Below are 72,089 nucleotides of genomic sequence, written 5' to 3' on the forward strand. Positions count from 1 at the left end.
TCATCGATGTTTCTAACTCTCTATCCCTCTCCCTTCCTCTCTGTAAGAAAATCAATAAAAATATATTTTTAAAAAAGCAAGGCATTCTATCTCTACTTTTTATTGAAGGATGAAATAAAGTACTTATAGGGCATTAATACACTATATACCTCGACTAACTTTTACATATGTATACAGTCATGTAATCACCACCCACACCAAAATATAGATGAGCCCCAGCCTTCTAGAAGTTCTCGGTGTCTCTCCCCAGTCAGTATCCATCCCCTCCATCCTCTAGAGCTAACCATTTCCTCTGATTTGCATGCCCACTGACTTGTTCCTCAGCAAAAGTACTAGAATGAACACAAAAGCAGAAAGGTAATTTGTTAAAGAAAATGAAATAGTCCACAGATCTCTGAGAGGGCCAGAGGCTGAAAGGTGACTCGGCCAGGAGTGATGGTCAAACCACACCCCGAGGTGCAGACCACTGGACATAGACCCACCGCTTGCACCTTTGATGCTAAGGACCAGATACCGGAACCTCTGAATGCTAGAAGCCAGTGCCACCCTCACCGGACAGTGGGTTCTACTGGTTTCCTGCTTCACATGACTCACTTTTGAATCAAAGTGTTCCTTCGGTATGCCTAATGGATGAATCCTAGGTCACGTGTGAACCACTCGGACAAAGCAAGTTTTCTGGCTTCTTCCATGGAGGCAGGACCAACGTAGGCGGGTGTTCCAAATATGCTGGGAAGCCACAACCTTGACAAAATCCCCTGACAATTGTTTTTTAAAAAAAATATATTTTTTTGATTTTTTTTTTTTTTTTTTACAGAGAGGAAGGGAGAGGGATAGAGAGTTAGAAACATCAATGATAGAGAAACATCGATCAGCTGCCTCCTGCACACCCCCTACTGGGGATGTGCCCGCAACCGAGGTACATGCCCTTGACCGGAATCGAACCTGGGACCCTTCAGTTCGGATGCTCTATCCACTGAGCCAAACCAGTCAGGGCGACAATTGGTTTTTTTAAAGCTTGTTGTTAACAGCACTTGTGATGATTGTACCACAACTTACCAATTCTTTTGTAAACACATTGGGATTATTTCGTTTTTCTTTTGACTTACTTCAAATACTGCTGTGGCATTATCAACCTTTTGCCCCCCCCCCCAAACCCCAGCCTATTGTACAAAGGTATTTATTGCTTTATTATTTATAACTACTGAAAGCTGGCAATAGCTCAAGCATCTAAAACCATGGAATGATGGACTGATTTGTGTTACGATAACAAACTTCTTAGATTTCCCGGGGATGGCATCAGTTCCAAATATTAGGTCCCATTGTCTTCATCTGTTTGCTTATGCTCAGTCAGCCCATGTGTCCAGTTTACATTGAAAAAATGTGGCCACTGTGACTAAGTCATTGTATTATAATGGAATTTCGCAGTAAAAACAATGGCTATATGTTCTACCTGGCTAATACACGGAAAGTGGGTACAAAATGTTGGGGGGGAAAAAAGAGTGAGTATATTCATCACAGCCATGTACAGTGAGTGTTTGCATAATGTGAACGGTCATAAGAAGGTTGCTTTTTGTCTTGGGGTTGTCAAGTGGTTTAAATACAGAAAAGTAAAAGGAAATGCCCCGTGTTTCTATTCACCTCCCAGCATCTGAGGAGCTTGCCCAATAGGTGGCACTCCTGGATAAGAGCAAACAGAGACTTGTCTGGGCTGCCTCCAAACACTGGCTCTCCAACTTTGGTGACACAGAATGACCTGGTTAGAATGACAGCTTGCTGGGCCCTTCCCTCGGAGGCTGTGATGAAGGAGGTCTTGGATGGGGCCCGAGAATGGACTTTTCTAACAATTTCCCAAGTGAAGCTGCTGCTTGAGACGGCTGCCTTTGCACACGAGGAGCGCCCTGGAGTGTCGAGGTTAGAATGGGCCTTCTCTTCTCCTTCCTCTTAGCAGTCCCCCGGCCCATCGCGCTGCCCCGTTCACCCGTGTCCACAGAGGAGCAGGGCCGGCCACTCAGGTCGGGGGAGGTCTGCTTGACTCCATTCCAAGAGGGGGAGATGGGCAAGATTTGGAAGGGGTGGTCTTCATTGGTTGCTTTCTGGAGGCACTGGCAGACCTCACAAGGGCATCCAAGACTGGCCAACAGGGCAAATGACTGGTGCCCCCAGTTCCTATCTGATACACAGGATGGGGTGCCTCGTGTCCTGCAGCAGGCATCTTGGGGTCCCTTGCACGCTCCTCTTCCCTCCCTTCTATGGACCCTGATCTTACTGTGACCCCGAGCCTTTGGGTTAGCTCACTCCAGGCTTTGTGTGTTTTGTGCTCTAACTACTGAACTCACCTCCAGCTCATAGACATTCAAGCAAAAATCAGCACTGCGATTTTTCAAAATCTTTCGCCTCAAACTTCCAACCGATCCTTCCCCTACCTTCACTCTCTCATCTGACCTTGACCTAGCTTCTTCCTTCACTAAAGAAATGGAAAGAATGAGAAGAGAATTTCCACAAGTTCCAGCACCACAGCCACCCTCCCTCCTGCATCTGGACCCGTATGATCTTTCTCTCTGATAAGGTGGGTGGCTTGTTTATGCCGCTGGCCAAGAACAGTCCCCACTCAAGGCCATGGCTGCAGCATTCCTCCTCGCTCTCCTCCATCACCAGCTTTCTCCTATTGACCATTCTCATCAGCAAACACCTGCGCTGCTATTGCTACTCTATTAAATAGCAGAGCTGCTTCTGTTCGCCATCTCCAAGTTCTCTGCTTCTAATCTCCCCTGAGTCCACCCAATTAGGTTTTGTCCCATCTCTCTACCAAAAGTTCCCTCATCACAAATGACCCCCACACTGCTAAGTCCCGTGATCGCTTAGTCCTCAGCAGTAGCATTGGACACGTTCAGTTTCTCCTTCAAACACTTTCTTCCGTGGCTTCCACAAAACCCCACTTAACCTCGTCTTTCTTTTTTTGATCCCTCTTTCTCATCCTGTGTGCTGGTTTCTCTTTCTCTTTCCAACTTCCAAGTGTTGAAGTGCCCCACAGTTCAATCTTTAGACCTTTTTGTGTATCTACTCTCACTTTCTGGGTGACATCATTTAATCATTCAATTTTAATGTCTCAGGCCTTTAAAGGCCACCTGTACGTTGGTAACTCTCCAATTTGTATCTCCAGCCTGGATCTTGCTCCCAAACTCCAGACCTGTACCTCCAACTGCCTGCTTAATATCTCCATTTAGAATATGTGTTAGCACCCCTACTTACTTGTCCAAAATAGAGTGTTTGATGTGTACTGACCCCACTCCAAAGTACTCCTGCAAACTTCACCACCTTAGTTAATAGCAGCTCTGCTGGTTCAAGCCAAAAACCTCGGGGTCATCCTTGATTCCTCTCGGTGTCTCACAACCCATATCCAGTCTGTCAGCAAATCTTGGCTCAATCTTCAAACCATATATAGCAGGCGTCCTCAAACTACGGCCCGCGGGCCACATGCGGGTGTTTTTGCCGTTTTGTCTTTTTACTTCAAAATAAGATATGTGCAGTGTGCATAGGAATTTGTTCATAGTTTTTTTTTAAACTATAGTCCGGCCCTCCGACGGTCTGAGGGACAGTGAACTGGCCCCCTGTTTAAAAAGTTTGAGGACCCCTGGTATATAGAATTGATCTCTCTCCCTGCCCTGGATGGCTACCACGCTGGCCCAGGCCGCCATCATCTCTCACCTGGATTATGGTAATAGCCTCCCAAGTGGTCTCTTTGCTTCTGTTCTTGCCCACCTACAGTCATATATATATATATATATATATATATATATATATATATATACATGTGTGTGTGTGTGTGTGTGTGTGTGTATGTATGTATATATATATATATCTCAGAGAGGAAGGGAGAGGGAGAGAGAGAGAAACATCAATGATGAGAGAGAATCATTGATTGGCTGCCCCTTGCACGCCCCACACTGGGGATCGAGGTCGACGCTCAACCACTGAGCCACGCCCACCGGGCCTGCAGTCCATTCTTTTTTTTTTTTTTAAATATATTTTATTGACTTTTTTACAGAGAGGAAAGGAGAGGGACAGAGAGCTAGAAACATCGATGAGAGAGAAACATCGACCAGCTGCCTCTTGCACACCCCCTACCGGGGATGTGCCCACAACCAATGTACATGCCCTTGACCGGAATCGAACCTGGGACCTTTCAGTCCGCAGACCGACGCTCTATCCACTGAGCCAAACCGGTTTCGGCTGCAGTCCATTCTTAACACAGCAGCCAGTAATCTTGTTAAAACCTCTATCATTCCCTTGTTGAAACCTCCCCTCCATTTTTTTCAGAATAAGACCCAAGTCCTTATGAAGACCTACAAGGCCCCTCATGCTCTGCTCCCTCGAATTCTGACCCCTTATCCATTACTCTCCCCTGTTCTCATGACTGCAGCAGGGTGCCTGGCATACTCCCATTTCAAAGCTCTGTGCTTCTCACTCCACCGGATTTCTTCTTCCCAGAGACTTATTTGCATGGCTCACTCACCTTCTGAAAATTTTCTCTCAAAAAAGCCCCTTTCTTATTAGACTTTGGGCAAAGCACATTACCCTCTCTAATGTGGGTGCGTTGGTTTGCAATGGGCTCTCATAGACGGAGGGAAAGGAGAGACCCAAGGCAGAGGCAGACCACTCCAGCCTGGTAGGTAGCAGGTTTCTTACTTAAGCAAGGGGACTTACCTACGATACTTATCTTGGGTGCCATAGACGAGTAGATCTCTGCACCCGCCCTGCCCGCCCGTTTGCACAGAGGCCTTAACCGAGTTCAGTCACATATTCAGCTCAGCTGGTCTCGGCAACAAATTATTTTTCTTGAGGCTGCGTCCTTGAAACAGGTTCATAGTGTGGGAACAGAGGACAGAACATACATTCCAAGGACAGAGGAGGAGGTGAGGAGCCTCTATTTGCCCCAGCCAGCTCGAGGGTCAACTGGCGGTCACGTTCTCTCATTGACCTCATCTAACAGGTTGGGCCTCACTCAATCAATTGAAGGCCTCAAGTGAAAAACACTGAGGTTCTCTCAGGAAGCAGGAGTTCTGGCTCCAGACTGCCTTTGGCCTCAAGACTGCCAAGTCAACTCTTCCCTGGGTCTTCAGTGTGGCCTGCCCTGCAGAGTTCAGACTTGCCAGCCCTACACTCCTGTGAGTCAATTCCTTAAAATCTCTCCACCTCTCATGTTTTCTCTTTCCATCCTGTTGGTTCTCTTTCTTCTGGAGAACCTTGATTAATACAGATTTTGGTTCCCTGGCCAGCTCACCTAGAATTTCAAGCATCCATCCCTTGACATTTCACCCTCCCCTTCCTGCTTTATTTTCTCTTCTTAGCACACATCACTATCTAAAAATGCTATATATTTTACTCATTTATCTTGTCTCTTGTCTATAAGTGACTGGGGTGGAAATTATTAGGAAAAGTAAATGATCAATTTTGGGATTCCGGAGGATCAAGGGTGTGTAATGGCAGTAGCAGTTACATTTAAAAAAATATATATATTTTATTGATTTTTTTACAGAGAGGAAGGGAGAGGGATAGAGAGTTAGAAACATCGATGAGAGAGAAACATCATCAGCTGCCTCCTGCACACCCCCCTACTGGGGATGTGCCCGCAACCAAGGTACATGCCCTGACCGGAATCAAACCTGGGACCCCTCAGTCCGCAGGCCGACGCTCTATCCACTGAGCCAAACCGGTTAGGGCTAGCAGTTACATTTTATCATATGCCCCCCCCCCCATAGTTGATGCTAAATAAGTAGATGTTTTCCATCCAAGGTTGGGAATCGGCCGGGGGTTGGGGGGGCGGTGGAGAGGAACTTAAGTTACTTGTGGATTTTAGACTGTGTGGGTGGTTGGCACCCCTAACCCCCCACATGGTTCAAGGGTCACCTGTATTTATTAAACAACTGAATAAGTGAACAAATCAATGTTTGAATGATTGATTGAATGAGGAAATGGCTGATAGTGAAGTGGCCCCCCTAAAATGACACCCACCCAGACCTATAAAGCTTTTGACAATTTGGGGGCATGAGAAAATTCCTAATACTGTTGCTGTGATGAGATGATTTGCTGTCATTGAATGAAGTGTGTCACGACCTGTGGTGACTCTAAAAGCTCAATTAAGTCACAGAACATTCCCTTTTTAAAGTCCCATCGTGAAGAGGGAGGGAAATGTTCCCAGAAAAAGCAACTGTTAACCCTTCATTTCCTCCTCAGTGGACTGTATATTCCATCTAGGCAGGCCAGGTATAATCCTGAATTTGGAATCTTTTTTTTTTTTTTTAATCCTCATACGAGGATATTTTTCCCATTGATTTATACAGAGAGGAAGGGGGGGGGCGGTGGGGGGGGAGAGAGAGAGAGAAGATTGATTGCCTCCTGTAGGCACCCCTGCCGGGGCTGGGGAACCTGCAACCAAGGTACGTGCTCTTGGCCAGGAATCGAACCCGCATGTTCTAACCGCGGAACCCAGCTGGACAAGGCCTAAACTTGCAATCTTAACTGGCGGTATTTATCTCTGCTTCAGGCACTGTTCTAAGCACACGTTAACTCAATCCCCATAACAACTCTTAAGTGATAAGATCTGTTATCCTCACCATCCGCAATGCACAGGCAGGAAGCCAGCGCCTGACAACCTGCCTGAAGTCACACAGCCGTCCCTGACGTAGAGGCTTGAATCTAGCCCCAGAGGAAATAGGTTTGTCACCGTGCGCATAGCTGCGGGAGGATCTGGAATTAATTACTTATTTTGGGGCAGAGGAGTTATTTAGAGAATAGTAAATCTGCCAATCGGGTAATTAGCAAATGTTCGCTGCGCACCCATCATGTGTTGGAAAGGACTTAAGCGTTCATTCCAAGCAGTTGACTGGCCCCTTCTATGCACCAGACCCCTCTGAGAATCAAAAGCGGGTGAAACAAGGAGCTTCCATTCTAAGTCAGGAAGACGGAATCGACAGCAACGACTCAGGTAATTCATGGTGCAAGACACCAGGAAGGCTGAAGACATCCCAATAGGCAAAGTGTAGCATCCACTTCGTGCCACTCGGGGAGTTCAGTTACAGGGTGTGCTGTGTGGAGGTGGCAGGGTTCGGTTAGGGCGCACGCGATCCAGGCAGGAGGCACTGGGGGCACAGCTGTGGGCCTGCGCCCGCCTGAGCCCGGAGCAGCTGGAGAGCCCAGTTTTCTTTCCACGTGTGCCCTGGACGAAAGGAAGGGAAGCAGCTGACGCTGTTGAGGAATATGGCCCTGGACTAGGATCATTCCTTCCAGGCAAGGAAAATCCTGAAGATTTTGGCAGCCTATGTACCCCTCTTTTTTTTTTTTTTTTAATATTTTTATTGATTCCCTCTTTTTTTTTTTGGAAAGGCATCCTGGCGTAATAGGAGGCCCACTGGATTAAGGGTCAAAACGCCTGACTGTAGCCAGAGCTTCAGCACTTGTTATCTGCAATTGGGCAATGCATTTGGCTCCACTAAGAAGAATAACATCCACCAGCGATCTTCTCACAGGGCTTTTGTGAGGACCATATGAGATAATGCTTGTGAAACCAGGTCATAAATTCCAGGTTCTGTATAGCTTCTAGGGCTTGTCCTTCAGTGTCACTAGTGTGAACTTCCCTACAGTCTTCAGGGTACATGTATCTTTTCGTTTTCCAAGTTCAATTAAGATGGACGCAGGCCCTGACCGGTTTGGCTCAGTGGATAGAGCGTCGGCTTGCGCACTGAAGGGTCCCAGGTTCGATTCCGGTCAAGGGCATGTGCCTTGGTTGCGGGCACATCCCCAGTCGGGGGTGTGCAGGAGGCAGCTGATGGATGTTTCTCTCTCATTGATGTTTCTAACTCTCTATCCCTCTCCCTTCCTCTCTGTAAAAAATCAATAAAATATATTTTTAAAAAAAGATGGACTCAGGATCACAAGTGCCAGGTGGACAAGAAATCCAACACCAATACTTTGGGCTCCTCCCCTCCCCTCCAGGTGGTCTGAGGATATTGTGGGCCTTACACAGTCCAGATGGAATGTCCCAGCTAACTGTCTCCTGGTGTTGGCATTGCTGCAGTGGTACTTGCTGCCTCCTAGTGTCACGAAGACATGCTGGCAGCCTCGCTGCTGTGACATTCCTATCCCTGGCGTGTGTTGTACCCCATCAGTGACTTGTCCAACCCAGGGTGCTCGGCTCATAGCTTCCAGAGGTCATAGTTCTTAGTGCCTGGTCCCATCAGCTGCACAAGCTGGTCCCCCCCCCCCCCCCCCAAGTGCCATGATGCCTCAGAAGCGCTGGGCCAGGCTGGCCAGATGTCTGTGCTTTGTGAAACTCACAATTGCTGTCCCTTTTCCACTCCTGGGGATCTCAGTGGCGCCAGAGGGCTCCTCCTGTATCCCCCAGAGACAATGGAGGCGCCGTACCCTTTCTCAAGACTTTTAGATTGTCCTCTGGACTACCCCCTCCGCCAAGAAGGCAGTTTCTCTCCTTTGACCCTTAAACCCAAGAGACTGACTACCCCATTTTCTTTCTTTTTAAAAAAATATTTTTATTGATTTCAGAGAGGAAGGGAGAGGGAGAGAGAGAGAGAAACATCAATGATGAGAGAGAATTATTGATTGGCTGCCTCCTGCATGCCCCACACTGGGGATCAAGCCCACAACCCGGGTATGGGCCCTGACTGGGAATCGAACCGTGACCTCCTGGTTCATAGGCCAATGCTCAACCACTGAGCGAAGCTGGCCAGGCTGACTACCCCGTTTTCTGGACACCAACACTTACTTTCCTCCACCAAGACTAAGCCTTTCAAAACACAGTAAGCTTATTTATATCACACATCCTCCTCTCTCCCTTGCCCCCATCTTGAGTTATCTTCCCTAAGGTGGCTAATATTTTCAATAGCTTTTAGTATATTCACAAATACATAGAACCATTACCACAGTCAAGTTTAGAACATTTTATTATTATTATTTTTAAAATCCTCACCTGAGGATATGTTTTCATTAATTTTAGAGAGAGAGGGAGAGAGAGAAACATTGATGTGAGAGAGAAACATCGATTGGTTGCCTCCCACATGTGCTCTGACTGGGGATCAAACCCACAACCTGGGTATGTGCCCTGACTTGGGAATCGAACCTGCAACCCTTTGTTGCATGGGATGATGCTCCAACCAACTGAGCCACACTGGCCAGGGCAGCTTTAGAACATTTTAATCACTTCCAAAAGAAACCCTATATCCTTTAGTTATCATCTCCTTCCCCCATCCTTTCCAGCTCTAATCAGTAACTAATCTACTTTCTGCCTATAGATTTGCCTATTCTGGACATTTCATATAAATAAAATCATATAACATATGGTCCTAGTTTCTTTTACTTAGTATAATGTTTTGACGGTTCATCCACATTGTAGCATCATTACTTCACTAGAGGCCCGGTGCACAAAATTCGTGCACTGGGGGGTGGGGGGGTTGTCCTTCAGCCCAGCCTGCACCCTCTCCAATCTGGGACCCCTTGGGGGATGTCGACTGCCGGTTTAGGCCCGATCCCTGCGCTGGTTTAGGCCCGCAGGGATCGGGCCTAAACCGGCAGTTGGACATCCCTCTCACAATCCGGGACTGCTGGCTCCTAACCACTCTCCTGCCTGGCTGCCTGATTGCCCCTAACCACTCTGCCTGCCAGCCTGATAGTCCCCTAACCACTCCCCTGCTGGCCTGATTGACACCTAACTGTTCCCCTACAGGCATGATTGACAACTAACTGCTCCCCTGCTGGCCCCATCACCCCCAACTGCCCTCCCCTGCAGGCCTGGTCACCCCCAACTGCCCTCCCCTCCCGGCCATCTTGTGATGATGTGGGGGTGGCATCTTGTGGCGGCCATCTTGTGACAACGTGGGGGCGGCCATCTTGTGATGCAAGGGTGTGAGGGTCAATTTGCATATTACCTCTTTATCACATAGGATTCCTTTTGAAGGCCAAATAATATTCCATTGTATGGCTATGCTGCAGGCATCTGTTGATGAATATATATATCCATTCATTTGTTGATGGACATTTGCATTGTTTCCACCTTCTGGCTCATCTGAATGGTGGTGCTATGAACATTCTTGTACAAGCTTTAGAGTGAACGTGTGTTTTCATCACATGCCATACACTTTAACCCCTTAAATAAAGAGCTTTCTAAAATGCACTGTGCCCAACCCCAGATGTTATGGCGCCCCTACCCACTTGGCCCCCAGATGTGATCTCACTGGTTCAGCAAACCAGACAGACTGTGAGAAGTCATTTGCCGTCTGCTTCGTGGCTCAGAGTCTTCACTATGTGACAGTGTCTTGCTCTCCCTCTGCTGTTAAGCTGTGGGCGAATCTCTCACAATTTGGGATTGCTGTCCCTGCCTTTTGCAGTCCTCTTGCAGCTAACTTGCTGTTATTTCCGTGAAACTGGAGAACAAAATGTGTCTGAATTATGTATAAAGAAGGCATTGATAGGCGCTTTCCGCCTCTCCCTTCCCTCTCCTAACCTCCAAGGGCCCTTCTTCTGCTTCTGGAACTTGTTTCCTGAGCCTCCACAGCCTAGCTGGCTCACTTCTACCTCTGTAACTTTCTAAAGAAACTTTCTCTTATGATTTGAAAGAAAAAAAGAGAGCATCAGTAACTATTTAGCTCAATAAATTGTTAAGCAAATGAATGGCGTAGGAGGTGAGCTCTGGGGTGCTTCTTTCATGGACCAACGGGCATGAACATGGTGACTAATTTTAGTGGCTCCCAGGCCCCTTTTGCTTCTGCCAGGGACAGATGTGTCCCAGGGAGTTGAGCCTGCCGGGAGAGCAGCTTTCAGAAAAGCACAGCATTGCAGTATGCATTGTTTTGCAAAAGGAAGAAGAATTGTAAAAAATTTAATAAGCAGTTTGGGCCTGGGAATCAGAGACCAGGATTCTATAGATCGGCCAAGAGATATCAGGGACCTTAAGCAGTCGGCCACCTCTCCGGGCCTCTGTTTTCTGTTTTTTTTTTTTTTTTTGTTTGTGTGTGTATATGTGTTTTTGTTATTATTATTATTATTATGGTTATTATTATTTTAAATTAAGGTCTTTTTATTTTTTGTTTTGTGTTTGTAGTAAAGTAATGTTGGATTAATGGTTCTTAACTGGTTTTTTTTTTTTTTTTGGTTTGCAAGCTCCTGTCTAATTCTGATGAAAGAAATGAACTCTCTCTTTTTTGTATGGTTTTCACGGTCTATCTGTAACCCATCCCAGACCCCAAATTAAGACCCTAGTATCATGTCCCAGATGGTCACCATGATCACTTCCAATTTTGAGCAATGGAAATTCCAGAAATTATAATGTCTGATTTAGGGAAAAATTTTAAAGGTATAGCATCATTCCCAGAACCATGAAATTGTATGAGCTCAGGAAACCTCAGAAACCCAGTCCTAAATATAGTGTTTTAAGTTTACAATGTGAAGTATATTTTTCTGCTGTGAACCCAGTTACAATTATTGATTCCTTGAGGTAATTTTTATATAATAAAAAGGAATATGCAGCATACAGGGTGGGGACAAAAGTAGGTCTACAGTTGTTCATATGGAAAATAATATAATAATAAATAATAATACAAGAATCAACTCTGTTTTGCATACACACAAGTGTAAACCTACTTTTGTATACCCTGTAGTTTATTTATTAACTTTCTTTTTTTAGAGAGAGTGGAAGGGACAGAGAGAGAGGGAGAGAGAGAAACATTGATTTGTTTGTCCCACTTATCTATGCATTCATTAGTTGATTCTTGTATGTGCCCTAACTGGGGATTGAGCCCACAACCTTGGTGTACCCGAAAAATGCTCTAACCAACCTAGCTACCGGCCAGGCCATACCTTGTATTTAAAAATCCTATATAATAAAAGCCTAATATGCAAATTGATCGAACGGTGGGACGACCAGTCGCTATGATGTGCACTGACCACCAGGGGGCAGACGCTCAATGCAGGAGCTGCCCTCTGCCCGCAGGTCCCAGGCCAGCCAAGGCAGGTGCCAGCAGGGGGCCCCACAGAGGGAGGTGACTGGCGGCAGCGGGGGGGAGAGGGTAGGGCCGGCGAGCAGGTGGTGCCAGGCTGGCCAAGGCGGGTGCCGGCGGGGGCCCCGCCGATCACCCCGCAGATTGGCCTGATTGCCAGCCAGGCCGAGGGACCCTACCCATACACGAATTTCGTGCATCGGGCCTCTAGTAATTTTATAATAAGCTAGTTTACCTATTGTGCCTAATGATTAATTTACTTTTAAGGAGGGGATGTTTCAGAACCGAGACATCTGAGTGAGACTCTGTGAAGGTGACTGAGTGGCCCTCAATCCCACGGGCTTCTCTGTTCCTCATCCATTTCTCCCAGCCCCTGTCACCATCCCTCCCATTGTCCCCAGTGCTCCAAACTCAGCCTTAATCCACTTATGAGCACCTTTCCAGGTTCACAGAGCCACACTCCCCGAGGTTTTATGGTGCCCCCACCCAGTGGGCCCCCAGATGTGACCTCACTGGTTCAGCAAACCAGTTGGTGTGTTTAAACCAATCAAGTTGGACCAATGGTACTGCTCAGGTGGCCTTGACCTCAACTCACATGGCATGACCCCTTCAGCTCTGGGGGCAGAGCAGAGCTCCTTGAAAGCGAGTGAGAGCATTTCTAACAGCTTCCAGGAGAATCTGACTTATTTAAGGGAGAGGAAAGACAGGCAATAGATAAATCTAGCGCTTATGCTTTTGAAACTCCAACCAGCAAATGGAAGCCACAGCTCTCCTCTTTGGACCACGGGGGTGAAGACAAGAAAACAAAGTAATGCAGAGAAGTGCCTGTGACTGGAGCAATTCCTGAGCACTAGGCATTAATCAGGGCAACATTAGAACCGAATAATGTGTAGTTCAATAGAAATGTACATTACATCCACTGGGAGCCAGATGACTTCATCACCGCTAATGTTATTACAATGAATATAAAAGGAATTAATGATTCACCATTTAGTTACTTTCCTCCCTTCCCCCAACACCTTTTCTTTGGTTTTAACAAACTGGTCTGGAGCCAACTGTGACATCAGTTTAGTAATGACTTTAAGCACCATTTACGCTGTTATCATGGCAATTTAAATTGTCACTTTCTATTAAAAGGTCTACCTCAGAGTGGTTTTAAGTGAAAGCATTCCACACTGACAGTGCAATTAAACAGGGGGGGAAAAAAAACCCTTTTTTTGGGATGTCAGTGCTAACGCATTTTAAATAGTGGTTCAGCAGCGCCTTGCTAATTTAAACTACAGTATTGCTTTCTATGAAAGAATAGAAACGGATTTCGGCTCCCCCCGCCCCGCTCCCTGGACTGTGTGACAGATTGAATTGGCACTATGTCCCAGTCTAAGCCCCGATGTACCAATGGGGTCCCTGAACCTAAAGTATGCCCCTCCCAAGCATCACCTTTCACAGCACTGGCTTTTAAAATTGCCCTTTTCTGCTGCCTTTTTCCAACTGTGCTTCGCTTGCTCATCAGGAAGAGAATTGTGCATTCCGGGGTGGGGAGGGCTGTTTTATCAAAATGACAACTTCCTGATTCAAAAATGGGCAGTCAACTCTCGAGAAAATTTAACCTGGAAAATAGCTCGGAGGACAGGTGTGTGAGTCTTTCTCTCTCAGGTTTCTGAGTTCATTTATTTATTTGTCTTTGAATATATTTGTATTGATTTCAGAGTGGAAGGGAGAGGAGGAGAGAGAGAAAGAGAAACATCAGTGATGAGAGAGAATCATGGATCGACTGCCTCCTGCACGCCCTACACTGGCGATCGAGCCGGCAACCTGGGCATGCGCCCTGAACTGTGACCTCCTGGTTCATAGGTTGATGCTCAACCACAGAGCCATGCCAGCCACACAGGTTTCTGAGTTTATTTACTTATTTTTAATATATTTTTATTGATTTCAGAGAGGAAAGAAGAGGGAGAGAGATAGCAACATCAATATGATAATCATTGATTGGCTGCCTCCTGCACACCCCACACTGGGGGTCAAGCCTGCAACCCTGGCATGTGCTCTTGACCGGAATTGAACCCGGGACGCTTCAGTCCACAGGCCGATGCCCTATCCACTGAGGCAAACCAGCTAGGGCAGGTTTCTGAATTTAGATTTCCAGGTGGCTTATGCATTTCCCCAACCTCTTCCTCAATTCAGCCCAGAGAACACACTTCAGGTACTTTTATCTTTGAATCCATTTCAACACATAAACGATAACTGAGCATAAATGTTGAATGTGCCAGTATAAAATAACATGTTTTATCTACCTCATCTGTCTTTGGACTCCCATAGCCCCAATAGTCCGTAATTCCCAGGCATTTGGCTTCCCTAGATTCCAGCTATCAGAGAGAATAACACAATTACATTATTAGGTGTGGGTGCCTTAAATTAGAAGTTGAAGAATATTTGAACAGCAGGCATGGCTGGCGTTTTAATGGTCTTGAAGCGTTTCAGCGTCTGTGACAGTCTCTTATGTCATGAGCAATAGTCTTGTTCTGAAGCACATTAGCTTTACCAGAAGTAAACGAGGCATAGCGTTTAAGTTGCTTCTGTTACATCTCAATTGGTGCAGTTATTGCTCTGAAGGACCCCGAGATAGCATCTTGAGAAAAGTGTCCCAATGATGGTTAGAGAGATGCAATTTTTTATGTCTACACAATTACATTTCTAGCTTCAGCACATTCCACACTTGACTGGCATGGGAAAGGTGATCGATGTAAACCCAGTCCTTACGGGGATAATACATAAGCCACTGGGATCGAAACTCATTTTTATTTTACAAATCAGGCAAACTTTCTCTCAGTTCCATTTTCTTCCTGTTAATGCACCAGACCTGTGTACTGAGCCCTGGGGCAGATGGAAACGGAAGAAAGTGCCCGCTGATTTGGGGGCTGAAGGAAGACAGGAGTCACCTTAAAAAGCAGTGTTACTTGCCCTCACCGGTTTGGCTCAGTGGATAGAGCGTCGGCCTGGGGACTGAAGGGTCCCAGGTTCGATTCCGGTCAAGGGCATGTACCTTGGTTGCGGGCACATCCCCAGTAGGAGGTGTGCAGGAGGCAGCTGATGGATGTTTCTCTCTCATCGATGTTTCTAACTCTCTCTCCCTCTCCCTTCCTTTCTGTAAAACATCAATAAAATATATTTAAAAAATAAATAAAAGTAAATTATTTTTTAAAAAGCAGTGTTACTTATTCAAAGGTGGAGGCAGAAAGAAGAAGAGAGACCCAGCTAAACTTGCATTGGAACGCTTCACCAAGTCATTAAAGGTCCGGAGAGGGGCCCTGGCTGGGTAGCTGAGTTGGTTGGAGCATCGTCCTGATGTGCCAAGGTTGCCGGCTCAATCCCTGATTAGGGCCCATGCAAGAATCAACCAACAAATGTATAAATGGTGGGGTAGCAGGTGGATCTCTGTCTCTTTCCCTCCCTCCCCCTTTCTCTCTCTCTCTCTTTCAAAATCAATTTTAAAAAAGATCCAGAGAGGGACACAAAGATATACAAGGGACCCGGGGCAGTTTTGGAGGCAGTTGGAGTTACAAGTCTCAGTCGCACTAGTTCTTTCTACTTCACTCACCAGTCACACGGTCGTCAAGCTGATCCCAAGATCCTTGAGAGCAGGTTCTGGGTCTTATTCTTCTCTGTGGCTCAGGCAGCCCGGGCCCTGGGCCAGGAATGTGGCAGCACGCAGGGGCAACATAGAAGCTCTCAGTTGCCTTTTCTATGTGAAAATAAGAAAGACCTGCCCCTCCTCTGTGGAAGATGAAATGGAGTTGGATTATTTAGGTATGGGAAATAAGTTTAAATAACAGTCTGGCGATAACAGAAGAGATATCACACATTTGCGTATCATTTTGGGACACTGCAGGGATAATTTGATGGAAATTTTTACAATAGGATGTTGAATAGCTTGCTAAACTTGACCTGTGAAGAGAACTCTTATGTGCAAATTTAGGTTTGAAGGAAGAGAAATCGGTGTGGTCACTCCTGCTAATGACGGCAGAGGGCTAACCATTGAGCTAAATCAAGATACAGGGTGATACCCTTGCTGTAGATCGACAAATTCATCCCATTTCTAGTTAGGGAGACTTTCAGATACTGAGCAAAGAGCACAGAATTGGACCCCCAGTAGATGTCAGTTCTCACCAAATCCCCTTGGTCAGTTAAGTCCCCCACTCCTCCCATGAGGAGTTTGGGGAAGGGTGCTGGAAAGAAGGCCTGAAAGTCTTATTTTCTTCCTAACACATGATCCCTTTAAGCTTTCCAGCAGCATTTATAGGATGATCTGTATAGGTTCTTTCAGGAACCTGGAAATGTAATTTATTGAAGGTTAGAGGCTTAAACTTATTTCAAATTGTGAAGTTCCATTTCCTCATTTTCTTTGCACAACTGTCACTACAGTCAGTTTTAGAACATTTTTGTGCCCCCTAAAAGGGACCCCATACCCTTTGACAGTGACTCACCAACCCCCCTTTAGCCCTAGCCATCACTAATCTACTTTCCATCTGTATAGATTTGTCTATTCTGGACATTTTGCATAAATGAAATGATACAGTACGTGGTCTTTTGTGTCTGGCTTCTTTCACTTAGCATCATGTTTGCGAGGTTCATCCAGGTTGTAGCATGTATCAGTACTTCATTCCCTTTTGTTGCCGAACAATATTCCATCATATGGATATAATACATTTTATTTAGCCAATCATCATTTTATGAATGTTATAGGTTGAATTGTGTCACGTCCCCCCTCCCCCCATGATACATTGAAGTCCTAACCCTCAGGACCTTAGAATATGATCTAACGTGGAAATAGGGTCATGGCAGATGATGTCATACCGGAGTAGGGCGGAGTATGACTGGTGTCCTTATAAGACGAGGAGGAGAGACACGAGACACACAGGGGCAACACCATGTGATGACAGAGTAGCAGCGACTGGAGGTGATGCAGCCGAAAGCCTAGGAACACCACGGCTTACCAGCCACCACCAGATGGAGAGGAAAGGAAGGGTTGTCACCTAGAGCCTTCAGAGCAAGCCTGGCCCTGCCCACACCTTGATTTCAGGCTTCTAGCCTCCAGAACTGTGAGAGAATAAATGTGTTTTAAGCTACAGTTGGTGGTGCTTTGTTATGGTTGCCCTAGGAAATAAACACAATGGGCATCTGAGCTCTTTCCACTTGGGATTCTATTTTAATATTGTGTACGTAGTAAGTACGAAATAATGCTTTTAGCCTACTCAAGCTCATTATCCCAGTTAATCCTGCATTGAGAGTCTGCCCCGTGGTGGTCAGTGCATGTCATAGCGAGCGGTTGAGCGGCCTTAGCATATCATTAGCATATTACACTTTGATTGGTTGAATGGCCATCTGGTTGACCGGACACTTAGCATACTAGGCTTTTATTATATAGGATGGACTCACTTGACTGAAGTCTAGGCAATAAAATATGAATAAAAATATCCCTCGATTCTAGCCTGATCCATAAACCTTCCTACACAACTCCCTGTGCTCTCTCTTCTGCTGTCTGTTGGTGGGATATTCATGACCCTGGAAGCCCCATATGCTAAACTGGTCCTTGCATGACTGCACTAAGCAGAGCAGCCTCGCTCCCTCTCTCCTAACCTCCACCCCCTGCTATAAATTGACCTTGGCAAGAGAAATAAACTTCTGTTGTATTAATCCACTGATGAGTGGGGCTTATTTGTTATAGCACTTAGCCTACCTTGACTTAAAGTTGTTAACTCCCCTGGGAAAGTTTTGCTGCCTTGATTGAATCACCATCCCTTCCTCTTTTCCGCTGTCAGGAATATGGATATGCTAGCTGACACTGCAGCAGCCATCTTGGAACCATGAGAGAAAGATGGGAATTACCAAGACCTCAGCTCTGAAAACGTTGAGTCCCTTAACCAAGGTCAGTGATTACCTACCTCCGAGCTTGGTGAATGAGAAAAACTAATCTCCTGGTTTTCTGAAGCAACTACACTGAATGGCCAGATTATTATGATCTCCGAAAGCATAATAATCTGGCCACTCAGTGTATATATATATATATATATATATATTAGAGGCCCCTTGCATGAATTCGTGCATGGGTGGGGTCTAGCCAGCCTGGCCAGGGTGAGGTGACATGGGTGGCTGGCTGGCCTGCCTGCTGGTCGAACTCCTGGTTGAGGGGACAATTTGCATATTAGCCTTTTATTATATAGGATATACACTGAGTGGTCAGATTATTATGCGTTCAGAGATCATAATAATCTGGCCACTCAGTGTATTTTACTCTGGGATTCTGTTGTTTGCAGTCCAGTACAGTCCCTAAGGGATACAATCCATTATTTCAAGTAAATGCTGCCCAACTATTCAGAGGCTGTGCTATTCCTATTCCTATTTTGTGATAAGAAATCAAGTATTTTGTTGGAGATCACACAGCTAGTAAAGAGGCAGAAACCAGGGTTTGAATCCTTAAGCCACAAAGCCAGAGTGTTAACCAATATACATATGACCTTTTCCTAAATATATCTATTGTTCTATCTTGCATAACATTGTTCCATAAAAACTTAAAATATGAGCCCTGGTTGGTTTGGCTCAGTGGATAGAGCGTTGGCCTGCGGACGAAAGGGTCCCAGGTTCGATTCTGGTCAGGGGCATGTACCTTGGTTGCAGGCTCCTCCCTGGCCCGGGCCCTGGTTGGGGCTTGTGCAGGAGGCAGCCAGTCAATGTGTTTCTCCCACATCGATGCTCCTCTCTCTCTTCCCCTCTCTCTTCCACTCTCCCTAAAAATCAATGGAAAAATATCCTCGGGTGAGGATTAATAAAAAACAAAACAAAAACCCACAAAAAAACTTACAATCTGACACCCAAATTCAACCACTTTTTAAAATATATATATATTTTATTGATTTTTTACAGAGAGGGAGAGGGATAGAGTTAGAAACATCGATGAGAGAGAAACATCGATTAGCTGCCTCCTCAACACCCCCTACTGGGGATGTGCCCGAAACCAAGGTACATGCCCTTGCCTGGAATTGAACCTGGGACCCTTGAGTCCGAAGGCCGATGCTCTATCCACTGAGCAACACCGGTTACAGCTCAACCACTTACTTTTTATTCAGTCATACCGATGGTTCTGTTTTATAGATTCGGGCATCACTGTTGGAAGCTAATGCTTCATAAAGCGTGAGCATAAGGACAGAGAAACAGGCTGCTTCATCAATGCAACATTTAATCAGCACTACATCACCATTTGAACTTGCCATATTAGCAATAAAGTAAGATTGATCATATAACAAAAGAATCTCTTGGTGGCTGAGTCATTTGGTTTGGAAAAAAAAAACTGACTCAAAGGCAGTGATTTAAAATAATCCATCAAGCTTTCATGCTTAATATGTATTATTCTTTTCTTAATCCAGTTCTCCTCTTGGAAATAATTTGTCATGCTTTGATGCTTAAAATATACTTATTGTTTCCTTGATCTAATTCTCTTCTTTCTGTGGCATAAAAGTACTTCTCTTCTTCCCTTCTTTCTCTCCCATATGGTATTGGTTCAATTCCTGGGAGCCTCTAGATCTTCCACAGGTAAACTAGTCAGAAGGGACAAGTAGAAAAGACATAACGGACAGAGTAAAGCTGCGCATGGATGCTGAAACCGGTTTGGCTCAGTGGATAGAGCGTCGGTCTGCGGACTGAAGGGTCCCAGGTTCGATTCCGGTCAAGGGCATGTACATTGGTTGCGGGCACATCCCCGGTAGGAGGTGTGCAGGAGGCAGCTGTTCGATGTTTCTCTCTCATCGATGTTTCTAACTCTCTATCCCTCTCCCTTCCTCTCTGTAAAAAATCAATAAAATATATTAAAAAAACCAAAAACATTTAAAAAAAGATGCGCATGGACAAGAGGTGACTACCTAGCCCCAAAGCCAGTGATGTTCCTTGTCACCAGCAATTGTCCCGCTAAACTCCCCCACCCTTCTCTTATTGTTCAAGGTGATACCTCAGGGAGGAGTGTTTTGCACAGGTATTCCTATGTCATTGGTTACAGATAACTGTCTGAGGTTGAGAACCTACCCAAGCTAGGGCAATTGGAATCTCTTTCTCAGGAAAATTAGAGGTTTAATGCTGTGAGACTCACGCTCCATCTGGGGTGTAGGACAGCAGAGATATAAACGCTCAGAAATTGTGAAAGAAGAAAGGAAACTCGTGTACAGAAGAGCAGGAGAGGGAGAGAGGGAGACGGGGTGGGAGAGAGGCAGAGAGAAGTAAAAGAAGAAAGAGGAGGAGGAGGAGGAGGAGGAGGAGAAAGAACACATAAGTGAGTGTGAGGTTTGCCAAAGATTATTTGTCAAGGGCTAATTTATCTCTGATAGGAGAACAAATTCTACTTAAAAGGCAGGCAGATGTAAAACGCTTGACCTGTTGTAGTGAGCACACCACAAACATGTGTACTGATACACAGCATTCAGGTTCCAAAGGCTGTTTGCAGTTGTGACTTTCAGAAAGCAGTGGCTCTCATCCTGGCTGTACATCAGCATTTCCTGGAGAGTGCTTGAAAAAGACCACTGTCCGGGTTTCACTTGACACCAGTGAATAAAAATCTTGGGGGTCCGGTCCAGTTACCACTATTTTTCCCCAAAGCTCTCCTCAGGTTATTCCAGTGTACAGCTATGGTGTGCAAACCTTGGGTAAAAAGCAATTTAAACATGGCTCATGCCATTTATAAATGGCCGTTTTGGTAAGCTGTTAGCCTTCAAGCAACGATTCTAAACGCAGCAATATCTTGTACAAGGCACAATTTGTCTTGATTTTCCTGAGTATTTTCTCACACCACAAGGTATTAAGTGTGTCCGTCATTCAACAGCCGTTTTTACGAAGGAAATATCCCTAAAGTAAAATGCACCAGCCAATTTGCGTCCGATCTACCAGATGACTGACGATTTCATGTAGTACTTTTCAGCTGATTGATTTTACTTGAGATGGAACAATCGCTAACCATAAAACATTTACAAGCGTTCCTCACCACTGTGTCAAATGGAAGCTTCTGGTTGGCCTTGGTTTGGAACACTCGGAGGCTTGCAGAGCAAGCTGTTTTCAGGGTCGAGTGTTGCACACAGCTTGGCTTTAAGTCAGGTCCACGTTCATGGGAACCTCGCCCCTGCTGAACTACGAAATTTCCTGATTGAGGAAACGAGAGGAAACAAGTCATTAAGGAGCACCTATGCTTAGCACACCATCTTGGGAGAGTTCTTTTTTGCTCTCTTCAGGAGAATTAAAAACAGAAGATGCTGCTGTTACAATTCCCCGAAATAAGATGACAAAACCAAGGGTGAACATTTAACAGCTGTTTTGGAACTGATTCTGGAAAGAAACAAAAAGCTGCCTATGGTTTCGCCACAGTTAAAAAGCACAGATTCTTTGTGATTCATAAGCGGTCTATAGCATGCAAGCTGAGCCAAAGAAATGATGCCAAGAAAAGACAATGACCAAGGGAGAGGCTTAATCATCATGACAGTTGCAATTATAATTAAATGTAAACTCCAGAAGAGGATTGCTTCATTCTGGTAAGAAGGCCAAGGTTTGGGGGAAGTCTACAGCGAGTGGACCAAAGGCTGTTGTTAAAGCTCCCTCCCAACTTAAAGCATTTCCAAGTTTAACTTATTAATATTTATAAAATACAAGAAAGGAAAATATTATTTTAATAGCTGGTATGAGAATTCCTCTTAGAAGATCCCAGTTCCTTCAAAGTATCCTTCTTTGGTTCTTTCTTCCTTTCTCTCTCTCTCTCTCTCTCTCTCTCTCTCTCTCTCTCTCTCTCTCTCTCTCTCTCTCTCTCCCCCCCACTTCCCTTATCTGCCCTCCTGCCTTCCTTACATTTTTAAAAGAAGCCTGTTTAGAGTACCAGTTGAGATGTCAAGGGGTGGAAGTGTGAGCAGAACTGCCTGGCATGAGCCAGGAAAGGAATTTATGTTCTGAACCAGAGAGGGTCAGGGGAAGAGGAAAGTAAAACAAGGAGAAAGTGGAGTGAGTGGGCAAGAGGGGTGTGCTGTGTCACCCCCAAATCTTTAGTGAAGTTCTAAGTTTACAAACTGCTTGTGGTGGGAGGCGATGGGCGATCTTGTGCAGCATCTGGTAAAGGGTCTGACCTTTGGCAAGGAAAGGAATCGGAACACACACAAGAACAACAAATTAGGACCATGAAGTAGAGAGTTGACAATCTGCAGAAATGGTGGGGAGGGCTGTGGACTCTCATTGTGAAACATGGGGTTTCAGCCAAGTTTACCTTAATCTCCCAAGGCCAGACAGACTTCATCTGGGACTTATTTGCAAGAAACTAAGAGAAGTTTTTCATTGAAGCTACATAGCTATGAAACCCTGAGTGTTTTTTCATTGAGTTCTGTGCACTGTATTTTAAAAAAATCTATTTTTATCGATGTCAGAGAGGAAGGGAGAGGGAAAGAGAGATAAGCAATAGTGATAAGAGAGAAGCATTGATCAGTTGCCTTCTGCATGCCCCCCCCCCCCCCCCCCACTGGGGACTGAGCCTGAAACCTGGGCATGTGACCTGATTGGGAATTGAACCATGACCTCCTAGTTCATAGTTCCGTGCTCAACCACTGAGCCACACTGGCAGGGCTGTGCACTGTATTTTTTGGTAACAGCTTTATTGAGATATAATTTATATAACATATAATTCACTCCTTTAAAGTGAGAATCAGTTTTTTTAAAATATTTTTTTATTGATTTCAGAGAGAAAGGGAGAGGGAGAGAGAGATGGAAATATCAATGATGAAAGAGAATCATTGATCACTTGCCTCCTGCACACCCCACACTGGGGATCTAGCCTGCAACCCAGGCATGTGCCTGGACCCATAATTGAACCATGATCTCCTGGTTGATAGGTCAATGCTCAACCACTAAGCCATGCTGGCTGGATTGTGAGAATCAATTTTGAGAAATTGACCCCTCTGTGTGCTGTATTTTTAAGAAATATATATTTTTAAAAAATATATTTTTATTAATTTCAGAGAGGAAGGAAGAGGGAGAGAGAGATAGAAACATCCATGATGAGAGAGAATCATTGATTGGCTGCCTTCTACATGCCCCCCACTGGGGATGGAGCCCACAACCCAGGCATTGTGCCCTGACTGGGAATCGAACTATGACCTCCTGGTTCATAGGGTGACACTCAACCATTAAGCCATGCTGGCCTGTATTTTTAAAGTCATACCTGGAATGATCAAGTTTCTATGGGGTAGGTGAATCCTGAATGCACACTTCCCAATTCTGACTGCAGTAGGTGACAGTCTAGTAGGGTAGGAAATGTCCATCATCTGGCCAACCATCAGTCCATTCACCTGCTAACTCAGTACACATATTGAGCACTCTCTCCGTTTAAGGCACTGTACTGGGCACTTGGGGATAAACAAATACGACATGACATAGATCCTGATCTCAAAAAGCTTACAGTGACAACTTGAATTGTGTCGCCCACTCCATTAGGATGGGCCCTAAATCCAGTGACAGTGCCCTTATAAGAGTTAGAAAAGGAGGTGACAGAGAAAAGATGGCCACGTGAAGGAGGTAAAAGGAGATTAGACTCATGCTGGTACAAGCCAAGGTATGCCAAAGGTTGTCAGCAGCCATCAGAGGCTAGGAGAGAGGCAGGGAATGGATTCTCCCTCAGAGCCTTTAGAGGGAACCAGGCCTGCCAACATCTTGATTCTGGACATTTGGCCTCCAGAACTATGAGAGAATACATTTTTATTGTTTTAAGCCACTTAGTTTGTGGTTATCTGTTACAGCAGCTCTAGGAAACAAATACAGCCACTTGTTCTGAAATAGCTAGAACATTATCAAAAGAACACAAGAGAATAAGTGCTAATGAGGACACAGAGAAGTTGGAACCTTTGTGCATCATGGTAGCAATGTAAAATGGTGCAGCCATTATGGAAAGCAGTATGGAGAGTCCTCAAAAATTAAGACTAGAACTACCATAATGATCCAGCAATTCCACTTCTGGGTATACATCCCAAAGAATTCAAAGCAGGATATTTGCACATCTATGTTCATCACAACATTATTTACAATAGCAAAGGGGTGGAAGTAATCCACCCAAATGTTCATTAACAGATGAATGGATAAAGAAAATGTAGTATATACATAATAATAGAATATGCTACATGCTACAACATGGTTGAACTTTGAGGACATTGTGCTAAATGAAAGAAGCCGGCCATAAGAAGGCAAATACTGTATGATTCCACTTATATGAAGTATCTAGAGTAATCAAAATAATAGAAACAGAAAGTTGAAAGGTGATTATCAAGAGCTGGAGGAATTGGTGTTTGATAGATGTAAAGTTTTAATATTGCAAGATGAAAAAGTTCTAGGGATTTGTTGCCCAACAGGGCAAATATACTCAACATTACTGAACTGTATGCTTACAATATTTGTGACAGTAAATTTAATGCTGTGGGTTTTTCTTAATTACACAATCATACAAATAGCTGAGTACCAATCAGAAAGAGATAAATGCTGCAGGAAGAGTATAGCAAGGTGCTTTTAAAATTTGGATGGAAAAGAGCTGACGTAAAGCTGGTGGGAGTGGCAACATTTGTGATGGATCTTGAGGAAAAAAATATGATCTTGACACTCGGGGATGGTGGTGGACATGGAATAGGGAAAAGCAATGACAGGCAAATGACCAAGTTGAAAACCTGAGATGAGTGTGGGGCCCAGGACCACTGCTAGCCGCGATGGGACCTCTGTGCAGAATAGAATAAGATGCTGCTTTCTCCTGGGTGCAGGACTTGGGGAACAGAGTGTGACTGGGTTTCAGCTGAGGACCCTTTTGCAGTTCACATTCTTCAGAACAGAACTGGCTGTCCTAGATCTGCATACTGAGATAAGAATCTCAATTTGGAAGGGAAGGATGATGAGCTCACTTTGGGGCATAGTGAGTTCCGGGTGTCAGCAGAACATCCAGGCAGAAATAGGAAACAGAAGTCTGAAAATGTGGAACCAGTGTTTGGAGGAAAATTTAGGACTAAAAGTGCAGAGTGAGGGAGTCACATTCATGGTGTTAAAACTTTCCTATAATAAATTGGTCACATGGTACCAATTAACTCCACATGTACTTCTTATGGAACATTGGTGTGTTGACCAAGGAGGCAGACAGCGCCCTCTGGTGGAAATCGGAAAACAGTCCTTATCTCTACCACTCACCCTCATTAAACAATTTTGAGCATGCCCAGCTGATGTGGCCCAGTGGTTGAGCGTCTAGCTATGAACCAGAAGGTCACGATTCAATTCCTGGTCAGGGCACATGCCCGGGTTGCGGGCTCCATCCCCAGTGGGTGGCTGCAGGAGGCAGCCGATCAATGATTCTCTCATCATTGATGTTTCTAGCTCTCTCTCCCTCTCCCTCCCTCTTTGAAATCAAGAAAAATATATTAAAAAAATAATTTTGAGCAAATAAAATTCAAGGACATTCTGTTTGAACAGGTATTTGATCCTTGCTGCCTGGGGGTGCCACATGAATCTGTTTAGCTCTGGTTGTGCCAGACATTGGGGCTCCCCCCCTCCTCTTTGAGACTATTCCTGCTGAGTGTCTGGGTGTAGCAGAAATTGTGTACACTGTTCACACTGTTCCACACTAAGGTGTTGAAGGCGGCTGGACCATGTAGAAATCCTGAGAAGCCCTATGACTCTGCCCCTTACAGCCTAGAGCACAGTCAGGATTGGGCAGGCAGTATTTTTTCGTTCTTTTCCCCTTGGGTCTCACCTGGTTCCCCTAAGGAAGAGAGCCCTTCCCAAGAAGCACCTTCAGCCAGCTCCATCTGACTACCTAGTATTCCTTCATACCCTACTCTCCCATTGTGTCAGTTTGCCATAAACCCGGCCAGGGATCCTTCTGAACCTGAGGGCAGTGGGTAACAGCAGAAGCCCTGAAGACTAACTTGACCTTCACAAACCATTCTATGAGTTAAGTACTGTTTATCGCCACTTTATAGTCGAGGAAGCTGAAGTTCAGAGAGGTGACATACTTTTCAAAGGTCAAACCATTAATAAGAAATGGACCTCAGCAGTCCTGCTTTTTTTGAAATGGAGATGTAATTCACATACCATAAAATTCAGTGGTTTTAGTATACTCACAAAGTTGTGCAAACATCATGACTATCTAATTCTAAAACACTTTCATTAATCTAACAAGGAACTCTACCCAGTCAGTCCCCATTTCACCCTCTGCCCAGCCCCTAGCAACCACCAGTCTGCTTTGTCTCTGTAGATTTGCCTATTCGGAACATTTCATGCAAATGAAATCATACAATATGTGGTCTTTCGTGACTGCCTCTTTCACTTAGCATAGTGTTTTCAGGGGTCATCCAAGTTGTAGCATGAATCAGTACCTTATTCTCCCCCCCCCAGAATAATATTTGATTGTATGGATAGACTACATTTTGTTTATCCATTCATCAGTTGATGGACATTTGACTTGTTTTTAATTTTTGCCTATCCTAGATAATAAAAGCGTAGTATGTAAATTGTCCCCTCGACCAGGAGTTGTCTGGGAGTTCAACCAGGGGGCAGGGCCGGCCGGGGGAAGGGAGGGAGGCCTCAGCCAGCAGCCACTAGGGACCCTACCAGTGCACGAATTTTGTGCACTGGGCCTCTAGTTATGAATAATGCTACTATGAACATTCATGTACAAATTTTTGTGTGAACGTAGGCTTTCAGTTCGCTTGGTTATATACCTAGCAGTGGGATTGCTGAGTCCTGTGGGAACTCTCTGTTTAACTTTTTGAGGAACTGCCAGACTGTTTTCCAAAGCAGCTGCATCATTTTACATTCCCACCAGCGATGTGTAAGTGTGCCAACTTCTCCACATTCTCACAAGCAGAACTGATTTTCAAACTCATTTGCTTCCTCCCTCCCTCCCTCCCTTTCCCCCTTAAATATACATTTATTGCTTACTATGTAGCAGGCACCATGCCCAGCACCCGGACTCAAAGATAAATATGCCACTGCCCCCCTAGTCTAGGAGTCCTCAGTCCAGGGGAGACATGGCATATTTATCTTTGCACAGAGGTCCCTGCCTCCTGTGCTCTGCACGGGTGTTCTGGCCTCAGGTGTCACTTCTTACAAAATATAAAGATGAAGTGTAAAATTCATGCTGATAAAAAATTTGTGTTTACTTCGAATGACATTAACTAGCAAATAAAACTGCCATGACAACTTGAGAGAGGAGAGAGAGACAGAATGTGGAAGAAAGAAAAAAGCTCTATATTTTAGTAGGTGACATGGTCCTCATTTGCTGCTTTTTTGTTGTTGTTAATCCTCACAGGAGGATGTTTTCCCATTGATTTTTACAGAGAGTAGAAGGGAGGGGAGAGACATAGAGAGAGAGAGAGAAACATCAATGTGAGAGAGACACATAGATTGGTTGCTTCCTGCACGTGCCCCAACCAGGGCCAGGGATTGAGCCTGCAACCCAGGTCGTGCCCTTGACTGAAATTGAACCTGGGACCCTTCACTCCGCAGACTGATGCTCTATCCACTGAGCCAAACTGGCAAGGGCTCATTTGCTGCTTTTTGAACAGAGTCCCTCATTTTCATTTTGCACTGGGCCTCACAAATCCAGGCTCTGCACCTGGCTGAGTACCACAGCAGAGGACACAACAAAATTACATGGCAACCCTGGCTGGGTAGCTCAGTTGGTTAGAGCGTTGTCCTGATATGCCAAGGTTTTGGATTCAATCCCTGGTCAGGGCATATACAAGAAGCAACCAATGAATGCATAAATAAGTGGAACAACAAATTGCTCTCTCTCTGTCTCTTCCTCCCTCCCTCCTTCCCTCCCTCTCCCTCTCTTCTCTTTCTCCCTCTCTTAAAATCAGTAAGTTTTTAAAAATTACATGGAAAAGGCTGTGACTATGGGAAGGGGTAGAGAATTAAGCCCTCCATGCATTCTATAGCCTGGGAAATTTTTATTTTGTAAGGACAGAAGGGAGTGGAGGCTCTCAAAATACTCAGATCTTTGAAATTACTTCTCAAGAGTGATAAAGGATGACATTGGATTCAGTAGGAATCATTGGCCATATGTAGATTCTGTTTAAAATTTTAAGATGAGAGAATTTGGAGCCAAATGCTAGTTTATCTCTCAACTTCAAACGGGAAAGTCTTAGCTGGTCTTGCTCACTGCTGACGTCCTTGAGAGGTTAGTTTTGCGAAGGAGACCATAAATTACTTTGATTAGATAGTCCCTGGAGCTCTAGGGGAAGCTAGAGAGACACCAGGGTAGACAAAAGGAGCCTGAGAACATCTGACTTCTTTCCTGCCCCACCACATTAATTTTCTCTTCTTTACATACAACCCCTTTGCTATTATCTTCTTTGTGTTTGTTGATCAGATTTCTATAACTTTTATTACAAACGGACTTACAAACTCGGTGGAATATACAGACACGTGTTCAAGGTCACTTCGCGAGTAACCAGAACACCCAAGGCTAGAATCCATATGTCCTTTTATTTGGAATGAGAGTTGCACTGTATGTTTATAGACTATTAAGTCATTTTTGTAAATATCATCTTGGGGCAACATATTCTTTTTTTAAATATATTTTATTGATTTTTTTTTACAGAGAAGAAGGGAGAGGGATAGAGAGTTAGAAACTACGATGAGAAAGAAACATCGATAAGCTGCCTCCTGCACACCCCCTACTGGGGATGTGCTCACAACCAAGGTACATGCCCTTGACTGGAATCGAACCTGGGACCCTTCAGTCCGCAGGCCGACGCTCTATCCACTGAGCCAAACCGGTCAGGGCGGGGCAACATATTCTTATTATTTGGCCTTTTTTTTACTGTAATTACTGAAATATAAACCCCCATCTGGCCCCAAAAAGTTTAGTTTGCACATAAACATGATCATGGATCATTTTTAAGACTGAAAAAGTTCTTCGTTGGCAATTCTATTAACCATTGGACAAGAAATTACAGCAACAAACCCACTGTCTGCTTAATTCAGCTCTTCAGACGAGTTTCACTTAGGAATATGTGTTTCCATCCCAGAAATGATTAGTGGATGGTTAAATTACAAGAGGAGGGAGAATGAACATTTTGAATGAAAGGGTATGTAATGAGAGAGTTTGAAGTGGAAGAAAATTGCTCGCAAATAGAATAGGATTTTGAACAAGAGACAAACTGGCTCAGCTATTTATACACATTACCAGTTTCAATCATTACATTCTGGGCTCCTTTTCAGTTCTGGCCAGTGTTTCTTAACCTGCTGAATGCTTATACTTCATTGTCCAGAGTTTTGCAGCAGTTATACTGCTAAACAGAGGGGTGCGTTGTCCAGAGCTCCCCAAGAAGCTGCCGATTTGATGGTTTACGAGCAGGATAAAGCTAGTCTCTCTCCCTTCTCTATTTTTTAAAAAAAAAATAGTTTTTATTGTTTTCAGAGAAGAAGAGAGAGGGAGAGGGAGAGAGACAGGAACATCAATGATGAGAGAGAATCATTGATCGGATGCCTCCTGCACACCCCACACTGGGGATCAAGCCCACAACCCGGGCATGTGCCCTGACTGGGAATCGAACCCTGATCTCCTGATTCATAGGTCGATGCTCAACCACTGAGCCACATTGGCCAGGCTCTTCCTTCTCTCTTTATTCCTCTTCTCGTTACTGAGCCCACAGTGGATTGGGTCCATGGGGACATGCATTTGCAGAGGGCCTGCATCCACAAAGACAGAACCTTCTCTCTGTGGCCGGGGAGAGAGGGAGGCAGAGAGAGCTCTGGCTGATTGCTCATCGGAGCTCTAAGAGGCCAGGGATGTCATCTAGGCAAAGCCAGGTCAGCCAGGTCAGGTGTAAGGTTTTTCAACCTCTTTGGGACTTGTTCCTGCTAACGTGGTGGTCGTATAAATCACTGGAAACTCGCAGGGGGGCAAAACATTTTTTTATCCTGTCCAGGTGGCCCAGTTACCTTGGAGTGTTGTCCCACACACCAAAAGGTTTCAGGTTCAATACCCGGCTAGGGTGCGCGTGAGAGGCAACTGATTGATGTTTCTCCCCCACCCCTCTCCTTTCCTATCTCTCTCAAAATCAGTAAAAACATATCCTTGGGTGAGAATGAAAAAACAAAACAGAAAAACAAAAACCAGTGTTTTCATTTATCCATGAATCTCCTGCATATTGAAGAAATGTTTAACATCTGCCAGGCAGGGGACACCCCTGGGGGCTGCTCAGTCACTCTGGCAAGTCCACATGAGAATGGCCTGGCGGGAAAGGCTCCCCTCCTCCGGGTCTTGGGTAGAGCGTTTTGAGGTGGATTTTGTATATTGCTCCTGCCTCAGGCAGGCCTTCGGGCAGTTGAGCTACTCTTGGTAAAAGGGAGAAGCTCCTACAGTGAAGTACCTGAACACATGCTATTGCCTTGGCATCTGCATTTGCAGGGAACTGAAGCTAAGACCCAGTGTTTGCATCTGTTCAGAAAAACTGGATGAGAGCATAACTGAAAGGCAGGTACCTTCAAAGGCAGAGATAATGCAGAAACAGCCTGTCCCAGACACATGACAGCAGACTCCTAGGACCTCCTGGTGCGTCTGCGAACAACAAAAGTCATCCCCTTGATGACCAATCCAGCAGTTCAAGGGCAGATTGCCCTGAGTGCTGTAGACCTGGACCTGTAGATTAATATCCTGCCAGCTGACCTTGTCAGGAGAGACTGAGGACGTGGAAAACAGCCTTGTTGGTAGCTAGCTAGCTCTTTTTATTTTTTTAGAGAGAGAATGGAAGGGAGGGGGAGAGACAGAGAGAGAAACATCGATGTGAGAGAGACTCATTGATTGGTTGCCTTCTGCACACATCCCAACCAGGGCCGGAGATAGAGCCTGCAACCAAGGTACGTGCCCTTGACCGGAATTGAACCATGGGCTGACGCTCTATCCACTGAGCTAAACAGGCTAGGGTTGGTAGCTAGGTTTTAATGTTCCCAAATGAAGATAAATAGCGCTCATGGAAAATAAGTAATGTCCCTGTTGGAAGTAGACAGAAACAAGGCTACTTCTCAACAAGGAAACCGATTAACAGTCCCCGACCTTTGACTAACAAGATGCACTGCTGCTCCTTTACCAATCGCAATTCTAGCCCCTTCTTAATATTCCCATCTCTCAAAGAAAAGAAAATTATGAATTATTATATTGCTTCTGCCTCTTGACAACATGGAATTCAGAACATGCCTCTACTTCCTTAGGAATCCCTTGACACTTGCCCTGGCGGGGTGGGTAGCTCAGTTGGTTAGAGTGTCCTTCTGCTATGCCAAGGTTGCGGGTTCCATCCCCGGTCAGGGCCACATACAAGAATCAACCAATGGGCCCGGCTGGTGTGGCTCAGTGGTTGAGCATCGACCTATGAACCAGGAGGTCACAGTTCGATTCCCAGTTGGGGCATATGCTCGGGTTGCAGGCTCGATCCCCAGTGTGGGGCGTGCAGGAGGCATCTGATCAATGATTCTCTCTCATCATTGATGTTTCTATCTCTCTCTTCCTCTCCCTCCCTCTCTGAAATCAATAAAAACATATTTTTAAAGAAAGAGCAATGCCACTTTAAAAAAATCAGCCAATGAATGCATAAATGGAACAACAAATCAATTTCTCTCTCTCAAATTAATTTAAAAAAAAAAAGAATCCCTCAACACCTGCCTAAATCCTGTAATTACCCCCCTCCCTGGTCCCTCTTACAAAAATGCCCCATGGTCCCTGGAGTGAATTCTTGCTAGTTGCAGTAAGGTAACAGAAGCTAATTTGGTTTGACTCCAGATGTGTTCCCGGTGGTCTTCCATTGGTAGGTATCTGCACTGGCCTCTTGGCTTACTGCCAGCTGATTAGCATCAGAAGAGATGCTAAGGAAAAGAAAGCAAGTGCCACCCTTTTCAAATGTCTGCCATTTCTTCTCTCCTCTCTTCTCTTTCTCCCACATAAATCCTGTTTTTGCCTTTGTGAGATGGAATTGATCCGGTAGTGGCTTTTTTGGATACATGCAGAATAGCATGTTAATATTCCCTATTTATGTCTCCTAGTCAGTCTGCTCTGTGGTAGTCTGTTACTGAAGATGTGGCAGTAACAGCAGAGGCCTCCATTGTGGCTCCATATAGTTGATACCTTAAATTCCAAATCATGCATCTCTCTTTTTAAAATGCTCCTCCACTATTTCTTCAGCATGGGCTCCAGATTTCCAACAAGTTGCTTACCTCTCTTCTGCAGCCCATCAGAAAAGAAACAAACAAAAAAAAACCCAAAAACCCCCAAATCCTCAAACTCCAAAAGGACATCAAAAAAGCTTCTTACTTTATTAGGCAGAGCATTTAAGCCTCTATCTCAACACTCAACTCATTTGCAGATCTAAAGACTCATTGTGAATGAGAAATGGAAACTAACTTTAATATCTAATAATAGGACAATAGTTAAGTACAGTGCATCAGCCGAGTGGACTATCTTGCAGCTGTTAAATGAGGTAATTACGGCAACCTAGAAACAAGGTATATTGTGTATGAAACAATTGTTTATGAAAATTAAACATACTGCAAAAAAAAAAAAGTGAACAATGTGATTACAACTAAAAAAAAAAATCATCTACCTGTAGCTCAGGACCTAAACTGGGTACTGGGAGTGATTTATACTAGGCATGACTTTCATTTTTTTAAAAAATTTATTTTATTGTTTAAAGTATTACATATAGTAGTACATATATCTCCTTTCCCCCCCCATTGACCTTCCCCCAGCCTCCCCTACCCCTGTCGCATGCCTCATCCCGCCCCCCAGTGTCTTGTGTCCATTGGTTGTGCTTATATGCATGCATACAAGTCCTTCAGTTGATCTCTTTCCCTCCCTCCCCAACACTCCCCAGCCTTCCCGCTGTAATTTGACAGTCTGTTCTATGCTTTACTGCCTCTGTATCTATCTTTTTGTTCATCAGGTTATAATGTTCTTTATTATCCATAAATGAGTGAGATCATGTGGTATTTTTCTTTCATTGCCTGGCTTATTTCATTTAGCATAATGCTCTCTAGTCCCATCCATGCTGCTGCAAATGGTAAGAATTGCTTCTTTTTTATAGCAGTGTAGTATTGCATTGTGTAGATGTACCATAGTTTTCTAATCCACTCATCTGCTGATGGGCATTTAGGCTGTTTCTAGCTATGGTGAATTGTGCTGCTATGAACATAGGGTGCATATATCCTTTCTGATTGGTGTTTCTAGTTTCGTGGGATATATTCCTAGAAGTGGTGGCATGACTTTCTTTTTTTTAATTTTTTATCCTCACCCGAAGATATTTCTTCCATTGATTTTTAGAGAGAGTGGAAGGAAGAGGGAGAGACAGAGAGAAACGCCGTTGTGAGAGAGACACATTGATTGGCTGCCTCCAGCATGCCCCCAACCAGGGCTGGGAGCCTGCAACTGAGGTATGTTCCCTTGACAGGAATCAAACCTGGGACCCTTCAGTCCACAGGCCGACGCTCTAGCCACTGAGCCAAACCGGCTAGGGCTAGGTATGACTTTTAAAAAATTCAATTTATTGGTGTGACATTGGTTCGCAAAACCATACAGATTTCAAGTATACAACTCAATGAAAACATCTTCTGCACATGGCATCGTGTGTTCATCACCCCAAGCAAAGTCTCTTTCCATCCCCATTCCACCCCCACTTTGCCCATCTCCACCTACCCCCAATACCTTTCCCTCTGACTATCACCACACCCACACTGTTGTCCATATATATATATGTGTGTGTGTATGTGTGTGTGTGTGTGTGTGTGTGTGTGTGTGTGTGTATTAGTGTCCTGGTGCACAGATTCATGCACACTGAAAGGAAATTAATTAGAATAAATATTTTAATATCGCTATTTGCCCTTTCTCTATAATAGAAGTGCCAACCAAATTCATGATCCACAATGACAGATTGAAACACACGCATGCAGTTGGCGCCAGCAGGCTTTATATGTATCGGGCATGAGTGAGTCAACGTCAACTTAGCCATAAAGATACACACACACACACATATATATATATGTATATATATATATATATATATATATATATATATACACACACACACACACACACACACACACACACACACGCATACACACACATTAGAGGCCCAGTGCACAAAATTCGTGCACGGGGTTGGGGGGTGTCCCTCAGCCCAGCCTGCACCCTCTCCAATCTGGGACATCCCTATCACAATCCAGGACTGCTGGCTCCCAACCGCTCGCCTGCCTGCCTGCCTTCCTGATTGCCCCTAACCGCTTCTGCCTGCCAGCCTGATCACCCCCTAACCACTCCTGCCAGCCTGATTGCCCCTGCTTCTGCCTGCCAGCCTGATCACCCCCTAACCACTCCTGCCAGCCTGATTGATGCCTAACTGCTCCCCTTCCAGGCTGATTGCCCCTAACTGCCCTCCCCTGCAGTCGTGGTCACCCCTAACTGCCTTCCTCTGCAGGCCTGGTCACCTCTAACTGCCCTCCCCTGCAGGCCTGATCGCCTGCAACTGCCCTCCCTTGCAGGCCTGGTCCCTCCCAACTGCCCTCCCCTGCTGGCCATCTTGTGGTGGCCATCTTGTGTCCACATGGGGGCAGCCATCTTGTGTATTGGAGTGATGGTCAATTTGCATATTACTCTTTTATTAGATAGGATATACTTAAATCCTTCACCTTCTTTCATCTAGCTCCCCATCCCCCTCCTCTCTGATAGTTGTCAGTCTATTCCATGTATCCATGCCCCTGGTTCTATTTTGTTCATCAATTTATTTTGTTCACTAGATTCCATGTATGCATGAGATCATGTGATACTTGTCTTTTTCTGACTGGCTTATTTCTCTTAGCACAATACTCTCCAGGTTATGACGTGACAGCTTCAGCAGTAGGTTCTATTTGAATGAGAGATAAAGGAACCTGGTGGAAAGGACCAGGGCTTGGGAATATGGTGAGGTGAGTGAGGCACTTGCACAAAGTTTAATGAGTACCAAACAAACAAACAAAAAGTTTCTGTCATCAAGATTTAAAATTTTAAAATAAAAATTTTTTAAAAATCAGAATTAAGGCCCAAAAAACCACCCATGATGAGCACAGTCTCAAAATTTTGAAGTGAAAGTTTGACCTGGCACTCGCATGACTCAGAGTGAGCACCGCACTTGCCTCACCCTAGTCCTAGCCTGGTAAGGACAATGGCCAGCCATGCAGGACCAGCAGCTCTCTCCCACCTCTGGGACTGAGCCCCATTGAGAATATTGGCCACTCCGCACTAACCCCCAAAAGAGGGGGAGTCTGAATGCACACACTGGGTTAGGGAATGGTTGATCAGAGGGAAGTTGTTTCCACATACACACAGTAGTCAGTCCCCTCTTATTTGTGGTTTGGCTTTCCCAGGTTTCCGTTACCCACAGTCAACCACAGTAAAAAAAAAAAAAAATATTAAATGGAAAATTCTAGAAACAAACAATTCGTGTTTTAAATTGTGCTCTGTTCTGAGTAGTATGATGAAATCTCATGCTGTCTGTTCAGGATGTGAATCATTCCTTTGGCCCAAATCTCCACAATGTAGATGCTTGTCAGTTACTTCGTAGCTTCTCAGTTATGAGATCAACTGTCGTGGTATCTTAGTGTGTGTATTGAAGTCCCTCCTATTTTGCTTAATAATGGCCCCAAGGTGCAAGAGTAGAGATGCTGACAATTAAGATGTGCCAATGAGAAGCCATAAAGTGCTTCTTTTAAGTAAAAAATATGTGTATATAAGAAAAAACATAATTTATATAGGGTTCGGTATTATCAGCAATTCCAGGAATCCACTGGAGGTCTTGGAAAGTATATCCTGCAGACAAGGGGGGACTTCTGTAGTCCAATATCAAATAGATCTTCCAGGGGCTCTTGTTGGAACAAGGAGATATAGCAAATAAAAATTCCCCACCAAGCAAATCTCCATAAAGAGCCACTCTATGAATGTAACCTAGTTGGGTGACTCTTGCGAGATTGTTAGAGTCATGTCTATGAGTCAGAAACAGCAAAGGATATCACTATAGCAACCTGTGTCCCTTGGGCAACACTGTCCTTATAGGAGCAAAGGCTGAAGGAGGTACATTATCTTATCTAATAAAGAAGGAATATGCTAATTTACCCGCATGCCGTCGCAAAGATGGTGGCGCCCACAGCCAATAAGGAGGGGATATGCTAATTGACTGCCCTGCCCTCAAAGATGGCGGCACCCACAGCCACAAGGTGGCAACGCCCAGTCCCTTCAGCCCTGTAGGCGTGCGGCAAGGCAGGCCTGGCTGCTCTGCATGCCTGCCTCTGGAGTCCCCCAGTTCTCTCAGACCCCCCAGCTGCCTAGGGCCGCCCGAGGCTCAGGTAACCAGGGCTGGCCAAGGCTTGCACTGCTGGCAGTGGCAGCAGCAGAGGTATGATGGGGTGTCACCTTCTCCTGATTGCCAGGTCACCTCCCGTCCCTGAGGACTCCTGGATTGTGAGAGGGGGCAGGCCGGGCTGAGGGACCGCCTGTCCAGTGCATGAATTTTCATGCACCGGGCCTCTAGTGCTTGTATAACAATATATGTCAGACAACCCAGAACCCCCTGCTTCCCAAGGAGCCCAAAGGCAAGCATTTGGAGATGATATTTCTGTATACTCTGTAGGTTGGGGGCTGATGCACAGAGATCCAGTTTTGTAATTGTAAACTGCCAGACTTGGGTGACCTGTGAAAATATGCAAATATGCAAGGACTAGAGGGTAAAGACCCTGATCAAAGTGACTGTGTCAGAGAAATAGCATAATGGTTGTTTAACATCTTTTAAAGTTTTTCTTAGTGTTTTAATGTAATTTTTTTTCAATTAATAAAAGGAAAAATGAAGAAAGTATCATAGCCATAAAGTTACCTATTGTACACAGCCTGGAGTTCAGTAAACTTAAATGACGTGATTGTCTGAGTATGAAAGATGAAAGAGGTTTTATCGAGATCAAGATCTTGGTTTTCCTAATGATCATCTGACTAGAAAACGCTAGGACAAGTTCTTATGAAGATTAAATTCCTGTAGGAGGAGGCCTAAAATAAGCATTCTGTATTAAAACTTACAAAACAAGAGGGCTTCAGGCGGGGGCCTGTTAGCTAGATTCCCTGTGTCCCATTGTTTCTGAGTGGCCTTGCAGGCAGGGATTTGCCTGCCATGTGGATTCTGCTCTTAACTATCTGTAAATTGTCCGTTCTCACTTCTGAAATCTAAGACCCCAGTCCCCCTTTTCTCCTTTGTCCAAAATGTCTTGGTAATATTCATGCTTATATGAATTCCCCATGTACATGTATTAAACTCTGATTTTTTTTCCTGTTAAAAAACACACACACAAAAAACTATGGCCAGTGATTCTAACGTGTAGCCAAGATTGAGAACCAATGAGACCAGTGCTGTCTAACAGAATTTTCTGCAGTGATGGAAATCTTATACCTGCCCTGTCCAATAGACTGGCCCTCAGCCACATGTGGCTCTTGAGCTCTGAAATGTGGCTAGTGAACTGGATTTTACATTTTGTTTAATTTTAAGTAATTTAAATTGAAATGCAACTAGCCTGGGACTCTGCTCTTTATGAGCTCACCAGATTTTTCACAGCTGCATTTGGCAAACTTCCTGGGGATCTTGGCAAAATGCAGATTCTGATTCAGTCGGTCTGGGGTGGGGCCCGAGACTCTGCATTTCTAATAGGTGCACAAGGCCTGCCAATGCTGCTGGTCGGGAGACCATGCTTTAGGTAGCATGGCTGGAGGTTTTTGTTGTATTTGGGTGTTTTTTAAAAGGTAAATTCCAAGTGGATGCTGTTAGCCATTTCCTTCCTTTCTTTGTTAAACTATATTTTTATTGATTTCAGAGAGGGGGAGAGAGAGAGAGATAGAAACATCCATGATGAGAGAGAATCATTGATTGGCTGCCTCCTGCATGCCCCACACTGGGGATCGAGCCTGCAACCCGGACATGTGCCCTGACTGGGAATTGAACCATCACCATAGGTTGATGCTGGTTTATAGGTTGACGCTCAACCACTGAGCCACGCGGGCCGGGCCTGTTAGCCATTTTCAAATGTTCTTTTCAGTAAAAGTTTTTCAAAAATTAGTTTTAAAATTGAGGTAAAATTGACATGTAATGTGGAAATTTAAGGTGTATACGTTGATTTGATACATTTATTTATTGCAATATGATTGCCACCCTAGTGTTAGCTAATACCTCTATGACATCACTTAATTCTCATTTTTGTGGTGAGAACACTTAAGATTTAGTCTCTTAGCAATTTTGAACTATTGTTGACTAGAATCACTATGCTGTGCATGAGAGCTCCAAGATTTACTTATCTTCTAGTTGATAACATCTCTGCAATTCCCCCCCCCCCCCCAGGGTGAGAGGTGTCTGGGACATCATGGACCTTTCACTTCCCTCCTCCTGGTTACGTCTGGTCAGCTGTACTTTATCCTCCTGCCCCAGTTCCCTACACACTGAAAATGCTAGCAACACCTTGAAGACTCAAGAGAAGTAGAAATCCAAGGTAAGTGGCATCCTGGTCATATCTGTATTTTGTGCAATGCATTATTTTTCTTTCACAATTTACTGCCTGTTCCAGGAAAAAAAGAGAACCTGTGTGTGTGGTGAGAGGGCTAGTCAATATGCAGAGCAAGATTGTTGTTTCAGAAATTTGCTAATTGCCACAGATCACCATGACTGAAAAGTGCAAGTTTTGCACAGCTTATGGCACGGAAATGGGGTTTGACGTGTATTTGCCAATGTTAAACAGTTGTATTTCTGATAGATAATAGAAAATTCCCTAAGATTAGTGCTAACATTTGATAATAAGTTTAAATTCCTGATTAGTAAATAGAAGAGAAAAGGGGATTTTTAGTGGGCCAGAAACATTAAATTGTTGTAACATGGACTGACTTTTTAAGTCTCAGGAAGTTAAATGGATCTTTTAATGGGAAATAATGGGCACCCTCTCTCCCCTCCCCCCACATACTGGTGTGTTCTACAACACCACCCATAAGGCAGGTAGCTGCTCCTTTCTTAACAACACTCCAAGGCTACAAAACTCTCGTATTTAGATAAAAGAACCTAATTATGCACTGTGCATCTCAGTTGCAGTCTTTCACAGATTGTTGCTGCAGGAGAAAGGAAGGCTGTGTGAAAAGCCCAGCCAGCATGGCTCAGTGTTGAGTGTTGACCTATGAACCAGGAGGTCACGGTTCTATTCCCGGTCAGGGCACATGCCTGGGTTGCGGACTCGATCCCCAGGGCGGGTGCGTGCAGTAGGCAGCTGATCAATGATTCTGAAATCAGTCCTATATGATAAAACCCTAATATGCAAATCGACCCAACAGCGGAATGACCAGTCGCTATGATATGCACTGACCACCAGGGGGCAGACGCTCAATGCAGGAGCTGTGTTTAGCCAGAAGCTGGGCTTACGGCTGGTGAGAGCAGCAGTGGTGGCAGGAGCCTCTTCTGCCTCCGTGGCAGCACTAAGGACCCCTTGGGAGATGTCCACCCACATGCCTAAGTTGGCAGGCGGACATCCCCTGAGGGGTCCCGGACTGCAAGAGGGTGCAGGCTGGGCTGAGGGACCCCCCCAGGGCATGAATGTCGTGCACCAGGCCTCTAGTGTGTGTGTGTGTGTGTGTGTGTGTGTGTGTGTGTGTGTGTGTGTGTATCACACTCCTGCCGAGAGAGACAAATTTTTGACACTTCTTAAACTGTGCCTTCTCTTGTCCCACAGCGTCCCTCTATGGTCTCTTATAGGTTCTTTCACCATCAATTCCTCCTTTACTAATAATAATATCTCCATTTCTGTTTCTTATGGCATTGACCTGCTATCTCTTTATTTCTTATAAATTATCATATATTGCCCTGGCTGGTTTGGCTCAGTGGATAGAGCGTTGGCCTGAGGACTCAAGGGTCCCAGGTTTGATTCTGGTTAAGGGCATGTACCTTGGTTGTGAGCACATCCCCAGTAGGGGGTGTGCAGGAGGCAGCTGATTGATGTTTCTCTCTCATCCATGTTTCTAATTCTCTCTCCCCCTCCCTTCCTCTCTGTAAAATAATCAATAAAATACATTAAAAATTATCATATAGCTGGGTTTTGTTTTGTTTTTAAACTTATTTTGAAATTTTTTATTTTTTTATAGAATTAAGTCCATTCATGCTTGGCCAGTGGTGCTCAGTGGTTGAGCATCGACCTATGAACCAGGAGGTTGAGGTTCGATTCCTGGTCGGGCCACATGCTCGGGTTGTGGGCTCAGTCCCCAGTGGGGGGCATGCAGGAGGCAGACGATCAATGATTCTCATCATTGCTATTTCTATCTCTCTCCCTCTCCCGTCTTCTCTTTGAAATCAATAAATCATATTAAAAAGAGAATTAAGTCCATTCACATTTCCTGAAATGACTGATATACAGTCATGTGTTGCTTTATGAAGGGGATACATTCTGAGAAATGCATTGTTATGTGATTTCATCATTGCATGAACATTATAGAGTACACTTATACAAGTCTAGCTGGTATAGCCTACTACACACCTAGGCCTCTGTTTTTATTCATTCACTATTTGGTGAGAATGATTTCTTGAGTGTTTTTCTCAAATAGGTCATGTGGTTGTTAAAATTTTTTAATTCTTAAAAAATTAAAAAAGTTTTTTTTTTTTTTTTTACCCTGATGGATGCATGAAATACTAGCTGGGTATGAGATTCTTGGGTTGCAGTCCTTTACTTTTAATATCTCTAGATGTTATTTCAACATCTAGCTTCTAGGACTTTCAGTGTTGTATAAGAGAAATCCAGTATTCATTTTACTTCTTATTTGTAATAACTTATTCTTTCTGATTGGAAACTTAATATTTATTTTTTTATTCTGGAGATTTAGAATTTGACCAAGGTATACCTAAGTGTGTATATCAGCTATTGGCACAATAATGCTATATAACTAACTACCATGAAAATCTCATCGGCATCCTATATAATAAAAGGCTGATATGCAAATAGACTGAATGGTGGAACAACCGAACAACCGGTTGCTATGATGTTGGCCGCAGCGGGATGGTGGAGCAGGTGAGCGGGGGCGCCAGACCAAGGCTGGGCGCCGGTCGCTGTCATCAGGGCAAGCCTCTGGTGGGTTACTGAAAATTCTTTGCTCCCGTGCACCGCGGTCCCGCCTGGCGTTCACACCTGCTGCGGGCACCGGCCCTGCTTGCACTTGCTGCCAGTGCCAGAGCCACCGCTTGCACCCACTGCTGGTGCCCGGCTCTGATCACTCCTCAGGGCTTCTACCTCCCCCTGCTCCTGAGGGGCGATCAGGGCTGGTCCCGATCGCTCGGCCTCGTCAGCGGGTGTGAGCGGTGGCTGCTGGCCCCAATCACCCCTGAGCACTTCTCAACCTCCCCCTGCTCCTATGGGGCAATCGGGGCAGCAGAAACTGCTCGCACCCACTGACGGCACTGGCCCTGCTTGCACCCACTGCTGTCACCGGCCCCAATCGCTCGCTCCATCAGCACATAGGAGCGGTGGTGGTGGGAGCGGGCCACAGTGGGAGGGACTGGGTGGGGGCACCCCTTTGTCCACCACAGCCTTGCAGCCCACAGTTCCTTTCAAGGTGCATGAATTTGTGCACTGGGCCCCTAGTTAAACAATAAGCATTTATTGGTCACTCACACATCTACAAATCTAGGCTGGGCTTGACTCTGAGATTCAGGCTGGGTCCAGGTCTGCTTGATATATTTCTCATCCTACTCAGATCAGGCGCCTCAGAAAGCAGAAGTATAGAATGGTGAGCCCACTATGCAGGTGTAATTCAAGCTTCTGCTTGTATCACATCTACTAACAGTCCAGTCCATTGGCCAAAGTGAGTCACATGGCCAACTTAAAGTCACAATATAGGGAAGTACAACCTGCTCATTCATGTTAGATAAAGGGGAGGGAATTGTTAATTGTTGAATAGTAATTTAATCTACTATAATGTATAGATTAACTGTTATAATTCTCATGGAACCTACTGGGACTTCTTGCACTTTTTCTTCCCCTCTCCCCCCACTGCAAAACAGAAATTTATGTGTTCACAAATGAAAGCATGATTTTACTGGAAGGATCAGATGATTTAAATCGTAGATTTTACAATTCTTTTAACTACCGGATAAGCCAATGTCACATCCTCATTTCAAAAGAATTTAAATGGCTACATCTGTTCTTCAAGTTTATCTTTTCCTCTATGAGTTCTATATTTTTGAGATATTATGTTTTGAGATATTTCTCCCCATTCACTCAGATTACTAACTTTGACTACAACTATAGCCATTCTCTCCTTTAATTCACCTAGTGCATTTTAAAATTTGAAACCATAACATATAGTTACAGAAAGTATGGGAAGATGTATGCATGTATAGGATGATCAACTTATCCTGGTTTAACCAGAATGTCCTAGTTTTAGCACTGAAAGCCCAACCGTGGAACTCCCTCAGCCCCAGGTGAAATGAGACAGCTGGTCACCCTAATGCTGTATTCTAATCTCTTCAAATCCTAGTTTTATTTTTCAAGTTGTTGTCTGTGTCTTCTATTAATCCCGTTTTGCTGGGTGCATGCCTTGTTTGATCTTCCTCCTTCTGGCTGCTGGGAACTCTTATATGACTTGTTATTTCTCTTTATCTGCTAGACTGAGACCATCTGGGTCTTGCCTGTCATGCACAAGGGCTTGGAATGAATATAGTCATCAGCTTTATTGGTTTGGGGGAAAGGAAAACTTATAAGGCCTATGTTCCAGTAGAAGGACTTGCACCCTTATTGCTCTGCTTTTATAGGGTGAGCAGGAGAAAACAATCCCAACAATGAAAGGATGCACAAAGTACTTGGGTGCCAGGCAGTCTGGAGTTGGACTCTAGCTAGTTAAAGAAATTATCTGGGAATTCCAGCTGCCAGCACATGACGTTTGTTGGGAGATACTTCTCCATGGGTTTCTCTTGTTTCTGCACATCTTGTGAACAAAGGCACCGACAGATTTTATTTAGGATTAACTTTCTAAGGAAGTTTGTATAGTGAACAGCCTTAGGAGATATAGTGTGGCCCTCTGGAGCCAAAGACACATTTGTTTGTTAATGGGCATAATAAAGACTGTGTTCGCCTCTAGAGCAAAACTTGGGCAGGTTTACTTGCAGCCCCATTTAAAATACCGGGGTTTCCTAAGTGTGGGTTCCTCCCCTGTGGCACACATCCACTTGGGCCCACCTCTGTATTGGCAACCAAAGCAAACATGAAGTTCATGCTGCCTATTGTACTATGAGTAATAAAGTCACTTATCTCTGACCCACTGACAGCACTGAGCTATCAGGACCAGCCCTGATCGCCCCTCAGGAGCAGGGGGAGGCGGAGAAGCCCTGAGGAGTGATTGGAGCCAGGCACCAGCAATGGGTGCTGGTATCCATGAAACTGAGGCAGACTAACTTTTAGCTTGCAAGCAGGGAAAGTCTTATACCCGTCACAGTTTCTCAGCCGAGCCCTTTAGAAGTGATGTGCCCTCCTGTCAAAAATCTGAGTTCAGTGAAAGTGCCTCCATACTCTGCTCCACCACGCAAGCCCAAATGAGGCTACTTTAGATAATTCTGCTTATTTTAATACAGTGAATAACGGGTAACTACATGGTGTTCTGTAATCCCTGATCTCTCTATAGAGGAAGTCCCAATCTATGGAAGCATTGTCTTCTAAGGATTGATTTACCAGTATATGTATTTTTCTACAGCAGTAACTTTGTAGACAGCAGTTAGATGTAGCCATAGTTATTCCTACATTGGCCCTCCAAACTTATTAAACAGCTTTAGTTTAGTGGTTAAAACCATGGGTTCTGGATCCAGACTATCTAGATTCAAGTCCTGGCCCCGTGAGCCAGGTGTGTGACCTTTGACAAGTTACATTAATCTCTCTGTTTCCTCACTTGAAAATGGAGGGTCATTTTAAGGATTGAATGAATAATGCATGCCATGTGAGTAACTCCTTTCCAACCTACTATGATAACCATTCAGTAATCTGGCCACTTTGCCCTAGCTGGTTTGGTTCAGTGGATAGAGCGTGGGCCCATGGACAGAAGGCTCCCGGGTTCTGGGTTCGATTCTAGTCAAGGGGACCTGTCTTGGTTGCAGCCTCCTCCCCAGCCTGGGCGATGTGTCTCTCTCACATTGATATTTCTCTGTCTTTCCCTCTCTCTAAAAAAAAAAAAATCAATAAAAATATTTTAAAAATATATTTAAAAAATAAATCTGGCCACTTATGTACAATGTAAGCAAACTTGATCATTACCATAGTCTTGCTCATGTAACATATTCTGTTGGAGATAATGCTTATTACCTACTTATGTTTCCAGGGGAGGGGCTTCCATTAGAGCAAGTACTCCTTTTTTAAAAATATTTTTTTTATTGGCTCTAGCTGGTTTGGCTCAGTGGATAGAGCATTGGCCTGCAGACCAAAGGGTCCTGGGTTTGATTCTGGTCAAGGGCACGTACCTCAGTTGCAGGCTCCTCCCCGGCCCAGGCCCTGGTGGGGGTGTGTACAAGAGGCAACCAATCGATGTGTTTCTCTCACATCGATATTGTCTTTCCCTCTCTCTTCCACTCTCTTTAAAAATCAATGGAAAAATATCCTCGGGTGAGGATTAAAAAAATATATTGATTTCAGAGAGGAAGGGAGAAGGAGAGATAGAAATATCAATGATGAGACAGAATCATTGATTGGCTGCCTCCTGCACATCCCCCACCAAAGATGGAGTCCATAACCTGGGCATGTGCCCCCAACCGGGAATCAAACCGCAACTTCCTCACCCCCCGACCTCCCGGTTCATATGTTGACACCAACCACTAAGCCATGCCGGCCAGGCTAGAGCAAGTACTCTTAACCTGAGTTCCATGGACACTTTTAGGAGACCCTTATATCTTAATTTTCTCTGACCTCTAACTAAAATATAATATTTCCTGCAAATGTGAATATGGATAACGAACAACAATAATAGTAGCAATGTCTATGAATCTGTACAAAATAGAAGTCACAGATGTTTTCAAGACATTTCCCTGGTTGCAGATATCTCAAAACGTCATTCACGTTCATCACTACTTTGAACTTATAATAGTTATTAGCCCTGCCACTAAATCTCATTATTTAATGCAGTAACAAAAAGCACATATATTATTTATCATAAATTTGTTTATTTTAGACTTCCAAGGTTATATTTTAGTGATATTGGCTTCCTTTGTAATGCGTATATTTTATTTTACGCACACAAAAAGATTATTCTGAGGACAGATCCATAGTCTTCACCAAATGCCAAAGGGGCCTACTGCCTATTGCCTAGGGCGTAAGAAGCTCTTCATTAGAGGAAAACTGGCCTTGCTCTGCCCACTCAATTCTCCCCAGTGAGAGGGCCAGACCCAGGGGGAAGGCTCTGCAGTTCTCCAGCCCTGCCTGTGAGTGAGTGGAAGAATCTCCCTAACAAGAGGGTCCAATATTAGGAAACCCACCTGGTCCAGTCCAGATCTACATTATGTCCTCGGATGTATGAGCATCACATAGAAGGAGACTATATTGATGTCCATCTGTCTGACTCCTGAATCTTTTTCAAGCGGTTCCAAACTCCAGCAGAGAGGTCAGTTACTAGGTCCCCTAGGGTCCCATTCCCACATGGATTGTTTCATTAGATTTTATCATCCTATATAATAAAGAGGGAATATGCAAATTGACCGTCACTCCACCACAAAGATGGCTGCACACACAGCAGAGGCTGAGTTCCCGTAATGAGCATATGACTAAATGACAGACTGTAATCTGTCATTTCAACCATGCATCTTGGGGTCTCTCCAGGCATATGGTGGGTCCACTAGGGATGGGTCTATGTCTTGCCCTCCATGAGGCATTGGAGAGGGAAATGTGGTAAAAGACACAGTCTCTGACCCCTGGAGGCTTGGGTCCAAATCTGGGCTCTGATACTTCACACATGGGTGACCTGGAACAAATTACTTAAACTGCCAGTGCCCTGTTTTCTCATCCATAATCGCAACTTCCTTACATGGTCTTAGCAAGGGCTGCGTGGGTTAAAACATCAAACAGAACAGTGCCTAGCATGTAGTGAGAACAGAGCGTGGTGGGTGGGGAGAGGAGATCCTGTATTTTATAGCCTAGGTATTTTTTTTTCTTTTCTTTTCTTTTCTTTTCTTTTCTTTTCTTTTCTTTTCTTTTCTTTTCTTTTCTTTCTTTCTTTTCTTTTCTTTCCTTTCTTACACATATCCCCCTTTTCCCTCCCATTGACCCCCTCCAACCCACCCCCACCCTCTACCCTCCACCCCAGGCCTTCACCACTCTATTGTCTTTGTCCATGGAGCCTAGGTATTTTTCAAAATGCCGTTAAAGCGGCTATGTATATTTTCCCTGCAGATAAAATCCTGAGGTCCTAGAGATGGATTGTTTCATTAGATTTTATGGAAAAAGATACACAACTAACTGAAATGTTACTAAGCCTCTGTGAGGCTTGTCCTCTCCCTTACCAGTAAGAATAAACTCAGCTTTCTCTAATAAACAGGTGGTCATGGTGCTTCCAGGAGCAACACACAGCAAAAAACAAAGACAATATTGGTATCCGTTAGAAGGTGGGAGAAGTGGGAATGGGACCCTGGGGGACAATCTGTCTAGCAAGGAACCTAAGATATTTCTGTTACTTTCAAGAATAAAGAAAAATTTCTTAGGAGAATTGGGTGATTTCCCTCAAATTTTTTAAGACAGAAATCTAGAATGAAATAATAGATTTTTAAACTTATCATCCTATATAATAATGAGGGAATATGCAAATTGACTGTCACTCCACCACAAAGATTGCTGCACCCACAGCGGAGGCTGAGTTCCGTAATGAGCCTTAACAAGCAATCAGCAGGGACATGCCTGTGCACCCCGCCTCCCGCCCCCCTGCTTGACAGGGGACCTCAGGCCGCACCCCCCACACTGGCGCCAGGCCAGGGGACCTCAGGCCATGCCCCCACCCAGCAGGGCTTGACAGGGGACTTCAAGGTGTGCCCCCCGCCCCGGTGCTGGGCTGGGGGACCTCAGGCTGCTCCCTGTCCCAGCACCAGGCCAGGGGACCTGAGGCCGCACCCCCCACCTGGCGGGGGTTGACGGGGGACCTCAGGCTGCTCCCCTTGCCCCCGGCCGGGAGACCTCAGGCCACATCCCCTGCCCAGCAGGGCTTGATGGGGGACCTCAGGCCACGCCCCCTACCCTGGCGCCAGGCCGGGGGACCTGAGGCCGCACCCCCGCCTGGTGGGGCTTGATGGGACCTCAGGCTGTGCCCCCCCTCCCAGTGGGGCTTGACGGGGGACCTGAGGCTGTGCCCCCCCTCCCAGTGGGGCTTGATGGGGGACCTGAGGCTGCGCCACCTGCCCGGCGGGGCTTGATAAGGGTGGGACCGGCCGGGTCTGGATCTAGCCCAATGGGGGGGGGGTGGCTGGGTCTGGGTCTCGTGTGATTTTGAGGCGCACGTGGATGGGCAGGGACTTGATTCTGGGTCCTGTGGTGATCCCCAGACTCTGACAGGAGGAAGATTTTCATATACATTTTACTAGTTTTCTTTCATCTCTGACACTTCTATTATAGAGAAAGGGCAAATAGCAATATTAAATTATTTCCTCTAATTAATCCCCTTTTATTATTTATTTATTTATTTATTAAATATATTGATTTTTTTACAGAGAGGAAGGAAGAGGGATAGAGAGTTAGAAACATCAATGATGAGAGAGAAACATCCATCAGCTGCCTCCTGCATGCCCCCCACTGGGGATATGCCCGCAACCAGGGTACATGCCCTTGACCGGAATCGAACCCGGGACCCTCAGTCCACAGGCTGACGCTCTATCCACTGAGCCACACTTGTCAGGGCTAATTAATCCCCTTTTAATGTGCACGAATTTTGTGCACCAGGCCATTAGTCTATAAATAAATACAAATTCTATATGCAGATAGACATACCTGGATTTCATGGGGTGGACAATACTTTTCTGTGTGGAAGCTTCTTCCCATTATCACTTTGGTCTGTGTTCTGCCCTCTGACTTGCAGCAGGGTGACAGACACTAAAATCTTGAGACTTCTATTTCCCATTCTCTCTACTGTATACTCATCTTTATATGTGTAACATTCATTATTCCATTGAGACTTCATCATAGTAGGAATCTAGCTAAAATTGCTGAAGTATAAAATTACACGATCTATATTCTAAAGAGGTATTCTCATTTCCGTTGGTATCTGTATTCTCCCCATCCCACCTAGGGCCTAACACAATACCAGGGACATGGGACTCCGCCCTACATAGTTGTTTGAATCAGTACATTTTTCTGGGATTTTACTTCAAGGGTGATACGCTTTCCTCAACATTGCTATGGCAGTTGCATAATATTACGTTGGTATGGGGATCATTAGAAGGACACATAGGACACAAAGACCACAAAAGGTTCTCTGAAACAAAACTAAATTTATTTGCTTGACTGGGAAGGCAGTGCAAGCACAAGCAGCAAAAGGGAAGAAATTCATCAAATCTGGGGAGAGTCTGAGTTCAGGTCTCTGGTTGGTTCCCAAGGCCGAGCGTAAACTCTTCTTTGTGATTGGTCATCGCACTGGTTCACTTCTTCAGAGTGCGGGTACCATGGCCGAAGATGTCCAGGATGGGCTGCAGAAGCTCGAATGGGCACAGTGTCACTCAGAGGACAGAGTTGAGGTGTCTGTTTGAAGTCGATCAAAAATCTTTCCTTATCAGGATCCGTAGCACATGAGCACAGCTGACTTCAAGAGTAAGACTCACCGGTGACCTGCCCCTTCAGGCATCTCTTTTGGAACTGTCAGACCCAATGTCCTTCTTTTGTTAGGGCAAAACATACATGTGTACTTAGAAAAACAAATTTTATGTGGACAGGTTGCCCTTCAAGTTGTAACAAAGCAAAATATAACAGACACACAAAACCTGTACACAGTGTTCAAAGTGACATTATCCACGATAGCTAACAGGTGGAACCAACCCAAATGCACATCAATGCAGAATGGATAAAGGGATGTGGCATATGCAGAGAACCAGATATCACTCAGACATGAAAAGGAATCAAGTACCAATACATGTTACAACGTGGATGAACCTCAAAAACATTATGACAAGAAAAAGAAGCCAGATACAAAAGGCCACACACTGTGACTCCATTCGTAGGAAACATCTAGACTGGGGAAGTCCGTCCAGACACAAGGCAAACTGGTGGTTACTGGGGCGGGGGAGGGGAGGATGGGAACCTAGTGCTTAAGGGCTACAGAGATCTTTTGGGGTGATGAAATGTCTTCCCAACAGGGATGGTGGCAGCAAACACTACGTTAGTAAATGCCACTGAATTATACACTTCACCCGAGTTGTTTCTTATGCGAATTACATCTCAATAAAAAGAAAGGGGGGGGGGAAACCCCAGAAAAGTTCAGGCATCCTTTGAGGCCCATTGAAAGACCCCAGAAGCAGAAAAGAGCTGCGGGAGCAGGACTGTGGGACAATTGCTCAGTGAGCCAGGGGAGGGAAAAGAAAGAGAAGGGGCCGGGTTCCCCTTCACACTCGAACAAGGCCCCAAAAACTGGAAAGGCAGCCCAGCCCGTGTGGCTAAATGGTTAGCGTCTGGCCATGAATCAAGAGTTCACCAGTTCCATACCCAGTCAGGGCACATACCGGGTTGCAGGCTGGATCCCCAGTGGGGGCCGTACAGGAGGCCGTCAATTTTGCCTCTCATGGATGTTTCTATCTCTCTCTCCTTTCCTCTCTCTCTCTAAAATCAATAAAAACATATTTTTTTTAAAACTTGAAAGGCAAACAAATAAAACTCACTTCCAAATGGTTACCTATGTACTTTTCTGCAATAAGCTACACTTCTAAAACTAGAAACGATTGCATAAAGGGAGAAAACACGGCATCCCAGAAACGCCTTTTCCCAGGCCTGCTTGCAGCCTGGAGGGAGAGCTGGGCTCTGTGGTGGGCGCCTGGGGCACAGAGCCTCCCAAAGGCCCGCGACACGGCCCGCGCCCGCCGCTCTGCCCGAACCCCTCCTGCACACTGGGAGGTCTCCCATGTCCTCCACATAGGGTGACAAACATCATTTTTAGTCGTCTCAACACTCTTAATAAAGACATTTGTAACCACTGATTCGCATACACTGCGGCGCCAGAACCATTTGAACTAAATGAGCAAATACTAAAGTACATTCTGCAGAAAGATGTTGCTAACATTTCATAGGTCCCTTCAGTCTATACCATGTACAGTGAAACCGTTTGAAAGGCTGTGCCCTTCCTGTCGCCCGCAACAACATGGATGGACATCAGACCAAGTGCCAGAAGCCAGCCGGAAGACAATTCCCGTGTGACTGCCCTCCCGGGACGTGTCTAAAGCACCGGACTCAGAAACAGAAATGGAAACAGAAACGGACGAGCTGGCTGCCAGGAGCGGCAGCTGGCGCTCAGGGAGGGTCCGGGTTCACTCTGACAAGATGAAACAATGGCAGGGACCTGTTGCACAACAGGCAACTTTCAAGTGCTTAAGATGGCACATTTCATATGATGTGCTTAACGCAGCAAACATTTAAAAACCCACTCATCTTGTAAATTAATATAACCTTATCAGTACTGTCAAGTTAATTAATTCAGAAAACCGGAGGCTTCAGGAGGTTAAACTGAGCCAAGTGTGGATTTGATACACTTTAGAACATTAAAATAGAAATCACTGTGACAGCAGCAGCAACCAAAACAATAATGCAAGCAAAACAATCCCAGGTCATTAAATCACCCCCACTTCTATGTAAAAGCCACGGGTTGTGCTTCTAAAATTGACCATCTAAAACCTGCAGATCTAAAATTGAAAATACTGACACATTAAAAGAACCCCGAATGAAGGCAAATCTCAGAACTCACTTTGGTAGATGCTCTTTTGGTTTTCAAAGGAGAGAACGCAATGCAGGACTCAGCATCTGGGAGTGCTGGGCTGGCCTCCTTTGCCTGTGGCCGGGCCGGCTGTCGGCTGGCCCCCACCTGGCTGAGCTGGTTGGACTGATGCCGTCGCCACAGCCTCTGAGAGCGGCACGACTCTCCACTGCGCCGGCTGGGACTGTGGCAGCTGCTGGAAGGCAGACGGGAGCTGGACCAGCCGCGGGGCAGGGTTCTGCCCAGGCCTTGTCTGGGCAGAGCCGGGCCGAGACAACTGAGCTTGCTGGGGCTGCAGAACACTTCCGACGCCATTGAGGTTAATGACAGCAGCTTGCTGAGCGGGTAGGCCTTTCGGTTGACTGCTGGAACCCTGCGCCCTGGAAACCTGCACCACCGGCTGCGGCAGATGAGAAGTGGCGGGCTGCGGCTGTGGCTGCTGTGGCATCAAGTGGCAGAGCAGCTGCTGCGGCTGCTGGGCCTGCTGCAGGATGTTTGAAATGTCCGAACCCTGTGGGACCCAGAGAACCCTTACGGGCCTGAGGCTTGAAAGGTTCCCTAACACATACTGAACGCCTCCTTGAGAAGGAGCCTGTGGCGCCGCCGGCCCTGCGTTCTGTGGCTGGCCTCCTGAGGGCAGGCTGCTGGGCTTCACTCCTGAAGGGGCCCTGGCCCCACGGGGAGAGCCCTGAACGGGGTTGGATCCTCTCACCACAGTCCGGACTATGCGTACAGGGCCAATCAATTGAATGACCTTGGGGTCAGTGCAGGTGGCCTTGACCTGGATGACCGGGGTGATGTGGGATGCGCCTGCAGAAGACACGGTGGCTGCAGGAAGTGTGCGAACTCGTTTCACTTCCACAGAAGATTTCTGGGGAAGACTTGGTGGCTGCCAAGCAGGGGCACGAGATGGAAAAACCCGGATTGCCTGCTGTGAAGGAACAGGCTTACCCAAGGAGCTCTTTCCTGAGCTGCCGGGAAGGCTGATGGCTGGAGGTGTGTGTTGGCCTCCCTTGCCCAGTACTGCGGACGGAATGGACACGGCCTGAGGCTGTTCTGCTGCTCTCACTGGACAAAGCTGGCTGAGACTGGTGAAGCCACTGGAGCCCTGTGGCACCCTGACTGGACAAATCCTCTTCTTCCCAACTTCCTCGGACTCTCTGGCTGCTTTCACAGCACCAGTCTTGGACCCAGGCGTGAAACTATAGGAATGGTCATCTGTGGAGGAGTGGAGGTGAGACATCTGTCTCCCACATCTGACTTTTCTACGTGGCCTTTGCCCAGAGATAAATGGATCATTCAGAGACTGCATGACGGCCGGCTTTGTTGTCTCGGTTAGATTGCCAACTTGACATCCAAATAGAGAATCATCTTGTGCCTCCAGGTCCGGCCAGTCTGTTGGTTGTGCATCATCGTATGTGACAAACTCCTCCTCAGCATATTTGTCCATATCCACTTTTGAAGGGAAATCCAAGTCAAAGGGTAGCTGTTCCCACAGATCTACAAAATTTTCATCTTTGAAAATGTCAAGGTCATCCAGCAGATCTGCTTGACTTTCTTCGCTTTTTTGCTCCCGAGCCCATCCTCCTAGCTCAGGAGGGGGTGGGCTGCAAGACACCTCCGGCTGCGGATTCAGGGAGGCTGCAGAATCATTCTGTAGGCTCCGACTCGTTGCAGGAGCGTTCATCTTTTGCTTGTTATAGAGCAGCTTGTTTTCGATGCAGGCTACTGATACAGAAGGGTCAAGGCACAGGGGCTCAGCGGTAGCTAAGATCGGCTGGCTCTCAAGTGAAAGTTTGTCTTCCTGGGTCCGTATCTGTTTATCGCTGGTTATGGAGTGTACATCAAAAGCTAATGTCTGCATCGTTGGGCGTAAGAGAACATGCCTGCTTTGGTAACCACTGCGGTCCGAGTCCGTGCTCTGTCTATAGTCCCGTACCTCAGTGATGACACACCCGCTCTGGAAAACGTTAACCTGAGACTTTTCCAGGACATCCACCAAATCAGGAGACAGTTCCTCAGCATCCAAGTATTGAAGAAAGTCCCTTTCCTCATAAGGCAGTAGAACCATCTCTGAATAAACTTTCGTTTCTACCCGCAGCACCAGCGAATACTCCTTCTCACCTGGAAGTAGGTTGACCACTAAACAGGGCAAGGACTCCCTCTTAACAAGCTTCTCTAGCAAGTGCACATTTCTCGTCAACTCCTCCGTGACTTCGGGCTCTTTCCCGCACTCTTCAACGTATATGTCATACAGCTTTTCATGCAGAGATTTTTCCTCAGTAGATGAGGATTTCCTCTTTGGAGGTCTCTGTTGGGCGCTTTTAATGCCACGGTCCGCATAGTCCAAAGCTCGCTCTAAAGCTCTTTGCATTATGATACAAAGTGGGGGCCCTAAAAGAAGAGAAAACGTAAGTGCAGTGCGCTGTCGCTCGGCTGACTAGACCGTCTGCAATATCGATGTATCGTTTTGCAAATGTTGCGACTCAACCGAGCGGCGCCCGGCTTCACCTCAAAACGGACCCCAGAAGCCCACCGGCCCAAAGGCCATACCCCCGAACGCGCCCGGCCTCGTCCGCCAGCAATACGGAAAACACTTACGATCGGAGGGCCCGCCTATCCGTGCAGGAGCCGCCTGGAGCCACCACCTCACCGAGCCTCGAGGTTTGCAGCCTGGGCCTGAAGTGGGTGGGAGCCCGCTCTCTCTTTCGCGCTCCCGGGCTGGCGTGTACGCATGCGTGCACTGCCCTGGCGTGCGCATTCTCGCGCTCTGCAGGCCGGCTGCGGTTCCTGCCGCATCCCTCTGTCGCCTGCTGTCACCACCAGGGGGCGCCGGGCCTCAACCCCGCACTTCCTGTTCTGGCGCCCACACTTCTCCCTGGACAGCTAGGCCAGGCGCGACCCTTCTCTGTGCATTCACCCCTGAAAGCAGGCACACCAAAGCAGAAGCAGCCAACACAAAAATACATACGTTTTGGGTGCGCTTGAAATACACACCGATTTTTGCGGGAACGCGCTTGTTGGGAAAGTGGGGGAAGGTGCATTGCTTTTCGCCATAAGCACTTCGTCAAGGGTTGGTCTCTGTTATTGGGATCTCTTGTCGTCAGTGGCAGGGCTGTTCCTCGTGTCCCCAAGTTTAACTCACGCCAAGGGGTCCACATTTATGGCTCCTGCATACGTGGAGGCTTTGGGGCAAGCAATGCAATTCACTGAATCATCCAGCAGTCTCCCGCCTAGTGGCATTCATACAGATGTGCTCGTAGCACGGCATCCTTACACGTAAGTTCTTACCTGCTATCTCCCCATGTATTACATAAGGACATTCTGTACTTTTTTTTAAAGTATGTGGCAGCCCTAACCGGTTTGGCTTAGTGGATAGAGCGTCGGCCTGCGGACTGAAACGTCCCAGGTTCGGATCCGGTCAAGGGCATGTACCTTGGTTGTGGGCACATCCCCAGTGCGGGGTGTGCAGGAGGCAGCTGATTGATGTTTCTCTCTCATCAATGTTTCTAGCTCTCTATCCCTCTCCCTTCCCCTCTGTAAAAAGTCAATAATATATATATATTTTTAAAAAGTATGTGTCAGGTATGTTATACTGTCTATGAATTACAGTGCTGGATTAAGCTATTTCTTTTATTTCTTGATTTGCATCTGAGCGGGTGGAGAACTGTTGTTCCAGGTGATGGCAGCTAACTTAATTGATTGCTATAAGTGTAGACCTGAGCTACAGTCCCAATGGTGGATTTGGACGGTATGGAGTCTTAGAGAATTATCGGGACATTGTTCTCCATTACCTGTGTTACTTTGAAATCTGCCAGCCTTTTTGGCCAGCTTTTTTAAAGAACCTCTTGATGCTTACATGTAGACAGAATGAGAAAATGGTATGTGTAGTGAAGTCTCACAAATGAGAAGAATCCCAGACAATTTGGTGCAACTCCCGAATTACAGACTACTATAAAATAAATGTGCTTTTCATCAATAGCAATGATGATAATTATATACATAGTAGATACCGTTTATTGAAATAGGATTAAAAACTCCTTGACTAAGAGTTCCTTAAAGATGACCTTCGTTTGGGAATAGACAAGAATAATTTTCTTCTGGCATATCAATTGTCTTTGAGCAAATGTGCACTTGTGGAGTACCTCAAGGGGGCTTGAAATCAGTTGAGTTTCTTAACTCTTTTAAACGTCTTTCCCTGACTCTTTCTTCCCGTCTACCTGCTCCAACTTAGGCGAAGCATAAGACTGCATAGCTAAATCATATTTTGTAATCCAATAAATATCTAACCTTAATAAAGTCCGAATTATTGAAGTCAACATGAGCTCTGACCCTCATTCCAAGCACTGCCTTATTCTTCAACTTGAATAGATCAACTTAGCTACGACCTGACTCTTGCAGGCTTCTCACCAACCAGGATCCCTTCCCCCTTCTGTCCCCAGGAACTTGCTGAGTGTTGGGTCTGGAAAGGGGTCAGTCGGTAACAATATTCCATTTAGGCGGAGACGCTCATTAGAAAGGCAAAGCTCTGCTTTCTTGTTGGTCTGAACTAGACATTCTGTTGGATTGGAAGTGGCACAGTGGCCCTGTGTTGGAGTCAGGTTATCCTCCTGAAACTTAAAGAAGTCCAGGACTTCTGCTGGCTGCTCCTGGCCGGCAGACTGGACTTTCTGGCTTCTTAGCATGGCACAGGAGGAAGGCTGGGCCTAGGGTAAGCCACGTGGGGGGGGCCTAGAGCACCAGCATGTAGGAGACACCCACTCCCCGGGTTGTGTGAGTCCCAGGTCAGGGCCTTAGATGCTTCACTTGCCTCACATTGTCCCAGCCCTGCAGCTAGGCCTCTCGCCGCCTGGGCCTGCCTCCTTCCCAGCCTCATCTCTCTCTTTCATGTTTCGACTAGAGGCCTGGTGCATGAAAATTCATGCATTGGAGGAGGGGTCCCTCAGCCCGTCCTGCCCCCTCTCACAGTCCGGGAGCCCTCAGGGGTGGGAGGTGACCTGGCAATCAGGGGAAGGCGATGCCCCCATCACACCTCTGTTGCTGCCACTGCCGGCAGCGCAAGCCTCGGCTGGCCCTGGTTACTTGACCCTAGGGCGGCCCTGGGGGCGGGGCACCCGCCATCCGAGGTACAGGCAAGCCTCAGGCCAGCACTGGGTGGCTGGGCAGCCGCAATCCGTGGGTTGCCTGTGCCTCGGGAGTCAGCTAGGCAGCCACCATCCATGGCTTGCCTGCACCTCGGGCTGTCCCTGGATGGCTGGAGGGCTAAGGGGACCGGGGGACTCCGGAGGCAGATGTGTGGAGCGGCCAGACCCAGCTGGGGGCGTGCCCAGCTGTGCTGTGCGCCTGCCACCCTGGCGGAGCTGAGGGGACTGGGAGCTACCATCTTGTGGCTGTGGGCGCTGCCATCTTTGAGGGCGTGACAGTCAATTAGCATATTCCTGCCTTATAGGCCGTGGGCACTGTCAGCTTGTGAAGGAGTGATGGTCAATTAGCATATTCCCTCTTTATTAGATAGGATGCTCTGAACATAGTCACCATGCCACAGACAGGCCCGCTCTGTCAGGGCTCTGTGCCCTTGCAAAAGGCTGTTTCCTCTGCTGAGAGGTCCCTGTCTGCTTCGTCACCTGCCATTCCCCTCCTAGCACCTCAACTATCCCTTCCTGACTTCCAGGAAGCACGCCTCCTTCTCTCTGCTCTCCTGCAAAGCACCCCTACCACATGCCCTACTAGAGCCAGGCTTCACATTGGAAAGGCATTGTGTGTTTGCATGCTTTCTCCACACACAGCCCTGGATTCTCTGAGGGCAATGAATGATATCGGTTCCGTATCTGTTTGGTCACCAACTGGGTTACTACGTGGTCCAAGGTTGGCATTCTAGGTTGAAGGAGTAATTGACTCCACACTCCAGTTACCTCAACTCAAGACTCATAAACACGTCGTGAAGGAAATATTTCATCCTCTCTTCAGAGGGCGAGCAGTACCCAGAGCCAGGTCTTCTGACTCTGGAGCTGCAGTGTGCCCGCGTTTCTGAACCAGGTCACTGTTGACGTTTGCTGTGGGGGCGGTTCTCCACACTGTGGCGTGTCGAGCAGCATCCTGGCCTTGCCCACTAAATGCCAGTTGTGATCACCAAAATGGTCCTGATATTGCCAGGTGGCCCCTGGGGGGGCAAATGGCCCCTGGATGAGAGCAGCTCAAGCCCCTGCTCTGTAAACCAGGGGTGTGTTTCTTAGCTGCCATCCCAGTGTGCGTGTCACTTCATAGACGGGCGCATCTGCCCACTGTGTCAGGGGACCTGCTAGGTCTTCAGTTGTTGCGTGGGCTGTGTCTGAGGTTGGGTTTCCCCAGAGGCGGCCCCTGACGAGGTGATGTGAGCGCAGGTCGTTTGGGGAGTCACCTGCAGCAGTGCTGCTGAGGGCCATGGGAGCTGAGTCAGGGATGGGAACGGAGACAATAAAAGGCCACGGCAGGAGACTGCTGCGGACCCCTGGTCCCTGCTGGGGGAGAATGTATGAAGCAACGTTTTCCATGACCTCTGCTGCTTGGAAATCTGCCTGCTGGGGGCCTCTGGGAGACAGGACAGAACAAGCCTCAGGATGTTTTAGCTCAGAGGCAATGCAGCTCACGCGCTTATTCATTCCCTGCCCTCTCACTGGCTGAGGACAGTCCTGGGGGCATTATTCCCTGTCCATTCTGTGTTGCCATGTACGAGAGCCACCCATGCTGCTGTGGCCCCGGATGCCCTCGTACAGAGAGTCACAATTGTTGGCAGTAAGACTGTCCATGTGTATAGAATGGCAAGGGCACGGGGGAGATGGCTAGGGCACTGGCAGCATCTGCTGCACCTATGACTGAAGGGAAGTGGGAGAAGTCAGCCTTCCTTCCTCCTCCTCCTCCTCCTCCTTTTCCTCCTCCTCCTCCTCCTTTTTATTATTATTTTATTCCTTACCTGAGGATTTTTTCCATCGATTTTTAGAGAGAGTGGAAGAGAGAGGGTAAGACAGAGAGAAATATCAATTTGAGAGAAACACATAGATTGGTTGCCTCCTGCACCTGCCCTGATCAGGACCCGGGCTGGGGAGGAGCCTGCAACTGAATATGTGCCCTTGACCAGAATCGAATCTGGGTTCTGTTGGTCTGCAGGCCGACACTCTGTCCACTGAACCAAACTGGCAAGGGCCATTCATTTTTGTTAAAAAATTTTATTGACTAATTGATTTTGATTTGAGAGAGGAGAAACATCGATTTTCTGTTCCACTCATTTATGCATTCATTGGTTGCTTCTTGTCTGTGTCCTGACCAGAGATTGAACCCGCAACTTTGTCTCTCATGATGACACTCTAGCCAAAAGGGCTATTCATTTTTAAAATATATATATATTTTTATTGATTTCAGAAAGGAAGGGAGAGGGAGAGAGAAATAGAAACATCAATAATGACAGTGAATCATTGATCGTCTTCCTCCTGCACGGCCCCTACTGAGCATGTGCCCTGGTCAGGAATGGAACCATGACCTTCTGGTTCAGAGGTTGATGCTCAACAACTGAGCAACACTGGCCGGGCATCATTCTTAATGATATAGAGAAATGTGCCATGTAATATATCTGAGCATATGGAAAAGTGAAATTGTACTCTATCCAAGTGAAATGAGCAAATTCACGTGATTTTTTTGGTCAGTTATTAAAGCCAACACAGTAAAAAATGGAGGCTCTGACCCACTGCTTTCTCTCCCCTGGGAGGGCTCCAGGGCTCCAAGAGTCCTGGGATACAGGTGTGCTGGTGAGGCTCTGAACCCGGCTGTGCTCGTATTCCAGTGTGCATTAGTTGGCCTGGCAGTGCTCATCATGGCTCAGCCATTCTCTTCACTTGAGCTCCCTAATTGCCTGTTCTTATACAAGATCAGTTTTTTTTTAATTACTCTGAATACACACTGTCCTTGGAGCCTTGGCTAATTATAAGGATTCCAATTCCTGCCCTTCCCTGCAGCAGCTTGACATAGCTGCATATGCAGGGAAAACTCAGGGCCAGACTAAGGTATACAAGACGAAGACAAGAATTGAATTAATTGCGAGATAATTAACCTACTTTGCTATAGTAAACTGTTTTGTTCCATATTCATTGAGGTTGAGCATGAAATTTTTAATTAAGTATAATATGCATAGAGTATAATTTACCTTTTCCAGTGTATAGCTCTTTGAATGTTGTCAATTGCACAGGCACCACTATAATCAAGACATAGAACTATTCCAGCATGCAAAAAATGCTCTCATGCATATTTGTCATCAATTTCTTCCCCACCCAGTGTCCTGGGCAACTATTGATCTGATTTCTGGGACTATAGGTTGCCTTTTCTGGAATCTATATAATAAAAGCCTAAGCGACCGTTATGGCACAAAGACTAGAATGACTGGTCACTATGATGTGCACTGACCACCAGAGGGCAGATGCTCAATGCAGGAGCTTCCCCCTGGTGGTCAGTGCATTCCCACAGGGGAAGCGCTGCTCAGCCAGAAGCTGGGCTCAAGGCTGGTGAGCACAGCAGTGGTGGCGGGAGCCTCTCCTGCCTCTGTGGCAGTGCTAAGGAGCAGCGAGCTGAGTGGTAAGGAGCAGTGAACAGGTAGGTTGTAAGGTACTAGGAGTCCCAGACTGCATCCCCCGAGGGGTCCAGGACTGCGAGAGGGTACAGGCTGGGCTGAGGGTCTCCCCCCCGCCCCAGTGCATGAATTTTGTGCACCAGGCCTCTAGTGTTATATAAATGGAATTGTAAATCATTTAGCTTTTGTGACTGGATTCTATCACATACATGCATGTAAAATTCATCCATGTTGTTTCATGCATTATTAGTTTGTTTCTTTCATTGTTGCATAGTTGTATGGATGTCAGAATTTGTTTACCCATTTAACAGCTGAAAGATATTTGTGTTGTTTCCAATTTTAGGTGGTTATGAACAAGGTTGATGTAAATATTTGTATACAAGATATTCTGTGAACATAAGTTTTCATTTCACTTTGGTAAATACTTATGTGGTACAATATTGAATCATGTTGTAGGTAAATGTTTAACTTTATAAGAAACTATTTTGAAAGTGGCTGTACCCTTTTATATTTCCAAACAGCAGCATTTAGAGTCCTAGTTGTTCCACATCCTTGCCAGCACTTAGTATTGTCAGGTTTGTTTTGTTTTGAATCATTCTAATAGTTGTCTAGTGTACCTCATTGTGGTTTTCATTTATATTTCCCTAATTACTAGTGATGTTGAGTATCTTTTTATGAGTTCATTTTTCATCCACATATGTTTGTTGACATGTCTCTTCAAATATTTTGTCTATTTTTATTTATTTATTTATATTTTTATTGATTTCAGAGAAGAAGGGAAAGGGATAGAGAGATAGAAACATCAATGATGAGAGAGAATCATTGATCGGCTGCCTCCTGCATGCCCCCCACTGGAGATGGAGCCTGCAACCCAGGCATGTGCCCTTGGCCGGAATCGAACCTGGGGCAGGCCGATGCTCTATGCACTGAGCCAAACCAGCTAGGGCTGTCTATTTTTATTGGGCTGTTTTCTTATTAGTGAGGTTTGAGATTCATTGATATGGTCTGAATATGTCATTTAGGAATATGTGTTTGGCAAATATTTCTCCCTCATCTTTAGCTTATCTTTTCATTCTCCTACCAGTGTCTTTTCAAAGAGCAGAATCTTATAATATTGATAAAGTCCAATTTATCACTTTTTTCTTTTCTGGATTGTGCTTTTGGTGTCATATGTAAGAAATTGTTGCCCAACCCAAAGTCACAAAATATTCTGCTATGTTTTCTTCTGGAAGTTTTAAGGTTGTCCATTTTGAGTTCATTTTGGTATAAGATGTGAGGTATGCATCAAGATTCAATTTTTGCACATGGATGCCCAAGTGTTCCAGCATCACTTGTTGAAAAGACTGTCCTTTCTCCATTGAATTGCCTTTACACCTCTGTGAAAAATCAATTGATCATATATGTGAAGCCTTATTTCTGGGCTCTGAATCCTGATCCACTGATCTATTTGTCTATCTTTGTACAAATGGCACTCTATATTAATATCTGTAGCTGTATAGTAAGTTTTGAAATCAGGTAGTAATAAAACTCCAACTTTGTTCTTCTTTTGCATAGTAATATTGGCTATCCAAATTTCTTTAGTCTTTCCATACACATTTTAGAATCACCTTGTCAATTTCTACAGATTCCTTTGCCTAAACCCTAATTCCACTAATTATCTGTGCACCCTTAAGTAAGTTATTTTTTAATTTTTTTATTTATATACTAGAGGCCCGGCGCACAAATTCATGCACAGGTGGGGTCCCTCTGCCTGGCGGGCGATAGGGGCCAATTGGGACTGTCTTGCCCAGTCCTGATCAGGGCCGATTGGGCCTGCCTGCTGGGGGCGGGGGACAGGGGGAACCGTAGGAGGTTGGCTGACCTTGGGAGGTTGGCTGTGGGAGCACACTGACCACTGGGGGCAGCTCCTGCATTGAGCATCTGCCCCCTGGTGGTCAGTGTACATCATAGCTACCAGCCAGTCGGCCAGTCATAATGGTCACTTAGGCTTTTATATATATATATATATAGATTGGGATGGTGGTGGTGATGATGATGACACCTACTTCATTTAGTTGTTTTGAAGTTTAAGTGATGTTGTCTATATAAACCATGTCCATAGAACAATGCCTGTACAAAGTGGGAACTCATTAAAGGTTATCCATTTTTTCCTTCACCACTACCCTCATGATTGCTTCAGAACCCTTATATTTTATTTCTTGGGGACAGTAGGGAACTAATGAGGAGTTTGAAAAGAAAGAGTAACTTCTTTTATTGTTTTATTGAATTTATTGGGGGTGACATTCGTTCACAAAAACACATAGGTTTCAAGTGTACAACTCAATAAAAAATAATCTGTACACTACATTGTGCATCTATTGCCCCAAGAAAAGTCTCTTTCTGTCCCCATTTCCCCTCACTTTGCCCACCTCTGCCTAGCCCGCACCCACTTCCCCGCTGGCTATAATCACACTATTGTCTATGTCTATGTGTTCTGTATATATGTTTGTTTTTTTGGTTAATCCTCACCCAAGGATACTTTTCCATTGATTTTTTGGGAGAGTAGAAGAGAGAGGTAAAGACAGAAACATTGATGTGAGAGAAATACATCGATTGGTTGCCTCCTGCACATGCCCTGACCAGGGCCCGGGCTGGGGAGGAGCCTGCAACCAAGATATATGCCCTTGCCCGGAATGGAAGCCGGGACGGACACTACCCGCTGAGCAAAACCAGCTAGGGATGTATATATGTTTTTTGCTTAATCCTTTAACTTTCTTTCATCCTGTCCCCCAACCTCCTCCCCTCTAACAGCTGTTAGTCTGTTCCATGTATCCATGTCTCTGGATCTATTTTGTTCATCAGTTTATTTTGTTCATTAGAGTCCACATATGAGTGAGATCATGTGATACTTGTCTTTCTTTGACTGGCTTATTTCACTTAGCATTGTACTCTCCAGGCCCATCCATGCGGTCACAGAAGGTAAGAGTTCCTTCTTTTTTACAACTGCGTAGTATTCCATTGTGTAAATGTACCACAGGTTTTTTTTTATCCACTCATCTTCTTTTAAAAAAATAAATCTTTATTGTTCAGATTATTACCATTGTTCCTCTTTTTTCCCCCCATAGCTCCCCTCCATCCGGTTACCACCCCCCCCTCTGCCCTTACCTCCTCCCCACTGTCCTCATCCATAGGTGTATGATTTTTATCCAGTCTCTTCCTGCATCCCCCACACCCCTTTCCCCCGAGAATTGTCAGTCCACTCCCTTTCTATGCCCCTGATTCTATTATATTCACCAGTTTATTCTGTTCATCAGATTTTTAATTCACTTGATTTTTAGATTCACTTGTTGATAGATATGTATTTGTTGTTCATAATTTTTATCTTTACCTTTTTCTTTTTCTTCCTCTTCTTAAAGAATACCTTTCAGCATTTCATATAATACTGGTTTGGTGATGATGAACTCCTTTAGCTTTTTCTTATCTGTGAAGCTCTTTATCTGACCTTCAATTCTGAACGATAGCTTTGCTGGGTAGAGTAATCTTGGTTGTAGGTTCTTGCTATTCATCACTTTGAATATTTCTTGCCACTCCCTTCTGGCCTGCATAGTTTCTGTTGAGAAATCAGCTGACAGTCGTATGGGTGCTCCCTTGTAGGTAACTAACTGTTTTTCTTTTTTTAAAAAAATATATTTTATTGATTTTTTACAGAGAGGAAGAGAGAGGGATAGAGAGTTAGAAACATCGATGAGAGAGAAACATCGATCAGCTGCCTCCTGCACACCCCCCACTGGGGATGTGCCCGCAACTAAGGTACATGCCCTTGACCGGAATCCAACCTGGGACCCTTGAGTCCGCAGGCCGACGCTCTATCCACTGAGCCAAACTGGTTTCGGCTAACTAACTGTTTTTCTCTTGCTGCTTTTAATATTCTCTCTTTGTCTTTTGCTCTTGGCATTTTAATTATGATGTGTCTTGGTGTGGTCCTCTTTGGATTCCTTTTGTTTGGGGTTCTGTGCACTTCCTGGACTTGTAAGTCTATGTCTTTCACCAGGTGGGGGAAGTTTTCTGTCGTTATTTCTTCAAATAGGTTTTCAGTATCTTGCTCTCTCTCTTCTTCTGGCACCCCCATAATTCTGATGTTGGTACGCTTGAAGTTGTCCCAGAGGCTCCTTACACTATCTTCATATTTTTGGATTCTTTTTGCTTTTTGCTTTTCCGGTTTGGTGTTTTTTGTTTCTTTGTATTTCAAATCTTTGACTTGATTCTTGCGCTCCTCTAGTCTCCTGTTGGATCTCTGTATATTATTTTTTATTTCAGTCAGTGTATGCTTAATTTCTAGTTGGTCCTTTTTCATATCCTCAAGGGTCTCGCTAAATTTATTGGCCTTTTCTAGAAAATTATTGAAAAACCTTATAACTGTGGTTTTGAACTCTATATCCAGTCATTTGCTTTCCTCCATTTCTTTCATTTGTGACCTGTTTCTTTGTCTTCGCATTTTGGCTGCTTCCCTGAGTTGATAGAGTGGCTTTGTGTGCTAGGTGTCCTATAGGGCCCAGTGGCTCAGCCTCCCCAGTTACCTGAGGTGGACTCTCTTGGTGCACCCCTTTATGGGCTGTGTGCACAGTCTTGTTGTAGTTAAGTCTTGATTGTTGTTGGTATCACTGGGAGGAATTGACCTCCAGGCCAATTGGCTGTGAGGACCAGCTGTGTCTACCCTGGGAGAACTTCTGTGCTGGAGACACCCTTATGAGGCAAGACTTGTTTCAGTGTGGCTTTGGTGCTCACCGAGTCTGCCCCCTGAGTGTGTCCCTTATGGATCTGAGGAGTTGTAATCTGGATGGTCCTACTCTGACCCCTGGGTACACTGGCTCTTGGATCTCCAAGGAGGTGCTAAATTAGCCTCTGCCTGAGGCTATACAACAGGAGCTATGGAGAGATTTGCAGATTCCTCTTCTTTGTTTGAGTTTTGGAGGTGCCCAGATGAGGCCCAGCTGTGAAGCAATGCAAGCTGCTGTGGGGCTTTGGGCCTTCTTTTGGATGTTCTGGGTCTCACTGACTCAGCTGCAGTTTGTTAGGTAAGTTTAGAATTCAAAGGACCAGGCCATTCATATGCAAAAGCCTCTGCACTCAGCTCAGCTTGTATGGGGCGGAGTCTCAGGGCAGAGCAAACAGCAATGGCTTCGTGGGGCGGGGTCTCAAGGCGGAGCAAACAGCAATGGCTTCCCATCAGCCCTGCCCTAAGAGGCCCTCCGGGTCTCAGTGTCCCTTGGTAATCGCTGCAAGCACCTCTGAGAGAAAGCCGCCCTCGAGTTTCGCCCACTGCCAGACAGTCCATTTGCTCCCCATATGAGTCTGGGTCCCCAGAGTCTCGCTCGGAACTGGAGTTCAGAGCAGTCAGGAGCTTGTGTCTCCCTCCCGCTTGAAAAAGACAGCCGCATACTCAGTTGCCAGCCCTCTCCTCGCACCCCCCTCCATACCTCTGCACTTCTGCATCTCCTCTGAGTCTCAGTGTGCTTTTCTCTTTCCTTCCAGTTGTAGAATTTCCACTCAGCCAGCCTTCCTGTGGTTCTAGATGATGTCTGTTTTGTCTTTTTGTTGTAGTTTTGAAGTTGTTGTGTGAGGCAGCAGTTCAGGTGTTTACCTATGATGCCATCTTGGTTTCTCTATCAACTCATCTTCTGATGGGCACTTGCACTGTGTCCAGATTTTGGCTATTGTAAATAATGCTGCAATAAACATAGGGTTCCATATATTCCTTCAAATTAGTGTTTTGTGTTTCTTAGGATATATTCCCAGAAGTGGGATTATTGGGTTAAAAGGTAGTTTTATTTTTAAACTAGAGGCCCGGTGTACGAATTTGTGCATGGGTGGGGTCCCTCTGGGTGGCCTGTAGGGATCAGGCCAAAACCCGCAGTCCAACGCTGCCTGCAGCTCCTACCTACTTCTCCCGCTCATCCCGGTTCCACTGTGCCTGCTGTGGGCTCCCGCCCAATCAGTCCTGATTGGGAGAGGCTTGCGCTGCTGTAGCAGTGCTCACCAGCCATGAGACCTGGGTCTGGCACCCTCCCAAGGGGAGTGGCCTGCGGGATTTGGCTGAAACCGGCTCTCCAACATCCCCTGAGGGGTCCAGGATTGCGAGAGGTGCAGGTCAGGCTGAGGGACCCCATCGATGCACAATTGGGCCAGGGAGGGGCCATGGGAGGACTCTAGGGTGTGTCCGGCCCATCTCGCTCAGTGATCAGCCGGACCCCAGCAGCAAGCTAACCTACTGGTCAGAGCATCTGCCCCCTGGTGGTCAGTGCATGTCATTGCGATTGGTCAACCAGTTGACTGTCTGCCCCCTGGTGGTCAGTGCCCATCATAGCGAGCAGTTGAGCAACCTTAGTATATCATTAGCATATTATGCTTTGATTGGTTGTTCAGTTGTTCTGCTGTTTGGTCTATTTGCATATTACTCTTTTATTATATAGGATTTTTAAATGTTTTATTTATTTCAGAGAGAGAAAGGGAGAGGGAAAGAGAGATAGAAACATAAATGATGATAGAGCATCATTGATCAGTGGCCTCCTGCATGCCCGCCACTGGGGATTGAGCCCGCAACCCAGGTATGTGCCCTGACTGGGAATCGAACCATGACCTCCTGGTGAGCCACACTGGCCAGGCCCATTTTTAATTTTTTAAGGAACCACCATACTGTTTTCCACAGTGGCCACACCAGTCTGAATTTCCATCAACAGTGCATGAGGGTTCCCTTTTCTCCACATCCTTGCCAGCACTTCTTTGTAGATTTATTGATGGTAGCCATTCTGACAGGTGTGAGGTGATATCTAATTGTGGTTGTAATTTGCACCTCTCTGATGATTAGTGATGTTGAGCATTTTTTCATATGTCTATTGACCATCTGTATGTCCATTTTAGAGAAGTGTCTATTCAGGTCCTCTGCCCATTTAAAAAAATATATATTTTATTGATTTTTTACAGAGAGGAAGGGAGAGGGATAGAGAGTTAGAAATATCGATCAGCTGCCTCCTGCACACCCCGCACTGGGGATGTGCCCGCAACCAAGTACATGCCCTTGACTGGAATCAAACCTGGGACCCTTCAGTCTGCAGGCTGACACTGTATCCACTAAGCCAAACTGGTTAGGGCTCCTCTGCCCATTTTTAAATTGGGTTTTCTATCTTCCTTTTGTTGAGCTGTAGAAGTCCTTTATATATTTTGGAAATTAAACCCTTATCAGATGTATCATTAGCAAATATGTTCTCCCATGCAGTGGGCTCTTTTCATTTTGTTGATGATTTATTTTGCTTTGCAGAAGCTTTTTATTTTGATGTAGTCTGATTTGCTTATTTTCTCATTAACATTAATCAGAAAGTATATATGCACCCCTATGTTCATAGCAGCACAATTTACAATAGCTAAGATCTGGAAACAACCCAAGTGCCCATCAGCAGATGAGTGGATAAAAAGTTATGGTACATTTACACAATGGGATACTACATGGCTCTCAAAAAGAAGAAACTTACATTTGCAGCAGTATGGATGGACCTGGAGAATATTAGGCTAAATGAAATAAGCCAGTCAGAGAAAGATAAGTATCACATGATCTCATTCATATGTGGAACTTAATGAACAAAATAAACTGATGAACAAAATAGATCCAGATCCATAGAAACATGGAACAGACTGACGAATTTCAGAGGGAAGGCAGGGTAGGGGTGGAAGAGATTAACTGGGGAACTTATTTGCATAGATGCATAGCCCATGAACACAAACAATAGACTGGCGAAAGCCTGGGAGGGGCGGGTATGGGGTTGAGGGGGTCAATGGGGAAAAAAACAAACAAAGGGGACATCTATAATACTTTCAATAATAAAGATACATTTTTAAAAAAATGTGCTGCTTAGAAGCCTGTGGGCTTCCTAACATTTATATTAAAAACTAGAGGCCCGATGCATGAAGTTTCGTGCAAGAATAGGCCTTCCTTCCCCTGGCTGCCGGCACTGCCTTTGCTCCGGCCCGGAGCCGCCTTTCCGCCTCTCACCTTGTCACATCGATTTGCATATTCCCTCCTTATTGGCTGTGGGTACTGCCATCTTTGTCGTGGAGTTATGGTAAATTTGCATATTCCGTCTTTATTAGCTAGGATGGCAGATATTCTAGCAAGGACTTTAGGAATCACAGTTTCTGCTCCCTCCCCTCTTTTTCCCCCAAGGTGAAGCACTTATTCAGATGAGGTGTATAGTCCATCATAACCTCAATTAGCAGACCCTCAAAACACTGGAAAGAGGAAAATCACAAGAAAATGAACAGGTCCAAAATATATTCATATCCAGGAGACTTATTATGCAGATGACATGGAGGGTCAGGATCTGGAAGCAAAGCCAGATTGGCATCAGCATTCAAAGACTCAGTTACATCCACTATGCCATACCTGCTAAGGTCGGAGAGTGGGTTCATGTTACCATTTAGAAAAATCTCCAAGGACAAGAGTTAAAACCAAAGACCTTTTTCATTATTCACAACACTAATATTGAAACCAGTCCATAGATTGCATGGTTTTACAAGAATTACCCAATGTAGCTCAGAAAATGAAAAGTATTTTTGGTACTCAGGAAAATTAAATTATACTTGTATATATTGGTGTATATATTATAGTTTTATATAAATGCTAACATTTAATATATAAACATGGTCTAAATAGTATATCTTGTAAATATAAAGATACTAGGGGCCCAGTGCACGAATTTGTGCACCTTGAAAGGAACTGTGGTCCACGAGGCTGTGGTGGGCACAGGTGCAGGTCTCAGCCCATCCTCTGTGCTCCTGCCTAGAACCTCCTGCCGCAGACCCCAGTCCCCTGTCTGCCAGCAGCCCCGCTCCTGCTGCTCCCACATGCTGATGGCGCTGGCCTTGCTCGCACCTGTTGACAGTGTGGAACAATTGGGGCTGGCACCATCAGTGGGTGCAAGCAGCAGCTGCTGCCCTGATCACCCCTCAGGAGCAGGGGGAGGTGAAGAAGCCCTGAGGGGCGATCGGGGCTGGCAGCCGCCGCACCTGCTGATGGTGCTGAGCAATTGGGGCAGGGGCCAGCAGCAGGTGTGAGTACCAAGGGGGTGGTGGTGGGACTGTGATGTGTGGGAGCAAAGAATTTTCAGTAACCACTAGAGGCTTGCCCCAATGACAGCAACCAGTGTCTGCCTTGGTCTGGTGCCCCCACTCACCTGCTCCACCATCCTGCTGCGGCCACTGCCCGCCATGTTCCACACTCTGCCGCCTGCTACCAATGCCCCCCATGTTGCATGCATGCCTCCTGGTGGTCAGTGCACATCATAGAGACCTGTTGTTTGGTTGTTCCACTGTTCGGTCTATTTACATATTAAGGTTTTATATATATAGATAAGGGGAAAATGAGCTTTTGTTATATATAACTGTGATATTTGTATAAATTTAATATTTATATATTTATGTATTAAATTATATGTATATTCAAGCTCACTATTTTACTTTACTCAAAGAAGTTACTATAAGCAAAGTACCTCCTATTCTGTCATCCTTACATTTTGAAAAGAGTAAAATCTTAAAATATTTTTAAAAGAAAAAATTGTATCATCAGATCTGTTTTAATAAGGCTGACTAATGCTACTAAGTATATAATACTGTCTAATACCAAATTACAGTTGTATAAGAAAAGATGATAACCCCAGCTATAATTTTAGTTTTGCGAGATATAAAAGCTAGATATGACTCCTGGCTTACATTTTTTTCTGGAAATATTGTTCATTATCTCTTCATCTGTCTCAGAGAGTCTATGCCTTGTACCATTGTCATTTTGATAACAATCTGGCCCTTATAAGGCCAAGGTATGAAGGTGTCATCTCTTGTAAAAACCTCTCACTTCAAGTGTGACACTTTAAGTGTAACCCAAGTTAGCTTCTCTTTACTCTCATCAAAGGTTACTTTTTTCTATTATATTCGGAGAAAAGGGGTTTGTCATCTATCTGCTCCAGAGTCATCTACTTGGCACAATTTCTGCTTCATCAGCTACAGCTCCTGCTCTGGGTCACCGTGATCTGCAGCCAGTCTTCCTCCATGTGACACTGCTATCATGGAGCAGTGTAGGGTGATCTGGGGTGGGCCACACTCCTTGTACTGGCCTACCTTCCATTTCCCCACAACAGCAGGTGAGAATGTGTTTAAGACTTTACTGGCCAGTTGGGAATAACTTAATGGCATAAGACAGAAAATACTTTTAACTGGATGCTAAATATGACTCCTACCATAGTCTAAAAGAAAAGAACTGAGGACATTAAACACTTCATTGAGGAGAGTGGGGTCTGTTTGAAGGCACATTCCAGTTCTTTTTCTTTTAAAAAAAACCTATCTTTATTGATCTCAGTGAGGAAGGGAGAGGGAAAGAGAGAAACATCAATGATGAGAGAGAATCATTGATTGGCTGCCTCTTGAATGATCGGGGATCGAGCCCATAACCCGGGCATATGCCCTGACCAGGAATCGAACCGTGACCTCCTGGTTCATAGGTAGACACTCAACCACTGAGCTACTGCGGCCAGGCCACATCCCAGTTCTTGGCCTTGCTTCCAGGCCCACTCCTGTCTGTGCCTTCTGGAGAGAAAGGGAGAGCCCCTTCTTCAAGTTTGTTCGATATACAATTTTCACTCCATTGTAGGAAAAACCCACCCCTTACCCTCCAGGGTTAGCCTCTGCTAGGGCATATCACCTTCTGAGGTGGATACGCTTTGATCCCCTTGCGTCCCATTTACAGTTTCTACATGCTCCTGGCTTCTGTGCGCTTTTGCTTCTAATGGGTATCTGTGACTTTTTGTGAAACTGCTCTTAGGTTATTGGAACTGCTTTGAAGAGCTAGAAAGAGCCAGGGACAGACAAGTATAAGAGTGGGAAAGTCCAGCTCCCTGTTAACTGTAGTCACCATATTGTCCATTGCATCCCAAGTACTTTTGACCACCTTCCTCCAATCCCCTTTCTCCCCACCCCCTCCCGCCTCTGATAACCACAAATCTGATCTCTTTTTCTGTGAGTTTTTTTTGGGGGTGGGAGGGTTTAGATTCCACATGTAAGTGAGACTATGTGGTACTTGTCCTTCTCTGACTGACTTAACTCTCTTACCATAGCGCCCTCAGGTCCATTCATGTTGTTGCAAATGGCAGGATTTTCTTCTTGTCTCAGGAAATCAACTGTCTATGGGCATTGACATTTTGCACAGGAAGCTGAGGGTTAAGAGCACGGTTATCATTTCTAACTGCTCTGAGACTTGTAGAGGCAGGAGCTCATAGAGGGGTCATTCCAACTCCTAGAGCAGTGGCCAAATGGCATTACCCTTGTGTCTCCCTCACATGGGAGGAGAAGATGAGTCCCAGGAACTCTCCAAAGTCTAGACACAGAAGCAAATCTTTCTTCAACATTGGTGCTGTGGCCAAATGGGTAAGAGGGGGCAGTGACCATAGGTGGTGGGAATGAGTCTAAAAGGAGATGGCCATAATCAAGAAGAACAAAAGGAAGATACAGGGCCTTCTGATGCATTTCTAGTAACCTAGACAAAAACACTGAATTGTAGAATGAATATTCATTCATTCCTCATTCACTCAGGAAATATTTATTGATCATCTGGGATGTGCTAGATGCTAGGTGCTGGGTAGAAATGGAGCTTACACTATAGTGCAGGAGATAGACGTTAAGTAAATAACTATGAGGAGCAGTATAGCAAATTGGTTAATAGAATGGAGTCAAACTATTTGGGTTCAAAATCCAGCTCTGCCACTTGCTAGTGTGGGATTCTGAGAAAGTTAGCTTAATCTCTCTGTGACTCAGTTTGCTAATCTATTAAGTAGGGTTAATAACAACACTGTACTTACCTTCTTTGAGATGAACCAACTGGAATCACACACAAGATAGGTGACTATTGAATGAAAAAAGCCAAACATAAAGTTCAAAAACAGGCAAAATGAAATCATGGTATCAGAAGTTAGCATAGTAGTTACCCTTGGTGGAAGGTGATGGTGTAATTACTGGAAGCAGACATGATGGGAGCTTTGAAGTTCAGGTAATACTTTATTTCTTGATTTGGGTACTGGTTACAAGAGTGTGTTCACTTTGTGAAAATTCATTAGGCTGAACATTCACATGAACTTTTCTATATGTATGTAACATTTCCATAAAAAGTTAGGGGAACCCTGGCCAGTTTGGCTAGATGGATAGAGCATCAGCTTGTGGACTGAAGGGTCCCGGGTTTAATTCTGGTCAAGGGCATGTACCTTGGTTGCAGGCTCTATCCCCGGCCCTGGTCAGGGCACATGCGGGAGGCAACCAATCAATGTGTCTCCCTCACATTGATGTTTATCTCTGTCTCTCTCCCTCTATCCACTCTCGCTAAAAATCAAAGGAAAAATATCCTCTAGTGAGGATTAACAACAACAACAATGTTAGGAGAAAAAACTACAGGAACAAAGTTGAAAGA

General features: G+C 45.5%; 1 protein-coding gene and 1 long non-coding RNA gene across 2 annotated transcripts; one reads left to right on the top strand and one right to left on the bottom strand.

Annotated features, from left to right (window-relative positions):
- Positions 1-5,090: 5,090 nt before the first annotated feature.
- Positions 5,091-38,560, top strand: LOC129149071 (uncharacterized). The gene is made up of 3 exons (XR_008556017.1): positions 5,091-5,165; positions 17,822-17,928; positions 38,435-38,560. It is a non-coding gene; the product is annotated as an uncharacterized LOC129149071 (long non-coding RNA).
- A 12,501-nt stretch (positions 38,561-51,061) lies between these two features.
- Positions 51,062-53,395, bottom strand: LOC129148828 (transcription factor SPT20 homolog). Its single transcript, XM_054714947.1, has one exon. The coding sequence runs from the start codon at positions 53,393-53,395 to the stop codon at positions 51,062-51,064; it is 2,334 nt and encodes a 777-aa protein (XP_054570922.1).
- Positions 53,396-72,089: the final 18,694 nt, after the last annotated feature.

This window comes from Eptesicus fuscus, chromosome 1 (assembly GCF_027574615.1).
Source record: "Eptesicus fuscus isolate TK198812 chromosome 1, DD_ASM_mEF_20220401, whole genome shotgun sequence".
Taxonomy (NCBI): domain Eukaryota; kingdom Metazoa; phylum Chordata; class Mammalia; order Chiroptera; family Vespertilionidae; genus Eptesicus; species Eptesicus fuscus.

Excerpts from the sequence above, each read along its gene's own strand:
- LOC129148828 (XM_054714947.1), bottom strand. The coding sequence starts at position 53,395 with ATGCAAAGAGCTTTAGAGCGAGCTTTGGACTATGCGGACCGTGGCATT.